General features: G+C 38.7%; 2 protein-coding genes and 1 long non-coding RNA gene across 3 annotated transcripts; 1 reads left to right on the top strand and 2 right to left on the bottom strand.

The window, feature by feature from the left end:
• Positions 1-13775: 13775 nt before the first annotated feature.
• LOC116855014 lies at positions 13776-19411 on the bottom strand. The gene is made up of 3 exons (XR_004380272.1): positions 19378-19411; positions 16083-16188; positions 13776-14167 (listed from the first exon to the last, which is right to left on the bottom strand). It is a non-coding gene; the product is annotated as an uncharacterized LOC116855014 (long non-coding RNA).
• On the top strand, positions 19402-39669 carry MED6 (mediator complex subunit 6). The gene is made up of 8 exons (XM_032837326.1): positions 19402-19500; positions 24133-24292; positions 25344-25435; positions 26766-26848; positions 27169-27277; positions 28870-28985; positions 38644-38671; positions 39257-39669. The coding sequence occupies exons 1-8, from the start codon at positions 19479-19481 to the stop codon at positions 39385-39387; spliced, it is 741 nt and encodes a 246-aa protein (XP_032693217.1). The 5' UTR covers positions 19402-19478; the 3' UTR covers positions 39388-39669.
• Positions 39670-40413: 744 nt separating this feature from the next.
• LOC116855061 (developmentally-regulated GTP-binding protein 1-like) lies at positions 40414-41785 on the bottom strand. The gene is given in 1 exon segment (XM_032837416.1): positions 40414-41785. A coding segment is annotated over 1 exon segment (1095 nt). The 5' UTR covers positions 41710-41785; the 3' UTR covers positions 40414-40614.
• Between the last annotated feature and the right edge of the window lie 30304 nt (positions 41786-72089).

Raw genomic sequence — 72089 nt, 5'->3', positions numbered from 1 at the left:
CCTTCTCCAGACAGTCTGGGTTCTTCATGCCTTCTAAATATAGGGTGCTCTAGAGGGAGAGCAATCACAGCCAGAAAGACCTAGTAGGAGCACAGCATGGAAGGCTTAGGAAGAGGAGTAGCTTCTGATAAGAGCAGGGTTTCACAAAACTACGTCCGACAGACATGGGAAATCTTACTGAATACATTCTTAAATATATATATGAAAAAGCTAAACATATTTATATGGTTTTTTTATATTATCATGTGACAATCTGACTTACAGATATGGTGTATCTTACCTGATACTACATGCGAGATAACACAACCGACCGATGCATGGTATTGAAATTTACTAAATTTCAGCATTTACTAAATACCCACATTGACAGATGTGGCTTCCTTGATGAAAATTGGTTCGTGCATTTTGTCAATATCAATATTAGTTTGTGATATTAACTAATGTTAATTGTGTATATGTTATGATGCTATACAAATTCATTCTCTATGATTCTGTGACTGAAAGAATGGATTCCTCTTGGCGGTCATTTTCTGTAGTCTGCCTTAGTCGCCACAACCAGGATATCTCATGAGCCACTGCTGGAGTTCTTCTGACTCTTAGAACATGTTGAGTGCAATGAATGCTGTGATGTACCCTCAGATATCCCTTCAGGAATGAAGGGCTTAAGCTCAGTTGTTGGGACAACTCTGGAGGGCTGTCTCAGTTCCAGAGCTTCTCCTGGGGCTGGCTGAGCCCATTTCCAGGCCAGCATCACAGCTTAACTTTTCCCTCAACTGACTCCTGCTTCCTTCCTCTCTTTTCCATAGGAGTTGATTCCGAGAGTATCCGCTCATAAAAGCCATGTTTGTTAACCACCTCAGAGGTTATATCCTTGAGAATTTCACCCTGCAACACAAGTTCAAGAGCTAAGTTCTCAGGGAGCCTCTCATGGTCTCAAGCATCCCGGTTCTTAGGAAAGAGTTTCTAATATGACCCCTGCAAGGCAACCATGACGCCTTATCCGCATAAGCATACCTCCCCCAACCCCTTTCTTCAGCCCAACTGGTATTAGAGACTCTGGCCAGCAGAACGAGTTCCAGACTCTACCCATTGGTTGAGATGTGGGTTACTACCTGGCTTTGGTAAGATCAAATAAGGAACTGCTCAGGCTAATGAGATGAACTATCGTGGCTGATGTTTGGGCTGGGAATGAGACTGAAGGCAGTTTCTCCCCTCTCCCCTTTTTTTCCAATGTTGGCCTCTTATTTTTTTTTTTCTTCTGTAGTCACCACCCCCATGATTTTTTTTTAAAGGAGGGAACTGTTTTTTAACAACTTTATTGTGATATGATTCACATACCGTACAATTATCCATTTGAAGGATACAAATCACTGGTTTTTGGAATATTCAGAGTTGTGCAACTATCACTTCAATCCATATTAGAACATTCCGTCAACCCCAACATAAACCCTGTTCCCACTAGTTGTTACTCCTAGCTCTCCACCTTCATTTCTCCCAGTCCTGGACAATCACTAGTGTACTTTTTAATTCTATAGATCTGCCTTTCCGGACACTTCATATAAAAGGAATCATATAATACGTGGTCTCTGTGAAATTTTAACAGGGATGCTATATTACATATTTGTTTATGAATGGCATGTATAGCGGTGCTTTATGACTAAAGAGGGTAAGACTTTTTTATACCCCCACCAGTTTCCATTGCCTACACTGAGAAGGCGTGAGCCAAGGTGACTCTGACTCCACAGGATTTTCTTAACCAGCTGCAGATACCAAAACTGTGAGTCATTTGTTGACAATACATGATTATCAAAATGCGGTCTTTGTGTAATTGGTCTAATTACTACCACCACCTCCAGAAACTGGCTACAAGTGAACTCTTCACAAGCATAATAGAATTGAATGCAGTTTTTCCTGAACAAGCCCAAATACTACTTTATAAATGGAAAAATCTGTTCCTAAAAAGTAGCAACCTGGACTTGTCTTTGAATGGACCTACTGAGAAGTTTCAGGTGTCCTGCCTGCTTTTGCTGCAGAACACCTGAAGATGTCACCAGAGTGATCAGATCTGGCAGTCAAAACTCCCAGACTCTGGAAACATTTTAGAATAACATAATGAATTTGAAAGAAAAAGATGGTAGTCTAGTAAGTGATTTAAATCCCTTTGACATAAACATAATCTGAGGTTTTAAAAACATTCCTATTTCCATGAATAACATTTTGAATAAGTGTTAAAATATCTGTAAGCTTCCCTTTTGTAAGATTTTGTTTGTTTTTGTTTTGTTTTGTTTTATGTAGTAGTTGTTTTCTTCCTATAAGTTTATATGTTTTGTTCCTCTTAACCATTGGAAATTTCTTCTGGGTAGAGAGTATCACAAAGAAATCAACCCAGCCTCCTGTCTACCTTGGATTACTGTGAACTTGACTATGAAAATCATCTCAAAAGTCCTTATCTACAAAATTAATTAATCCAGACCTGCAAGGACAGTTGGCTCTATTCTGATAAGTTGGGGATGTCTCTTTACAAATGACTTGCCAAGAACTGATAATTAGGGAAGAAAACCTGGTCAAGGAATTTAGACTGATATTAGCCAAGAGTCTTGAGTTCCGTTTTCAAATGAATCAAAATATGTACATCCCTTTCTTGCTCTTAAACTGTGTTTCTCAATCCTGGCTATATGCTGGAGTCATGTGGGAATCTTTAAAAATGATGATGCTCTGGTCCCATCCCCAGAAATTCTGATTTAATTGATTGGGACTGTAGCCTGGGCATCAGGATTTTTAACCAAATTACATGAAAATCTCTGGGGTTGGGTCTCAGCCGTCAGTACTCTTTAAAGCTCTTCAGGTGATTGCAGCATGCAACCAAGGCTAAGAACTGCTGCATAAGCCTACCTTCATCTTGAGCACATAAGTCAAGACTTAAATTATTCCTCATTGATGAATGAATCACGTACAATGAGAAATCCTGGGTTTTATTTCCAGTCTTGCTCCTAACTAGCTGTGCAATTCATTCCCTTTCCTGTGTCCTGATTTACTTATCTGCAGAGCAAGGAAAATGGGTCTCATAACATCTAAGGCTTTTTCCCATTCTGACTTTATTAAGTTAATACTAGTGGTTTCTTCCTAGTTTAAAGCTACAACAGCCCTGAAACTTTTGCAGGATTTTGTATGTCAGACAAATAAAATGAAATAATAGTGCCACTATTCATCTTTGGCCAGTTAATTTTCACTGAACAATTCTAAAGAAAAAATATTTATCAACTAAGTACTTGGTGCCAAACACTGAACAAAATTAATATTGCTTCTTCCATCTGAGAGTCTGTTGGAGTTAATACAAGAAGAAGAAAAAGATGAACAAATGAAAATATTTATCATCAGTAATAGATGTCATAAAAACAAACAAACCCAGTAGGAAGCTCATCTAGAATTAAAGTGGGGCAGGACGGGGAAGGCTGCCCTTAAATGGGTGAGCATGGGGGGGTCGTCAAGGTTAAATAGTGACCTTATAGGAAGTGTTAATTCACTCAACATTCAACAAGTATCTATTGAGCTCTTCCTATGGCACTAAGTGTTCGAAATAGAGCAGTGGGGAAGAAAAATTAAAACAAGAACAAAGTCTGGGCCTCAAGGAGCTTGCATTCTGGAGGTGAAAAGGAGGCAGAGACAGTCTGGAGTCTGTATGTGTGTATAGGAGTGGCGGCTGGGAGAAGTATGCATCTCAGGTCAAGGAACAAGCTGCTGTGAAGATTCTGCAGATGGTAGCTAGATACCTCAGGAACCAAAGGTAGGCTAGTGTGGCTGGAGTACAGTGAGGGCAGTGAGACCTGGTTTGAGAAGCGGACTGGAGCAAGATTTTAAGAGGTCTCAGAGGCCAGAAAATGAGTTAAAATGGTTAAGTGAATATGGTTTAAGCAAAGCACCTCGCATTTGAATTGAGTCTGTTGAATGTAGGTTTAAAATCACTGTTTTGGGTTAGTAGCTTAGCTGATGATTGAGCCCCACATCCATACCTCGATTGGCTGTATTCTTGAATCTGAAAATGTAAGAACTACTGCAATGTCTGAATATTACCCCTAGGGCTGTTATGTTACCAGTTACTTGGTGGGGTCATGGCAGTGGTGAGTATGTGTGCATCCCTGGGAAGGGAGGGGATAGGGCGGTAGCCTGTTTGGATCCTTAAAGGTCAAAGATCTGTGACCCATGAACTAAGAGGCCCCACAAAAGCATTTGGGCTAACAGAGCTCTACAAGAGCACCAAGAACATATTTAGTCATTTGTTCATTCATTAACTCCACAGTGGACATTAACTGAAAGCTTATGGCCACAGGAGTTTCCCCAAAGAAGAGAGACAGACAACCTGACTATTACAATATAATGTGGGAAGTGTTGTGGCAGAGATGGGCCGTCGATGCTATTGGGACCCATAAGAGAGCTATCGTTATAACTCACAGTGGTGATGGGAAGGGTCTGGGAAGAATTCCAACTCAAGTAACTTGAGTTGATTCAACTAAATGTTGAAGGGCTTTTAGGAGTTGACTGGATAAAGAAACAGAAGAGTATTCTAGGTAAAGAGAACTCCTAGGGCAGTGGGATCAAGATGAGAGAGATTAAATGTCTTGCTAGGGACAAAAAGTAGAGAGATGAGGATGGAGAGGAAAATAAGGGCCAGGTCATGAAGGACATTGTAATCCATGTCAAGGAGTCTGGAATTCATGCCGAGGCCACTGGAAAACCATTCCATAATTTTAAGGAAGGGAATGACCCATGATAACTTCAAAAATGAATCATAATAATTAACATTGATTGATTTCTTATTGTGTGTCACGTACTCTTCTGAGGCCTGTCATGTACAATGACTCAATCTTTTCTAAACTGCTTTGAATTAAGGACTATTATTAGCATCCTTTTTTAAATGAGGAAGCTGAGCCCTCCTTAACGCAGGAAATTCTCTCAGAGTGGCTCAATTAGTAAGTGGATGAACTAGAATCCAAAACCAGACTGTTGGCTCCAAAGGAGAGCACATGAGTACCATGCTACCTACCTAGTTCCTTGTCACCAAAGTAGGACTTCTCGACCAGCAGTGTTAGCATTACCTGAGAACAGATCTTGGGCTTCACTTAAGAACTCTTGAATCAAAAATCTGAATTTTAACGACATTTCCCAGATGATTTGTACGCACATCAATGATCAAGAGGCCTAACCCACATGAGGGAACTGGGCCAGGGGTGATGAATTGGAAGCCAAATACTCCATCCAAAGAGGAATACTATTCTAGCTCCTATTGATTGGGGAATGCCAAAATGTACTGAGCGCCCCCCAACCCTACTGCAAATTCATTTTTCATGTTTTGGCAGTAGGGAAGGGATAAGGATTTCACTATTTTTCTAAAACCATTTTACTATTTTTTTTTAAACCATCAGTGTGTTGGCTGGCAAAAGATGTTTGCAAGTGGAATTTGGCCTAGCAGCTGCCAGTGTAAAATTTCTGGCTCATAAAATCTGAGAGATTTAGGGACATGGAGAAGCTTCTTTTCCCTGGGTCACTTTTAGTTGTTCTTTGTTTCTAAGATGACAACTATTTGTGAGTAATGACTAGAGAATAGGTGTAGGAGTATGGAGCCAAAGAAGTCCCTTCATCTGTGTTTCATCTAGAGTTTTGGGAGCTGCCTGTGCTAGGTGGTGTTTATGTTGGTTTGGGGCCAGATCCATAGTTGGTAAGAAAAGGCAATTATCTTCTTGGTGTGTCTGGGACCTTACGGTGACAGAAAAAGATAACTTGTCAAGAATATGGGGGGCTTGATATTTTGACCATTGGTTATTGTCTTTCCAGAAAGTAATCAAAATACACAGGGATTTGGGAACTGCTTTCCAAGGTACTCTTGGAATAATTGTATAGTGTTATGTCCTTATGATGTAGGCTATAAAAAATACGTGTTTTTAGTGAGGCTGCACTGTTCTCTGCCAAGAACCCCAAAGTAAGCCGAACAGATTTTCTTTTGCAGACTTATAGGTAGCAACGAGAAATTTTAAGTGATAGGATATATAAAAATTGTATTTTAGAAATATCACTCTGATGGGAATGTTAAGGATAAACTAGAAAGGGTAAAGACCGAAGATCAATAAGGAGGCTATTTTAATGGCCCCAAAGAGATATGAATGATATCCACCCATTCACTCAACTCAAATAACCGGGAGTCACCTTGGACTGCCTCACTCCCAAAACCTTTCAGTCACTAAGTCCTTTAAATTCTACTGGATGTCCATCACATCCATTCCTTCCTCTTTTAAATTTTCTTTATTATTTAATTTTTTAATTATTAACATATAATGTATTATTTGTTTCAGGGGTACAGGTCTGTGATTCATCAGTTTCACACAATTCATAGCGCTCACCACAACACATACCCTCCCGATGTCCATCCTCTTGACGCCATTGCTATTTTCCCTACTCAAACCCATGTTCTTTTTCACTTAGAATATAGGCTGAAGTGTCTCCAGTCACTATACCCTGCAACCTGTCTTTCATATAACTGCCAGAATCTGACCTTTTCATTACTCTAAATAAAAAATTTTCTGGGACTTCTGGGTGGCTCAGTCAGTTAAGCATCTGACTCTTGATTTCTGCTCTACTCATAATCTTAGTCTCAGTTGTGAGATTGAGCCCTGCACTGCAGGGGCCTTTGCACTCAGCTGGCAGTCTGCTTCTCTCTCTCTTTCCCTCTGCCTCTCCCCTCATTCATGTGCACTCCTGCACGCACTCTCTCTCTCTCTCTCTCAGATAAATAACACTTAAAAAAAAAATCCTCAGGGCGCCTAGGTGGCTCAGTCAGTTAAGCATTTGACTTTGTCTCAGGTCATGATCTCAGGGTCTTGGGATCAGCTGGCGGCTCGTGGGGGGCTCCCTGCTCGTCAGGGAGTCCACTTCTCCCTCTCTCTCTGTCCGTTCCCCCACCCTGTCCCTGCACTCTCTTTCTCTCAAATAAATAAATAAATCTATTTCTCCAGTGGAATACGAGCCCTCCAGTTACTGCACTGCAATCTGCTTCTTGCTGTATCTTACACTCATTCATCTTACTCATTATCCCCTTAAGCCCCAATATCCAGAGGGAAATGTTGGCAAAACTTTGAATATGGCAGGATGTTTCTTCATGTCAACATTTTTCCATTTCCCTTCCTTTCTCCTACCTTCTCCCCCGCTTTTCCCCCCTTCCCGCCCCATTCAGAGAAACCTGTTCATCCGGCCTGTCCGGCTTGGCTGAAAACCCCACCCCATTGCCTTCATTATGTCCTGGGAAGAATTTCTTAATCCCCAGCATGTAGCAACAGCATAAAAATAAATATTCTTGATAATTATTTATTGAATAAATGAAAAAAACTGGGCGTGTGTTCTTTCCATAATTCATTAGTGGAAGAGTTTGGTGGTTGTTTCTTAATCCTATGTCACCCACTAGGAAAGCTTGTTCATACCCATGGGCTTCAGAGATCGCCTCTACAGAAGTAACTTCCAAAGAGGCTTCAGTTCTGGGTCCTTTATTACTTCCTAGATATTCCAGTGGGAAAAATAAGCCAAAAGTAGGGACAGTACTCAGAGGTCTATTACAATAGTCAAAGTGAGAGGCAGCGAGAGTGGGAATGAGGGAACAAATTTAAGACACATCTGAGATGTAACTTGCATCCAGCCCAGATGGGAGGACTTGCCTGTGTTCTGAAAGTACACAGTAGCTGCTGATGTCACCTTCTCCCGTGATGGAGGCTGACAAAGTGAGTGCTCACAGGGCTGAGGAAGGGCAAACATTTTCAGAGCACCACTCCTTTTCCCTTCCCTTCCCTCCGCCAAGTCGGTTTTACAGATGAGTGAGAAGCCAGTGGAGCTGGGAACTAAGAAGGAAAATGCCAGTTTCTCCTCTCAGCCCTAGGTCTAATCTTTGGTCTTGGGATTCCCAGATATATAAGATCAAAACTGCTGAATACTTTTAGTAATTGCATGACATTAGACCAGAAAATTTCCTTTATGCCCTCTATTCACAATTTATGGCTTTTGGCAGACCGGCGTGCTGGACAGCTGAGTCCACCTCGATTTACTACCAGATCTGCCATCTCTTGGATTCCCCGTGAGAACTGTGGCTCCAGGCCAAAAATCCCACATGTGACCTGTCAGGTTTGACCACAGGCAATAACAAGGCTTTGCCTGGCAGGCTCCCCAGGGGAAGCTGCCCTCCCCATACCAGATTTGATGCACAGCCAGTACATCTAGAGGGCGTTGCAGTCAAGGACTCAGGCCCTTTTTGAGCCAGCCATACTCAGATGCATATCAGTATTCCCAGCCTATAGGCACCACTATTTGGAGGCCTCTTTATTGGGGTGGGGGTTGTTGAGACACTTATCAAGCACTTCGACCAAGAACTTGGCCAAGGCAGTTTTCTCCACTTGGACTCAGTACCTTTTCACACCAAGCCCTTTCCCCTCTTCCTTCCTGCGGCCCCACAAGTCCATAAAAAAGCAAGGGTTTTGTTCAGGGTTCCTTGGCAGTGAGATGATATCCCCATCTGTGCTTCCATTTGATCCCTGCCTGGTGCCATGCCATGGGGAGAAATGGAACACTAGTGCCCTGGTGAGCTAGTGCCCTTCTCTTTTCCTTCTTGTTTATACTGTTGCAGTAAGTAAATAAAAAGATTTGCTTGTTATTTTCATTTTAGTGTGTTATCCTGATTGACCACTTCAACACCTGCCAGTTTGGCCCACATCTGTTTGGGTTCCTTTTCTTTTAAATAGGTATAAGAATATTCCATCCTAAACTCCTTCTACTAAAGGCTCTGGGCTCTTGAAACAAGACCTATTTATTCTACATGTTATAGATTCTATTTTTTTTTTCACTCTAGCAAGATTCAAATATATTGAGAAAAAGAGAATGGATAATCCAGATGCACATTAGACAACATTAGATAGAGTATTGAAACCTCTAAAACAAAAGCAGTATTTTTGCTTGGCCTACAGAATAATCTGACTAATTTTGGCCAGATGGAGCATGATTATGAATTAGCTATGTGTAGACTAGATTTGAGACACTAAACAATGACCTGCTACATTGCTTTAAATTACACAGATGAGGCTCTTTGCCCATGGTAGTTTAATTATTTTCTTGGAAGACATTACACTTCTTTATTCGGGAAGCCTAATGAATTTTATAATTACTTTTTCCTCTGAAGTCCGCAAATGATGACTCCCCATCTGGACTGGTAAAGAAGAACCCACAGTGGGAAACATTACTGATGTGTGAAAAACTCAGGACAGCATTCCTTTGCTGACCGTTCCCATTTTTACACATAGCCAATAGTCGATTGAAGTGCTTGTGTCTCTTGCCCTGGGGGAGAAGAGCAAATTTCTCTTACCCCTGCAAGGTCCTTATCTTTATTACTTTCACAGTTCCTGCCATAGATTAGTACAGCATCACCTCTTGTCTGGATTGTTAGGAACTAATGCGTAGTATGTATCCAATTCCCCCTCCACATTGACATCTGAGTTCCTATTATCAAATACAAGCCTCCATTGACTAGCCAATGCCTTTAGGATCAAATCAAAACTCCTAAGCAGAAAACAAATAAACAAACAAACAACAAAAACAACTCCAAAGCAAGTTAAGTCTCTTTCTGTCTCATTTTATAGCATCATATTATATGCTCAAGGCATAATATCCTTACTCTCCTTTGAACAAAATCCCTTCCACTTCTGTGTCTTTGCACCAATGATTTCTCTGCCTTTGCACCAATGATTTCTCTGGCTAAGCAAATTACGCATTCCTCTTCTAGGAGTCATCATCATCATCTTTTTTTTTTTTTAAGATTTTATTTATTTATTTGACAGAGAGAGATCACAAGTAGTAGGCCGAGAGGCAGACACAGAGAGAGGAGGAAGCAGGCTCCCCGTGGAGCAGAGAGCCCGATGTGGGGCTTGATCCCAGGACCCTGGGATCATGACCTGAGCCGAAGGCAGAGGCTTTAACCCACTGAGTCACCCAGGCGCCCCCATACTCATCTTTTGCTACTAGATCAAATTTTAATTGTCATGTTCAGTACATTAAGGGCAGAAGAGCAAAACAGGAGAGAGGAAAAGCATCTGGAGCTTGGGCTCCACCACTCATCACTGTGAGTTTGAGTGACTTGCTCACCTTCCTTAAGCTTCTGTTCTCTCATAAGTAAGTCGGCAACCTTTCCTCCCAGCTTTATTGAAGTATGACTGACAAATAAAAACTATATATATTTATATTGTAAAATGTAATGATTTAATATACATATACATTGTGAAATGTTTACACAATCAAGTTAACACACATATCACCTCACGGTTACCTTTGTGTGTGCGTGTGTGGGTTTGTTTGGGTAGTGAAGACATTTTAGATCTACTCTCTTAGCAAATTCCAAGTATATAGTACAATATTATTAACTACAATCCATCACGCTGTGCAGTAGATCCCCAGAATTTATCCGTCTCACAACTGAAAGTTTATACCCTTTGACCAACATCTCCCCATTTCCCTCAGCTCCTGGAGGCCACCATTCTACCCTCTGGTTCTGTGAGTTGGAGATTTAATAGTTACCGTGCATGAGTTTGTTGGGAGGGCCAATTGCAGCAACCTTTTTTTTTTTTTTTTTTTTAAGATTTTAGCTATTTATCTGACAGACAGAGATCACAAGTAGGCAGAGAGTGAGGAGGAAGCAGGCTCCCCGCGGAGCAGAGAGCCCGATGCGGGGCTCCCCCCCAGGACTCCGGGATCATGACCTGAGCTGAAGGCAGAGGCTTTAACCCACTGAGCCACCCAGGAGCCCCTGCAGCAACCTTTTTAAAGTGCTTAGCACAGTGCCTGACATATTGTAAGTGCTTCATATGTAAATGTTAACTATTATTTCTATTTTTGCTGATATTTTCTCCAATTCAGTTGTATTTTAACTTTGTTATGTTTTAGCTAAACTACCTTTTACGCCTAGAATTGTATTAGCTTGGATGACTTGAATGACCAAGGTAATAGTCATTACCAATTCTAGTTTATTTATTCCTTAACATTTATCATAGCTGTATCTTATGGAGTATGGTTGAACAAATTGTATGGAACTATCATGCAGTAGTGATATTGTAAATTTAGTTCTATCAAGAACTATTAAGCCAGGGTCAAGTTTTTGTACTTAGGGGATTCTTAGAGTCCAGTCAGGTATTTTTAATACTTTGCACTGATAATAAGCAATATTGACATAATCAAATAACTTAAAGACCCTATGTTTGTAAGTTCTTTCTACCTACATTCACTACGCTTGATTAAAGAAAAGTATTTTTATTGAATTTATACACACAGGTGTGATCTTTTAATACCGTTTATTTCAATTTAATGACATGTCAGAGTCAAATTTATTTCTATTCTATATCAAAATGCCACAGATTTCATTGTGATTTCTAATCTAGCTTTTGGGATCTGACCAGCTCTTATATGTAAATACGGTTTTCTGCCAAGAGAAGGTAATAGAATTTGCAGTAAAAATTAATTGTGAATGATTTGTTTCATCTTTGAGTATATACATGTGTACAACTATGTCTTATTCATCTAAAATCACAAATTTAAACATGTTGAGAATAGAAACCTTCCCCCCTTATTCCACAGCTTTGCAGTTGACTTTTCTTCTACAAACCTATAATAACCTGTATCACCTCACTTTTCACTTTGTATTACAATATTGGTTCACAGGGTCATTCTGTGTCCATCTACAACTGAGAAGCGAATGAATAAATAAAAATGAATAGATGAATGAATGCTGAAAAGACAAATTGTTTCTTTGAGTGACCTGTCCATGAATCAGACAGATATTCTCAGGTTAGTGGATGACATATTAAAATGCAAAGTCCTGACAAACCATTGCACCTGGCCACCTGCCCCATATGCTCCACCCAGGTGAATTTGATGAATCTCGGGAAACTATGGAAGGCACAAGGCCATGGTTGGCCTACTGTCGCAACTTAAACAGGACTACCTGCTCTGGTACAACGACTCAACAACCAAGGGCCCACTGAAGATCCTTCCTTGATTCAAAAAATCAGCAAATATCTACCCCAATTTCAGACCCACTCCCAAGACCTCATTCTGAGGAGTTCAGTTTGGAATTTGGCCGCTCTTCTTCTACTATTGTTTTCAAAACTGACTGAGATAGGAAGGAAAAACTTATTCAGGAAAGAAAATTGGATCAAATATTTAACACCTCATATTAAGTGTGGTAATGATGACTATATGCATGGCTGTCCAAATAAATCTCACATTAATCCTTAAAAAACAACAAAATAAAATACAATACAAAGCCCTGAATGTTAGCACATGTACGATATGGTTTTACATTTTACATGGATATACTGTATGTCCAAATGGTATATTCATTGATACTCTTCAGGTAATATAATTTAAGAAGAACTCATGTCATGGACAGGTGACACAAGAAAAGGCACTGTATAACAAAGTCTGTCATTTCAAACATTTTTTCTGTTTTTAAAGTCAATTTTTTAAATCTTCTTTAATATGGATCTATGAAATAACATTGACGCTTACACTTGAGCACCCACAGGAAAGTTAAGAATTATCTCACATTATATGTCAGATTCACATAAATCCATACTCACAACGACAGAGATCTGTGAAGGAAAGGGGCATTTTATCTGGCAGGAAATGGAAAATGAGCCCAGAAATTTTCTTCCCACCAAGAGTGTTTGGTAAGAGTTATTACATAAATATACTCCATACGTGGTCCTAAGAAAATACTATTATTTTTTTATGTCCACACATTTTAGATCTAGAAATAAAATGTAAACCACAAGAAAACTCAGCAGGAGATAATTACTGGAGAATACAAAAAGCATAATTATTAGGAAGGCAAGCCTGGTATCAGAGTTACCAGGCAACCAATCCCAAGAGAAAGTAACATGAAAGTTGATTGGGAGATAAGGTCATCCAATCATCTAAATGCCTGGGCAATTAGGTGTTTGAAGAGAAGTGGAAATGAACATGTTATCATTTCATGGGGGACTTAAGAAAATTTCCTAACAAGTCAGCAGAAGAGAAAATGAAGAGAAGGGGACGATTTGCTAGTAAAGGTATTATTAACCGTTCCCTGGCTTCTCCCTACTCACCCGCTCTCCTCCAACTAAATTATATTAGTCCCTAATTGTCAACATCTGCAGAGCAATAAAGTTGAAAATACTTTCCCCATCATTCTAACCTTGCTTACACATGAGTAGGTCTTTCTAAGTGTGTGTGTGTGTGTGTGTGTGCCTATGTATGCATACACATTTGTTTTCCTGGATATCGAGCTTAGGGTGTGAGGAAAGAGAGAAAATAGCATTCAAAGTTTCTAGGTGGAACCACTTCCAAGGGCTCAAAGACATCAACATCCTTTGCAGTTTCAGAATCTATGAGCAGCCCAGTGTTGTAGGGGTTCAGTGTATTTGGTGGTGGTTTGGAGTTGAGAGATAAAGCTGAAAGCAAGCTGGGGCACGCTTATGTCCTGTGGGCAGAAAACAGGGAGTCAGTAGAGATTTTAGAACAAGAAAGCACTTTTATTTTTATTTTTTTAAAAGATTTTATTTATTTGACAGAGAAAGACACAGCGAGAGCAGGAACACGAGCACAAGCAAGAGAAGTGGAAGAGGGAGAAACGGGCTCTGCACTGAGCAGGGAGCCTGACTCGGAACTCGATCCCACGACCCAGGGATCATGACCCGAGAGGAAGGCAGATGCTTAAAGACTGAGCCACCCAGGAGCCCAAGAAAGCACTTTTAAAAGTAAAGTTCCCCTAGCAACAGTGTTCAGGCAAGACAGATTGGGTGTTGGGATTAGAAAAGCAGCAGTGGCAACGCCAAGGAGGAGCCTCATGCAGGACAGGCGCCTGAGGACAATGGACAGGACTTGATGCATCACTGGATACAGGCAGTAAGGGAGGGGGTGGCAAGTCTTCTTAGCTAAGGGCAAGAATACAGGCAAGAGTGAAAATCTTGCAATCCAGGATATAGAACAGCCAGCTGGAGCTGTCCAGTTGGCAGTTGCAAATACGTTTCCGGAACTCAGGCGAAAGGTCAGGATTAGGCTACTTTGTAACCCATGATGACACAGATGGAATCTGAAGACAGTAGGAATTGGATGTCTAGAGAGGAGAGTAAAAAAAAAAAAAAAGAAAGAAAGAAAAGATGAGGCATGGAACTAAGCATTAGAAAACTTATGGGTAGGGGTGCCTGGGTGGCTCAGATGGTTAAGCATCTACCTTTGGCTCAGGTCATCATCCCAGGGTCCTGGAATCAAGTCCTGCATCAGGCTTCTGGCTCAGCAGGGAGTCAGCTCCTCCCTCTTCCTCTCCCCCTGCTCATGCTCTCTCTCTCGCTATCTCAAATGAATAAATAAGATCTTAAAAAAAAAGAAAAAGAAAAAGAAAGTCTGTAGGTAAAACAAAGGAAGAGAAGCCAATGTAAGAGATAGAAAAGGAATGGTCTGAGAAGCAGCAAGATACTAGAAGCAGGTCATGGCATGGAGATCAAGAAAGACAATTTTGAGAAGCTGGAGTAACTCATGCTTCCAGATTCTGTATCCAACACTTAAAGGATACATATCCTTCTTTCCCCTCCCCTTAGCATTTATTTATTTATTTATTTTCAGATAAAGAGAGACAGCACAAGCAGGGGGTGGCAAACAGAGGGAGCAGCGGGCTCCCTGCTCAGTGGGATGCGGGGCTCAGTCCCAGGACCCTGGGATCATGACCTGAGCCAAAGGCAGACGCTTAACTGACTGAGCGACCCAGGTGTCCCAGATACATACACTTCTTCAGCACACATGATTCATACAAGGCATAAAGCGAATCTAAACAAATGTTAAAGAACAGGTATTATGTAGAACACATTCTCTGAAAATAATACAATTAAGTTAGAAGTAAATAACAAGAAGATAGGTTATAAATTCTATGTAGTTGGAAGTTGAAAACACACTTATAAGTAAACTTATATGTCAAAGAATAAATTAAATTAGAACTTAATGAATGCTTAAAGGAAATGATAATGAAACACTATATATCAAATTTTGAGGTATACAATGAAAATGTTTCTCCAAGGAAAATTTATAGCCTTGCATGCTTATTTAAGAAATGGATAGAGCCTGAAAATTAATGAGCTAAATGTTTTTCTCAGTAAATTAGGAAAAGATTACAGAATAAAGCCAAAGAAAATAAAAAGAGTAAAAATATAAGCAGAAGGGGCCCCTGGGTGGCTCAGTGGGTTAAAGCCTCTGCCTTCAGCTCAGGTCATGATCCCAGGGTCCTGGGATCGATCCCTGCATCAGGCTCTCTGCTCGGCAGGGAGCCTGCTTCCTCTTCTCTCTCTCTACCTGCCTCTCTGCCTACTTGTGATCTCTATCAAATAAATAAATAAGATCTTTAATATATATATATATATATGCAGAAATAAGTGAAATACAAAAAGACAGCATAGAGTGAGTCAATAAAACTAAAAACTTTTCTTTAAAAAAATACCAATTAGATAAACCTTTGTGATATTAATAATGAGAATAGAAAAAAAATAATTGGCTAGAAATGGGGACATATGTGCTGAAATAGCCTAGATTAAAAAGATAATATGAGAACACTATGAGCAATTTCATTACTAATAAGATCTAGGAATAACGGGGGGCACCTGGCTGGCTGAGTCGTTGAGCGTCTGCCTTTGACTCACGTCATTATCCTGGGATCCTGGGATGGAGCCCCTCATCGGGCTCCCTGCTTGGCGGGAAGCCTGCTTCTCCCTCTCCCACTCCCCCTGCTTGGGTTCCTTCTCTCACTGTCTCTCTCTCTCTGTGTCAAATAAATAAATAAAGTCTTAAAAGAAAAAGATCTAGGTATTACTATTTTCTTCTTCCCTGTAATCTTGTTTAGGAAGGCATCTTATCCTTTATTTGAAGGACCCTAAGAATAAAGCCAGATCTACCAGCAGATATCCAAGCTATTGCCACAACCATCCCCCTCCCAAAATTTGCTGGGATCGTCACTAGAGATTTAGCAGTTTGACTTTCAGCATCACCTTTGGGGCCCTCCTTGCCATATCAGTCATCAGTCAATGATCTTCCTTGGGATACTTCCTGTGCTTCACTCCAGAATTAGCCAGATGTCTCAGGGGCATACTCAACCTTAAGGGTGTGAGAATTGTTAGCTGTCTTTGAACGTCATACTGGAATTTGATCAATTTAGTCCAGCTTTGCTATTGCTTTTTGATGACTCATGGAGTGTTACGAGGTTTACTGCTACACAATCTCATGGATACGTGGCCACTGTCCTGCAATGAGAATACGAATCCAAGAAGAGGTTCTTGGAGGGATTCTTTCTTTCTTTCTTCTCTCTTTTCTTTCTAAGATTTTATTTATTTGTCAGAGAGAGAGAGAGAGAACACGCACAGGGGGAGCTGTAGGCAGAGGGAGAAGCAGGCTCCCTACTGAGCAAGGAGCCCAGTGTGGATGCCGGACTTAATCCCGGGACTCTGGGATCCTGACCTGAGCAGAAGGCAGTCGCTTAATCAACTGAACCACCCAGGCATCCCAAGGATTCTATTTCTTCTGTGTTAAGCTAACCTGTGCTCTATGTTTGGGATTCTAGGATTGAATTCTTACTATTCAGATTTTTTTGAACTGCTGCCTTCAGAGGTACTAACCCACGCCAAGTTTTGGTCTTTGCCACAAAGGGTGGTGTAGATTTTCTTATAACCCTTAAACAACAAAGTATTTGGTACCATATCTCTCCCTGGACCATCAGGGCCACTCTCAGGGGTTCCAGGGTAACTTTTCAATGCTTCCTAAGGAATTCTGAGATAATTTTCTGTCCTGATCTATATTATGAAGTAGCTGGCTTTTTCCTCACTACATAAGAGAGTGAGAGAAAAAAACCCATACATTTAACACTTGTTAAAACCCTTTTCTTGTAGGATACCCATACAAAACATTATCATGTATTTATCTTTTTATTCTGTGGATTTCCAGAACATTAGCATAAATGAAGTAGGTGGTCTACATTGTTCTAAGATCAAGAGAGATTTATGGAGTTTTCTTGTCACTTCACATAAATCCATTTCCACTTCATAATCATGCCCAGGAATTTGTGGGGCACAGTATCAGGAGTAAGGCAGCCTCCATGCCCAGTCCCAAGAGATAAACCCAGTCATGTCATCTCAGCCCCTCTTTTCCCAAAGACTGTCCCTTTACCCAGATAGAACAGCCCCAACATTGTTGTAGAGATATATTTGTAGAAAAATACTGTAGCCCAGAGCTTCTTCCTGCCCCTTTAAGCTTCTAAGAGACCCCCAAGGCGCCAGGAAAAAACTAGAAGATAGGGATGCTGCTAACCATCCTACAAACCATAGGACAGCTCTCCATACATCCGGCAAAGAATTATCTGGCCCAAAATGTCAACAGTGCAAAGGCTGAGAAACCCTAGTGTACAGAATGTCTAGGAGACACTTCATGTACAGCACTCGACATGGACATGTTAAAAAATAAATCATTATCCCTTTTTTCATCTACTCACTTGTTACCTGTCATTCCTAATCTAATTAATGGCATCTAGTCTAATAAATCAGTACCTTGGAAATCATTCTCTGTCTCCCTCATCATGCTCATCTGTTAGTCACTAAATCCCTTCCCATTCTATCTCCTAAATATCTGTAATCCTTTCTCTTCCCTCAGCTACTACTGCCTTTGTGTGAGTGTAGACATCATTTAGTTTGCAAATGTCTCCTAAATGGACCCTCTGCTTTGAGTCTTATAAATGCCTCCAACTCATACTCCTTGAGTATTTTAAGATGGAAGCCCAATTGCATTTCTCCCACTGTCGACAAGATAAAGGCTGAGCTTTCATGTCTGGCTTACCATGATTATCATGTGTTTTATTATCTGCAGACCCATGTTCTGGTGCTCTTTTCCTCAGTCTGCTCTCCTAATAAAAATCTAAATAAATGAATAAATAAATAAAACTAACAAAACCAAAAGCTTAACGTTTCACACTTCTGTTTGTTGGACATGATGTTCCCCCTGTTTGAAATGCCCTCTCCACCAAGCCCCCTACCAGTCTCTCTTGAAAATTTCCTCCTGGAAGGGGGAAAATCTGTCTTTTTAAAACTCTGCTCTGTGCACGTGATACTTCTGTTGGGACACATACCACCTCAGGTATAAAATCCCACTTAAAAATTGAAATGTGACAAAGCAACACAGTATATTTTTATTCCACTCAGATTTTAAAAATTTGAATTCCCAGTATATGAGGTGAAAAATCACAGTAAATTCAGGTCCTCCCCATTTGCTCCTGGTTTGTGGTTAAATTCTGGGGGAACCCTCATAATATCTGAGTTTTGGAGAAGATGTAGGGGCCCACACCTCCTCCCTATACACAGGGCACCCTCAGATTTGGAGGTTCTCTTCTCAGTGTCAGTGTCTTGCTTGTAGATACCCTCATCATTTTGCTTTTATGGGGTCACGCTGGAGCTCGAGAATCTTTCTGGGGCTTTCTACGGTCTCCCCATATCACAGAATTATTCCCTCTGCCGGCTTGCTTCCTACCCCAGACTACCTGAAATGCCGACACTAAATCATTAATCAGCGACGCAGAGGTGTTCCCATTCCTTTAATCTCGTCAATATCTTACTTCAGAAACATTTCCTGTCTTGTGAAACTTTTATCTCAGAGGCATCTAACAACTTTCTTTAATGGGCTTAGGCTTTTAATGGGTTTAGTCACTTAAAAGCTAACGGCTCTCAAATTGTTTCTGCTTAGTTCTGTAGCATCCCATTCTCGAGGCAGGACGAAAAACAGAACAGAGTAGCTCCTAAATCTAACAGCTCTTTGCATACACCTGAGGAAGCTTTCAAAATGGAAGATATTCCCCCGCAACTCTGCATAATCAGAAAGCTTTTTTTCCCTTTTCTTTTTTTTTAACGATCACAAAAGATCAACGTGCAATTTTCCAATCTCTCAGTGGTGGGAGAGGGAAAAGGGGCAGGACTCCGCTCAGTCTCTCTTTCCTCAGTCTCCACATTTTCTTTTACCCCTAACGCTCACTCCCAGCCTCTTCCCTTCCACCTCCCGGCCCCGCTCCGTCCTTCTGGCCCCGCCCCTTTCCCACCTCGCAGCCACTACCGTAACCTCTTCGCTTCCTGTTCACCATCCAGCCCGCCCCGCCCCTCTCTTTCCCAGACCCGCCTCCCCTCCCCTCCCCGCCCCACTCCTCTCCGCTCCCTCCTCCTCCCGGCCCCGCCCCCTCTTCCACGCCCTGGCTCCGCCCCCATCCCCTTTTCCCAGGCCGCTCCCAGGCAGTGCGGTCTCTTCCTTCCTCACCTTCCTGACCCGCCCTGCCGTTTGCCGCGCGCCGCTTCCGTCGTCGGAGTTGTGACGTTTACGGCACGCCGGAAGGAGAACCTGCGAGCGCTTTTAGAACTATGGCGGCGGTGGATATTCGAGGTACAATGTTACCCTTTGTTTCCTGCTTGGCTGCGGCCTCGTTTGGGGGTTTATAGCTCGTGGTGGGGGCAAATTCAGGATCTTTTGTGAGGACTCTCAGGCGCTTATGAGTGGTTTCTGTGGACAGCCCAAGGCTCTGATGTGGCGAAAAATCGTTTCCCCGGCTCCTCAGGGGTCTCTTAGAAGCTTCAAAACGGAGGGGTTGGAAGAAGCTCTGGGCTTCGAGCGCTCAGACCTGCAGTATTGTTGGAGACATGTATCTCTTCAGCGAGACTGGGACAGTTCTGTCCGGGTGAAGGGACGACCTTTGGGTAGAGATGGGGGTGGGATGACGTGATTTGGCTCATCTCATGGGACGACGCGTGGGAGCTGCCTTATTCCTGACCCTGCGCCCCTCATGTCCTTGGGCATGAATCCCTAAGATTTTCTTCTGTAAGTTTTATTTTTGAGTCTGCAGTACCTTCCATCGAACACCCAACAGTTACTGAAAGCAGGGATCGGTCCTTTTTCACAGCTGAATTGTAAAGGTACTCAGGTATTTGTTGAATCAGTGAATAAATACAGGGAGGCACAGTTCCTTAGCTACTTGATTTTCGTTCCATTTAGGCCGTGCATTCTCTTCTCAGCACACGTACACACATCTTTTTCAGTGAATTTGGAAAAAAAAAGTCTAGGAATTGTGCTCTGGGATTCCAAAGAGTGAACGAAGGGCGGTTAAAATACAGTGTGAAGCATGAAAACTTAGTTCCAAACTGTCCAGGTTCCTCCAGATTGGAAGTAACCTTTTATGAGAGTGAGAAAAATTTATGAGACAGAGAGAGTGCCCATGAATATCTTTATTTTTTTGCTGTTGTGATGGCTCCCACAAAACTTCTTGGCCTTTTATGAAACTCTTAACCTGCATTTATTTCCATTTGAAACTTTGTGTACTTTTCTTTGAAGGAAATAAGAAATTTTGTGCCTAGATGCGAGACCTCTCACCCCCAGCAGTTTAAAGAAAAAGGGCTTTCCTCAAAAGTTGTCTAACTGTAATAGTTCCTAATTGTTTTTACCTAGAGTTATTTTTGTTTGTTTACACCTGATTATTAAAGGGAAGTGTTTTGAGATGCCTTTTTCTATATTAACTAAATTGGACTCTAGAAATATATAGAGATATATTAGAAATAGAAATATATTCTCATTTATTTACCCAGAATGTCCAGTGATCTTCACCATTTCTGCAGTGTTTTTGTTTTTCAGAGAGTTTCAGCGTGCCTAATTTAATTACTTGCTGATAGAAAGCTGTACTTCGGCTATGTCAACATGTTCCATTGCTACTGAATAAAAAAGGAACATTTACTCCATCAGAGTGTTTTCAGATATTTACCTTTCACGGTGTTTTACTTAGATTTGGTTCAGTCACTGGAAAGGCTTTAAGGTGGGGTGTTTCTGGTGTGTTAGAAGAAAAGTAAGCCCAGTGTGGCTGAAGCAGACTGAGAGAAGTTGGGAAGGAGATGAGGTCAGAGAAATTGGTGGCTTGATTGTAAGCCATGATAATAAGGTCTTTGGCTTTCTAGCTGACTAAAATGGAGAGCCACTGGAGGGTTTTGTCCAAAGGGGATGAACATAATCTGACTTTCTGTTTTTAAGGATCAGCTTGGCTGCTAAGAACAGTGTAAGAGGGTACGGGTGGGATTAGGGAGAACAATTAGGAGGTCATTTGTGTAATGCAAGGAAATTTGGAGGTAGTTGGGACTAGGGTGGTACTTGACTTAGTAGTGTTTTCTCTTAATGGGGCTGTGGTCACAGGTAGTCCCCAAATGGGACAGATATATTTCTCAGCTGCATACCACCCTCGTAATCTCAGTTAACCGTTTTGTAACTGAGCATCCTTGGATTCTGGAGTATGTGTAAATCTGTGTCCAGTAGAGTAACTTGTCCTTGGCCCTCAATCATAAATAAATAGACATTTGCTGACTATTTTAAATCTGGTCCTGTGCAAGTGCCTGATGAGTAAAACACAGCCCTGGTTGTCTAAAAAGTCAAATTTAATGGGAACACATTTGTATTTCTGGGTTAAAATATGATGAGTATTACCAAAGTATTAAAAAATGCTGTGAGAACACATTATTTCTGTCTTGCAAAGCAGAGAAGGTCTTTGTAGAGATACTGACATTTGAAATGAGTTCAACTAGTGTGACTAAATTATCTGCTAAGCCCACACCTTTTTGAGAATGAAAGGGATCTCTATTTTTAAAGGCATAAACTGGAGGTGGGGAGAGAGGTACAAACTAGAACAGCCTTGATTAAGGCAGAAATAAATTTGGTCATTGAAATTTTAAAACAAATTGATTACTGGCACTGCCACCAACATCTTCATAATTAACATTTACTGGGTTATTACAGTGTGCTAAAAGCATTTCACGTTTACAATCTAGCACAGAGATACCATGTAGTATCTATATAGTACCAGCCTTCTTGAAGTATTGTGTGGTGAAGTGGTTAAAGTAGTGCCTAGCACAGTGTTCAGAAGTGGTGAATAATATTCTTTGTGTTTGTATTGGTTTCATAGGCCTTACTTGCCTGATTTTTCATCTTTCATTGGTTTGTAATATGGGGAAAATATAACAGCTGCTGATCAGAATACAGCTTGGTGAAGAAAATTATAGGGAAAATACACTGAACAGTCACTTGGAGCAAAAGATATTTATGATTCCTTCCAAGTTATGACAGTCTTATTCCACATTTAAACTCAGTATATCCAGGGACACCTGGGTGGCTCATTCGGTTAAGTGTCTGCCTTTGGTTCAAGTCATGATCCCAGGGGCCTGACTTTGAGTCCTGTATTGGGCTCTTTGCTCAGCGGGAATCCTGCTTCTCCCTCTGCCTGCTGCTCCCCCACTCCCAGCCCCCACTTGTATTCTCTCTCTCTCCCTCCGGCAAATAAATAAACTTTTAAAAATCATTTTAAAAAAGTCTTCAACATATCCAAGCCAAAGTCACTATCATTTCTTTACTAAATGAGTTACTGGTTCCCAGGTTCTCTGACTTTATAATTGATCATTCAGAAAATTGGTTGTTTTCTCCCTAAAAATGTCAATTTCGTCCTTATCTCTCTGTGCGTTGCCATTGCCTTCCACCAGGTCCTTATCACCTCATGCCCATAACTGTTGACTCTTCATAATTGTTGGCAGGTAGAATCTATAATTACATATTTATTCATTTCTGCAGCTTATTGTACCTATGCTGAAATGATCTGTAATATTTTAACAGTTTATTATCAGTAACTTATGACACCATATAGACATAGTTCCCATTATGTGAGAAACAAACCTGTAATTGTCAAATGCTTTTTTTTTTTTTTTTTAAGATTTTTATTTATTTATTTGACAGAGAGCGAGCGAGCTAGCACAAGCAGGGGGAGTGGCAGAGGGCAGAGGGAGAAGCAGGCTCCTTGTGGAGCAGGGAGCCCTATGTGGGACTTGATCCCAGCACCCTGGGATCATGACCTGAACTGAAGGCAGACGCTTAACTGACTGAAACACCCAGGAGCACCCACAAATGCATTTACATAATTATTCCTAAGGAAATTTTAAAAACGTAAGAGTGTTGCTTTGAACAAAACTACTTTAATAACTGGACTCTAGTGTTTAAAGCTGAAAGTAATAATTATCTTTAGTTGCTTTTCATTAAAAAAAGATCTTGTCTTTTTCTGAAAATGTTATTTCCTGGCATGTTAGATATTTGGTGATGGTATGGTATATTTATGATGAACCATCTTAATGCTCTATGTTGATTATTTGATGATTCACATACTTCATCTGTTTGTTTTTTCCTTTATTTTACAACATACAGAGCACATTTTACCTTTATAAAATTACTCTTTCTCATTTGATTAATTTCCCTTAGAACTACTTGTTGCCTTGGATTAGGCCTGACTTCTTTAAAGGTGTCAGAAGCAATTACAGTTTAGGAGAGATTGAAGTTTTCCATTCTCCCTTTTTCAACTAGTATTAATAGGCATTTTGATGTTCATAACTTAAACCTAATGGGTTTTAGTACTGTCAGTGATATGGAACATTATTGCAATCAGTAGGGAATAAAAGCTCATTAATAAAGCTATCTAGTTCTATTTACTGTGTCTTTTTTTTTCTTTTTGCATTTTGAAATATTAGAGTTAATTCTATTCCAAAATATGAAACTGTATTGTTGTAATTAAAGGCATTCTACTTCACTTGCTTCGTAACTCTTGCATCATTATCTCCTCTGTTATCATTATCTTCCTAACTTATTTTTGTCCCTAATTGGGAGGCCTTAAACTGGTGGCTGTGAATGTGTTCTTTGGGGTGCATTTATTTTTTAACATCTAGTGCCAAAACCCACCTCCTCCTCATCCTGTGAAAAACCATTCCTGTTCCCTCAGGTAAGGGATTCTCCTTCCACTGTACTCTGGTAACATATTTATTCATATCTTTGTTACAGCGCTTATCATATCATCTTGTTGCTTTCTTACACACTTTTCTGTGAGAGGATGTAGGTTAGGATTCATACAGGTCTTACATTATAGTGCTTTCTGCATTAGGTGCATAATAAATATTGGGTTGGCTTTTTGTCATTTTTCTCATGCTTTATCATTTTGTTTCTTTCCTGTAGATAATCTGCTGGGAATCTCTTGGGTTGACAGTTCCTGGATCCCCATTTTGAACAGTGGAAGTGTCCTGGATTACTTTTCAGAAAGAAGTAATCCTTTTTACGACAGAACATGTAATAATGAGGTGGTCAAAATGCAGAGGCTAACATTAGAACACTTAAAGTAAGTTATTGTAAGAAGGTTGCATCTTTGCCAATTAGAGATGCTGAAATGAATGGTTCTCTCAAGCTATGGATAGTGAAGTACAGAGTAGAAGTTTTGGAAGAACTAGAGTTTGGGGGGTGGTGTACAAATTTGACATGCAAAGGAATTATCAGTAGTCATAACCTAGGAGTGCTTTTCGGTATAATTTCATGTATTCCTGTCCAGTTGAGATATAGCTATGAGGTTTAGATGCAGATCCAGTTACTGACCTTAGCAATGCAATTGTTCTCTACCAGGTGACCATATTCATTGTCTCTTTCACATCAAATTTAATGTCTTAAGCCATAGTCTGGCTTATAGTAGATTTTTCTTTGTATGACGGAATTTTAGCTTGACAGTTGCAAAGTAAGAGTCTTCAGACTTTGGATGCCAAATAATTAAGAATTTATTGCTATTATGAAAGTTTCTGAAACAGTTGTGTAATACAGTTTTTCATTCGTTAGCTAAACATCAGAGGGGTTCTTGAAATTAAATTCCTGAGGTAATTTTAAATAGCTTTTAAGAGGCAAATATTTACAACTATTAAGACTACTTACTGTTGCTTTTAAATAATCTGTCAGTTAAAAAATTTGTAGGAGACAAGGATAAGGTTTTTGTTGTTTTCTTGTTGAGTGTTGAAATCTATGGTCAAGACGTGAATGGTCTTCATGTACTATATATTTTTAGATTTTACATATATGTATACATCTGAGGAAGCATTGCAGTATTTTGGTTGTCGTTTTTGAAATGTACACTCTCCCGTGTACTTTCATGACTGAAAATACTCAGATTTAAGCTTATTGTAGATTTTTGTAGAGAAATTTTGTTGTTTAAAAATAAAATCTTACTTTATATTCTACCTACCTGAGAAAATAGCCAGTTTTATTGGACAGCCAGATTTTAGTATCAAACATAGGCAGTTTTAATTTGATTGATAATGTTATTCTACTTTTATACAATAATCTGATTGTTCTGCACAATTGTTTATAGAGCATTCATAGATCTCTAGATGTGTGTGTTCTGTTTTTAGTCAAATGGTTGGAGTAGAATACATCCTTTTACATGCTCAAGAGCCCATTCTTTTTATCATTCGGAAGCAACAGCGGCAGTCCCCTACCCAAGGTAAAAATGTAAACTTCAGGCATAATTTTCTTCTTAAAATACTATGATTTACTTAACTTTCTGAGCTACATATTCTTACTTTTTTGGATTGGGTTCTGTTTTGGGGATCCCCAGACCACATACATGTTCAGTGCTTTGCTGAGAGGACTCAGCAGACTCAGAATATGGGTATGTTAGTTATAACTAAGATTTGTTATGGCAGCACAGTAAGGTTCCACAGACAGATCAGTAAGGGAAAAAGCCATATCAAGTAGGATCTGTAGGAATCCATGGGTCAGCTTCCTTTATTTTCCCTCCTGCAAGGGGCTGCACCAAGTGCATCCTTTCTCCAGCAGCCCCCGCATTGCGTGTGTAGTATATCTGCTTTAGGGAAGTCCTTTTGATACTCAGTCCAGAATTCTTCTCGAGGGCTAATCCTGGACATCTTCTGCCTGCCAAAATTCCAGACTCTGAGAAGGCAGTGAGGCTTCTACTATAATCGTATTATTTGTACAAATTGTCTAGGCACACTAGTATAGCAGGCATAAATTTACCCCTTAGAAGATATCTCAGAAGCCAAGTTCCACTAGTCACATGCTTGGACACCAAGAGTCTTCCAGCATGCCCAAGGACAACTGTCTAAGCACTAACAAAGTAACTCAGTACATTGAAGCCATCTCTTCTGTGAGGATAGTTGTTGGGAACCTTGACATTCCTAAGTAACTTATTCTCTCAGTCCACTAAGTCTTAATTCTTTTAAAAAATACATGGTAGGTACAGTTGCACCAGATTCATAGAGGATCAGTTGAAAATCCTCATTAACACATTCAGTCGAAGTTCAGTGCATCTGATATCTTCATCGTAGGCGCTAAATCTCTCACTCTGAGGTCTTATTCCCCAATGTGTAGGTGGCTAATAGCAGCATTGGATCACTTGGGAACTTGTCAGAAATGCACTGTCCCTACTGGGTAGAATCTGACTTTAATAAGATACTTAGGTGATTGAGATGCACATTCCAATTTGAGAAGCATTGCCCTGGTTGGCAAACTGTTTCTCTCACGGTCCAGAGAGTAAATATTTTAGGTTTTGTGGGCCTCAGGGTGTCTGTAACAGCTACTCAGTTAGTGTCATAGCAACCTTAGATGATAATATAAATGAACGAGTATGGTTGTTTTCCAGTATAAATTTGGTTACAGAAATAGGAATTGCCAAACCCTGCCTTAAGCTTTAATATGAGAATTGTAATATGAATTTAATTTAATTTAATTTTAATTGTTCTTTTTATGAAAATCTATTTAGCAGTTTGTGTGCATAGCTATATTCATGAATATTTTTATTTTCTCTGCTTTAGTTATCCCACTGGCTGATTACTATATCATTGCTGGAGTGATCTATCAAGCCCCAGACTTGGGGTCTGTTATAAACTCTAGGGTGGTAAGTATTTCACATTCTTGAAACACTAAAGAAAACTTATAATCGAGCTACCTTGTTTCCAAGAGTCAAACAGAAGCTTTTCTTCCTTGTGTATGTTGGCACGAAGTGTTGGACTACTAGAATGTCTTGAACATGGGTTTCTATGGGCCAAGTCCATGTTAACAGTATATATCACAGCCCCAGCTTTGTAGTCATTAAAGTTCTGAAAAACAAAACAAAACAGAAAATTACTGTCTTTGCATATGTAATATTGTGGGTATTTACTTTGGAGAGTTTAGTTGATCTAATGAGAAATTCAGAATTTGTTTTCTTTTTGCAAGCTTACTGCAGTGCATGGCATTCAGTCAGCTTTTGATGAAGCTATGTCCTACTGTCGATACCATCCTTCCAAAGGGTATTGGTGGCATTTCAAAGATCATGAAGAGCAAGGTGGGTAAAACACCCAGACCTCCTAAGAACACTTTTTGGTATTTTGAGAATGAAGCTGTTTTCTATAGAAAAAGAGCTATTGATTTCTAGGTGTGTTTTAAATAGGAAGACTTCATAGGATGATGACGGTTTCATAGCTATGATTCCTGTAACTAGATGTGGTAATGCTAGCTTTCCCATAGGAACAGATAGAAATTTTAATCTATAGGTAACTGGTAATCTTTGGTAAGTTGATTCAAGGTTTTAAAATACTTGGAGCATATAGAGGATATCGGTGATGAGGAATGAGTCATGATGATGTATCCTGCTTACCTAACTGTTAGGTCCTCTTGAAATCTAGGACCTGAATCTCCCATCTTCAAAGTAGGGGAGATGATTTTATGCCCTGTCTCCAGATGGCCAGTCTGTTTTCTGACCTTTCCATGTTATTACCTGTTGTGATGCAAGGTCCCCTAGTTTCCATAACTGCTAGTCTCCTACTGGTTCTGCACCATACTTTACAATAAAAGTGCTCTGGAAATGTGTCTATAGCAGTATACCTATTTTCTGAATTTCCTTCTCTGAGAAATAGCAACTCAGAATAAATTACTTAAGGAAGAGTAGCCTTTAAATAGCATTCAGACCTGTGGAATGAATGGTCTTTCAGATATAGTTATATTTTTTCTTGGTTTTTTTTTTTTTAAAGATTGTATTTGTTTATTTGACAGATCATATGTAGGCAGAGAGGCAGAGAGAGAGGGGGAAGCAGGCTCCCTGCTGAGCAAAGAGCCCGAGACAGGGCTTGATCCCAGGACCCTGAGATCATGACTGAAGCCAAAGGCAGAGGCTTAACCCACTGAGCCACCCAGACGCCCCTAGTTATATTTATTCTTAATTGTAGGTGCAGGGAGTAACATTTGGCTTAGGAAAGTTTGCATCTGTTGAATAAACTTCTCTCGAGCTCTTTGCACCTATTCTAATGAAATGTTTGGAATAAAACTTATCTGGAACTCATCATTTATAGGTAGTCCCCCAGTGCAGCTCCCTGCTGGGGAAAGTTCACACATGATTAATTTCAGAATTTCTCTTGCAAGTTCTTTTCTTTCTTACCTTTATGATCTGCTGTTTGGTTTGTCCTGTTTTTTGTTGTTTTTTTTTTTCCCAGTGAATTATAATGTTCATAGTTGAGTATGATAACTTGAGCTTGTGAACATTGCATTTCCATTTGTACCTATTGGGTTTTGTGGGAAGACCATTTAATACACTTAAAATACACAAGATAATTTCAGGTCCATAATCTGGATTGTGATTTAGGTAATTATGGAAAATGTTAGCCTTAAAATTCTTAATGTCTGTCTGTGCTTAGATAGTAAAACCGAAGCATCTTTAAAAGACTTAATTAGCTTTTTAAATATTAAAATGTTAACTTCATTTAAGAGGGAAGAGTTAAGAATACTTGTTTCTATATGTTGTGTTTATTTTGGGGGATAATCTTTGGAACAGTAGTTATTAAAAATAATGTTTGAGTATATTCACGGTAGACAGAGCTTTGTAAAATGTAAGGCCTCAAACTAATTAGGCAGTGTTTTGATTTGGACTTCATATTTTAATAGATAAAGTCAAACCTAAAGCTAAAAGGAAAGAAGAACCAAGCTCTATTTTTCAGAGACAACGTGTCGATGCTTTACTGCTAGACCTAAGACAGAAATTTCCACCCAAATTTGTGCAGGTAATGAGAATGCATGTGGTTAATTTTGATTTGACACTTTTTCCTGGAATATTTATCTTTAATTGTGAACTGTTTCAGTTGTGACATAAAAATATTGACTTTCCTCATTAGTTAAAAATGGTCTCTGGCTGGAGGGGAAAGGGTCTCTGAATCAAAGGGAAGGTTTTTAATGACTTAATGGAAGAAGTGGGTAAAGGGATTGGAATTAACACTGTTCTGTGCTCTTATGTTTAGTTTCTCTTTGAATCTTCACAAACTGAGGATATACATAACATTCTCATTCCAAAGTTGCTGAAAGTGTCATAGATGGTAACGAACTAAACTAGAATCAGAAACCGATGCTGTTTCTACTCTCTCTGCTGCCTTTCATCCTGATGTAATAGATATCTAAGTCCTAAAATGATAGACTAGTTAAAACTTTTATAACAAGTGGTACCTGGCTAGCTCAGCTGCTAGAGCACATGACTCTTGATCTTGTTGTAATGAGTTTGAGCGCCACGTTGGGTGTAGAGATTAGGAGTAAACTTCAGAAACAAAAAACTTTTGTAACAAAAAGGATAGTTGAGGTAGAGAGTTTGGCATAATAAATGAAGGAGTAATAAATAGAGTTTCATCATATCGGTTATTAAGTTATATGAATTCTGTTATGTTATTTAGCATAATAGCAATAACATCCACCTGCCATTCTACTAAATGAGCTTTTGAAGTGAAGTAGGTATGAGATGGAGTATGTGAATATGTTTTTCTCAGTTCATACTTCTACAGGGCTTTGTACACAGGGTCACGTATACTATTTTTCTTGTAGTGGGGGAACTAAGATTTTCAGGTTGGTTTTAGATTTTTTTTTTTTTAAAGATTTTATTTATTTGTTTGACAGAGAGAGAGAGGGAGAGATCACAAGTAGGCAGAGAGGCAGGCAGAGAAAGAGGGGGAAGTAGGCTCCCTGCTGAGCAGAGAGCCCGATGCGGGGCTCGATCCCAGGACCCTGAGATCATGACCTGAGCTGAAGGCAGAGGCTTAACCCACTGAGCCACCCAGGTGCCCCAGTTGGTTTTAGATTAAATGAGATTTTTCATGCTTTGATATGCCTTTAGAACAGGCTTCCCCTCCCCCTTTCCCTGACTCCACTGTGTGAGAGTTGTGTGCTGTTGGAATGGTGGTGTGGTGGTGAAGGGAGCGGAGGACAGAATGGAATGTAGGACAGGAAAGTCAATTTAGAGAACTCTGATGAATTGCATTTGAAGATAAAATAGAGTCTGTTGAATAAATAAATTATAGTGTGTGTAGGGGTATGAGAAACTAGGATAGTGCAGGAGGTTCCGTGTGGTTGGCCGTTCAGTGAGCACATAATATATATGAGGGAGGCTTAGGAAAGAACACCTGGACCTCCACACTACAGTAGCCATTAGGTGCATTTGACTATTGAATATTTGAAACACAGCCCATGTGAATTGAGCTGTGATATAAGTATAAAATGCATACTGGGCTCAAGGACTGGGGGGTGGCGTACAGAGTAAAAAGAGGTAACGAGGGGCGCCTGGGTGGCTCAGTGCGTTAAAGCCTCTGCCTTTGGCTCGGGTCATGATCTCAGGGTCCTGGGATCGAGCCCCATATCGCGCTCTCTGCTCAGTGGGGAGTCTGCTTCCCCCTCTTTCTGCCTGCCTGCCTCTCTGCCTACTTGTGATCTTTGTCTGTAAATAAATAAATAAAATCTTTAAAAAAAAAAAAAAAAGATGTTAACGACCAGCTTGCTTTGGTGGCTCACATCTTTCTTTTGGACATTTCTGCTGTAGAAAATGGGAACAGAACACACAAATCTAGAAATAGGAAAGAGTATGAAGGGACATATTAATGTTCATATGAATTAATGGACATATTAATAATAATGGACAAATTTCTCAGAAACCAGAAATCTTTAGTTTGTTTTTCTAGTTCCTTGAGGTGTAAACTTAAGATTGCTTATTTGAGAACTTTCTTCCATTTTAATGTAGGCATTTATTACTATAAACTTTACTCTTAGTAATGCTTTTTTAGTACCTCATAAGTTTTGGTATGGTATGCTTTCATTTTTATTTCTTTCCAGATAATTTCTGATTTCCTTTTTGATTTCTTCTTTGAACCATTGGTTGTTCAGGAGTGTCTTACTTAGTTTTCACTTATGAGTTAGCAAAAGGAAAGAAGTGAAAAAGATAAGAGTAAAATCAAATGAAATAGAGACTAAAAAATCTTTAGGAAAAAAAAAGAAACTAAGAGTTGGTGTTTTGTAAAGATAAAATTGACAAACTTTTAACTAAACTAACAGAGGAGACTCAAATCAAATTAGAAATGAAAGAGGAGACAGAAACAAAAGGATCATCAAGAGACTATATATAAGTAATTATATGTCAACAAATTGGAAAACCTATAAGAAATTCCTAGAAATGTACAACCTCCCAACTCTGAGGCATGAAAAAACAAAATCTGAACAAACCAAAAATGAGTAGGGTGATTAAATTAGTAATCACGTTATTAACCTCTCCACAAAGAAAAGTCTAGGACCAGATGACCTCGTAGGTGAATTTTACCAAACATTTAAAGAGACTGACACCAAACCTCAAACTCTTTCAATCCAAATTGTATGAGGGCAGCATTAATCTGATACCAAAGACAGATGAAGAACACTACAAGAAAACAAAACTATGTTCAGTATCCATGATGAACACAGATCCAAAAATCCTCAACGAAATACTAAGAGACCCAATTAAACAGCACATTAAGAGAATTCTATACCATGATCAAGTGGGATTTATCCCTGGAATGCAAGGATGGTACAACATACTGAAATCAGTCTTGATGATATACTGCATTTTCAGACCAAAGGTTAAAAATCAGTCATCTCAACAGATGGGTTATTCTTAAGAATAAAATGGCTTATTCTTTTTTTTAAAATTTATTATTATTTTTTATTTTCAGCGTAACAGTATTCATTGTTTTTGCTCATTGTTTTTGCACCACACCCAGTGCTCCATGGCTTATTCTTAAGCATGTGACAAAATTAACACCCTTTTATGATAAAAAAAGAAATTCAACAAACTGGATAAGAAAAGAATGTGCCTTGACATAAAAAAGGTCATATGGGATAAACCCATAGGTAACATTTTCAGTGGTTGAAAAACAGTTTTTCCTCGAAGATCAGAAACAAGACAAGAATACCCACTTTGCACAGTTCTGTTAAACGTAGTACTGGAAGTTCTACCAGAGAATTTAGGCAGTAAAAATAAATAAAAGGCATTCAAATAGGAAAAGAAGTAAAATTGTGTCTTTATGTGATCCCTGACATGATCTTATACATACTAAACTGTAAAGATACCACTAAAAAGCTGAATTTGTCAACAAATTCAGTAAAGTTGCAGGATGCAAAATCACTCAAAAATCAGTTGCATTTCTATACACCAACAACGAACTATCTGAGAAGGAAATTAAAACAATTCCATTAACAGTAGCATTAAAGAATACTTAGTAATAAACTTTGTTTTCAGCTTTATTGCAATATAACTGGTGTATAGCATTATGTATGTTAAAGGTATACACTGTATTGACTTGATACATTTGTATATTGCAAAATGACCACACTAGCATTAAGTAACACCTGCATCATGTCACATAATTACCATTTCTTTTTTGTGGCGAGATCATTTAAGATTCACTGTCTTAACAACTTCTGAGTGTATAATACAGTATTATTAACTATAACCACTATCCTGTAATTGGATCCCCAGAACTTATCAGTGGAAGTTTGTACCCTGCGACCAACATCTTCCCATTTCCCTTGCCAACCACTCAAACCACTGATAACTATCACTTAATTCTCTCTATGAATTTGGCCTTTTTAGATTCCACATATAAATGATACATAGAATATTTCACATTCTCTTTCTGGCTTATTTCACTTAGCATAGTGTCCTCAAAGTTTATCTTTTTTTCTGCAAATGGCAGTATTTCCTGCTTTCTGATGGCTGAATAATAATCAATTTCATACCACATTTTCTTTATCTGTTCATCTTTTAATAGATTGTAGGTTGTTTCTATATCTTAGCTATTGTGAGTTAATGCTGTCGTAAACATGGGAATGCAGTTATTTGCAGTATCTTGTTTTCATTTCCTTTGGATATATACTCATAAGTGGGCTTGCTGGATCATGTATTTCTTTTTTTAATTTTTTGGGAACTCTATTATTTTCCATACTGGCTGTACCAGTTTACATTTCTACCAACAGTGTATAGGGGTTCCCTTTTCACATCCTTGACAGCACTTGTAATCTCTTGTCTTTTGTTGATAGTCATTCTGATAGGTGTGAAGGGATATCTCACTCTGGTTTTGATTTGCATTTCCCTAATGATTAGAATGTTGAGCACCTTTTAATATAGTTGTTAACCAGTTGTATATATCTTCTTTTGAAAAATACTCAGTTCCTCTGCCCTTTTTTTGTTTGTTCTCTTTTTAAGATTTTATTTATTTATTTGTCAGAGAGAGAGAGCACAAGCAGGGGGAGCAGCAGACAGAGGGAGAAGCAAGTTCCGTGCTGAGGAAGGCGCCCTATGCGGGATTTGTTCCCAGGACCCTGGGATCATGACCTGAGTCAAAAGCAGATGCTTAACCAACTGAGCCACCCACCTGTCCCTGCCCTGCCATTTTTTAATTGGGTTGTTTGGGGGTTTTGTTTTGTTTTCCCTTTGAGTTGTATGAGTTCTTTATATATATTTTGGGTGTTAACCCCTTATTGAATATAGGATTTGCAAATATTTTCTCCCATTCTGTAGGTTGCCTTTTCATTATGTTGATGGTTTCCTTTGCTGTGCGGGAGTTTTTTAGTTTGATATAGTTCCACTTGTTTATTTTTGGTTTTGATGTGTTTGCTTTTGGTGTCAAATCCAAAAAATTATCTCCAAGACTGATGTCAGGGAGCTTATAGCCTATGTTTTTCTTCTTGAGTTTTTTGGTTTCAGGTCTCATGTTCATGTTTTTAATCCATTTTGAGTTCATCTTTATGTATGGTGTAAGATAGTGGTCTAGTTTTATTCTTTTGCATGTGGCTGCCTGGTCTTTGCAACACCATTTATTGAAGCCTCGGTCAAAGAGGTTGCTGCCTCTAGGATTTTGATGAATTCCTGTCTCACATTTAGGTCTTCTGTCCATTTTGAGTTTCATTTTTATGTATGGTGTAAGAAAGTGGTCTAGTTCCATTCTTCTGCATGTGGCTGTCCAATTTTCCCAACACCATTTGTTGAAGAGACTCTTTTTTCCATTGGACATCTTTCCTGCTTTGTTGAAGATTAGTTGACCATAGGGTTGAGGGTCCATTTCTGGGTTCTATATTCTGTTCCATTATCTGTGTATCTGTTTTGTATCAGCACTCTACTGTCTTAATGATTACAATGTTGTAATACAGCTTAAAGTTTGGAATTGTGATGCCTCCAGCTTTGGTTTTCTTTTTCAACATTCCTTTGGCTATGCGGGGTCTTTTCTGGTTCCATACAAAATTTAGGATATGTGTTCCAGCTCTGTGAAAAATGTTTATGGTATTTTGATAGGGATTGCCCTAAATACACGCGCAGATTATGCTGGGTAACATAAACCTTCTAACAATGTATGTTCTTCCAATCTATAAGCATGGAATGTTTTTCCATTTCTTTGCATCTTCCTCATTTTCTTTCATATGTGTTCTGTAATTTTCAGAGTACAGAACCTTTACATCTTTGGTTAGGTTTATTCCTAGGTATCTTACGGTTTTTGGTGCAGTTGTAAATGGGATCAACTTGTTAATTTCTCCTCCTTCTTTCTTGTTGTTAGTGTATAGAAATGCAGCTGACTTGTGTGCATTGATTTCATATCCTGTGACTTTGCTGAATCCCTGTATGAGTTCTAGCAATTTTGGTTGGGTTGGGGGGGTGGGGTTGGGTTTTCTACATAGAGTATCATGTTGTCTGCAAAGAATGAGAGTTTGATGACTTTTTTGCTGATTTGGATCAGGCTTAGATTTAGACTTGGTTTTGGTTGATAACCAAAATTGAGAATATAGGAAAAGAAACAGATTGTGGTTTAAATACTAGTTGTTAAGGTTCTATTTTAATTGACCATCTCCAGAATATTCAGTAGCTTACTGCTGTGTTTAGGTTCTGAGGTATCCCAGCCAAGTGACCTTTTTTTCTGGCTAGGAGTCCTGTCTTAAATTCCACATACTTTCCTATTCTGATGAGCTAGGCTGGACAATGTAAAAAACTTCAGACTCTCGAATCTTAAAAACACTTTGCTTTATAGAAAAGTATAGAAATTTAAAATAGCATATGAAAGTAAGTAGAATAATTAAAACCAAAACCCCTGTATGTATCTGTTACCTGGCTTCAACAGTCATCAAACATGGCCAATCTTGTTTATTTTGAATTTATTTGAATTTGAGTTTGAATTTGAATTTGAGTTTATTTGAATTTATTTTGAATTATTTTGAAGCTGGTTGCAGACTCCATATCATGTCAGCTCTTTTTTTTACATTTTTCTTTTTTATTATTTATTTTTAAAGGTTTATTTTAGAGAGAGGGAGTGCATGCACATTTGAGTGGGGGGAGGGGCAGAGGGAGAGGGAGAGAATCTCAAGCAGACTATCCACTGAGTGCAAAGGTTGATGGAGGCTGATGCAGGGCTTGATCTCCTGACACATGAGATCACTACCTGAGTTGAAACCAACAGTCGGATGCTCAACCCACTGAGCCACCCAGGTGGCCCCATTTTTCTTTGAAAGGTTTAGCCATAGTCCTACTTCTGTGTCATTTTTCTAGAATCCTACATTTCTTTTAACCATCCAAGGGCCAAAGTCAACTCCAAAAGAGAGAGTATGTCCACTTCTATGTAACAGAACTAGAAGAAAGATGGCTTTCTCTAGAATTGTTAATCCCACTGCTCCTACGCAAAATGTTTCTTCTGAGATCTAGAGAGGAAAGTAGATTTTTGGTTTACCTGACGTCTCCTGTGAACTCCCTGTTTAACAATTGTGTCTCCCAGAACTGTTTGTGGCTCAGGACTTACTCTTACTTATCCATTGTATTTGACAGTTGAGCTTCTGGGTTGCCTTATGAGGAGTGCTCAGGAGAATATTAGGAAAGCCCTGACTGCTTCCTTGGAGTTCCTTTTTCCGTGTTTTAATTCTTACTACTGCTGAAGATTACACTGACACTAATGTGATGGGAGTTCAGGGCCCTTTATGATGAATGTCTTTTCAGTGCTGTTTTCAGAAGTTGTTGAACACCATAGTATTCAGCTAGGTTTATCTCAAGGTTACTGATTAAATTTTGTCAAAATCTGCCCCCATTCTATTTTCCTATCTGAAACCGTATGCTACTAGTTTGTCTGACAGTATTCACTAGAAGAGATGAGAGTGTGTTGGGTATGTGATGACATTATTCAGATGTCCATATATAGTCCAGTGTCCAGTATAGTTCAAATAGTTCAGTGCTAGCAGTAGAAGAAAATTCTCCTGTCAATTTCTTACTTTTCAGTGTTATGCCATGTATTTCCTCTCCTGTTATAAAGTAAGAAAAATTCTTTGTTCCCTCAGATCACTTTAGACATATTTAAATCCTGATACATTTGTAAGATGTGTGATAATGTGGGTATGTTGGAGGTCCTATGAGCACCCTCGTGTTTAGAGATTTGCTTAAAGGACTCACTGGATTTATTAGAGTGACATAGTAAGGATATACAGCCAGATTTAAGGAAAAAGACAAGTAGAGTCTGGGGGAGCCTGTGTGCAGGTTTCCTTATATCCTGTCTTTCCCATTAGGGATTAGACAAAGTGCATTCTTCTCTCAACGGTGAAATTGAGGCAACATGTATGTGGTATTTTTGCCCAAGGAAGTCCATTAGAGAAGTGGTGTTGGTGTTTTTTTGAATAAAGGAGAGGGAGTTCATCATGTAGGTACTCTATCTAGCTGATACCAAAATTCACATTCCTGGAAGGGAAGTAAATGTTCAGCATAAACAACATTGCACAGTGAGCCACCACTATCAGGGAATGATGGGAACCTTCCAAAATTCTTAGTCATCAGCAAGGGGTAGCCTTGCAAGCTGGCTTTTTTCTAAGGATAGCAGCCTCAGGCTTTCAATGTTAATCTTTTCTGCACAATGGATAATAATATGGAACTCAGTTTTGGTCTTATTAAGTGTAGCTTCCCAGAACTTGCAGTTGGAATGAGTTATCAAGGAGTTGTCAGCATGAATCTGGAAAACGTGATATCAGGAAATGATAGTCTTTAGTCATAGAATAGATGAGAAAGCTTAGGGAGGGCATGTAATTTCAGAAAGAAATTCAGAAAATGCCTGGAAACATTAACCTTAAAAGTGAAGAGAACATTTTTCTTTCTAGATGATGGGGAAGTTTATAAATTTAAGTGTATATGTGTATTTAATGCATGTGTTTATAGGAAAAGGAATAAGTTTGAAGGAGATAGCTAGGAGGGAACTTGGGGTTTTGACATCCTTTTTTTTGAAAACGTGGAATACAGAGTCATTAACTGCAAGTGAAGGGTAGGTTGTGAGCCTTGAGGAGGGAGGGGGAAACTGTTTTAAAGAATTTAAGTTAGATAATAGGAAAAGGGAGATGATGGGCACCTGGGTGGCTCAGTCGTTAAGTGTCTGCCTTTGGTTCAGGTCATGATTCCAGGGTCCTAGGATCGAGCCCTGCATCGAACTCCCTGCTCTGCAGGAAGCCTGCTTTTCCCTCTCCCGCTCCCCCTGTTTGTGTTCCTTCTCTCGCTGTGTCTACCTCTGTCAAATAAATAAATAAAACCTTAAAAAAGGTGTGTGGGGGGGAGATGACAGTATAATCAAATAAAAGAGCTGCTGCACAGAATGGAGGATCTGACCTTGTGTGGTCAGACTCATAATGACATTGTTCCTGACTCATGATGCCCCTGTCATTATTTTACCATAGTTTGATTTAAAAAAATAATAATAAATTTTTTAAAAGATTTTATTTATTTGAGAGAGAGAGCATGAGCTGGTGGGAGGGGCAGAGGGAGAGGGAGAAGTAGACTCCCCTCTGAGCAGGTGGCATGACCTGAGCCAGAGGCAGACACTTAACCAACCGAGCCCCCCAGGGACCCCTGTAGTTTGATTTTTAATAGACGCTCGTCAGAAGCCGTATGTTCATAGAATAATACCTTCTTCTTTGCTTCCCATACCTGCCATCTTTGTAAGTTGGAGTATTCATCTGTATTTTATCCTGCTTTCTTCAAGCTCATATCCCCTAAACAAGTATGCCTCCGGAGTCTTGAAAGACTCTATTATTCTCTGCCATTGGACTCTGCTTAGCTACTTTTTGTGAAGTATTACAGCCTGGGTGCGGAGGCAGAGGGCCTGTAGATAGATGTTCAAGGGAGGATTGTTTATGTTTGTTTCTTTCGTCCTAGTTTTAGTTTTGTGACTTTTCTGGAACAAGGGGATGAGAAGTAGAAAATGATACATTTACTTTTTATGGTACATGAATAGTAGTTCCTCTTTATGGAATCATTTTTAATATAATATGAATGAAGGTATAATTTTAATAAGAATTATGAAGTCAAGAAGAAGAGAACTTTGCTAACCTGCCCTGTTTTCTCCTCTCTATCCCCCTTTCTTAAAATTATAGCAAAAGTCTGGAGAAAAGCCTGTCCCAGGTATGGTTCTTGATATTCTTATTAAACTTGAAATAAAACCGGTCTGTTTAACTCAGTGACAGCTGTAGCACATGAGATGAGCTAAGGTCCTTTTGTCCTTCTAGACTCTCATGGTAATTTGTTACTCCTAATTTGTAAGATCAGAAGGTGCTTTTGTGGTAGTGATAGGAGTACTTAAAAGATTAATTGGAGTAGGAAGAGTAAGTATTGAAGAGGGGTGGAGGAGCCAAGGTGATCTGAGTTTTAGTTCAGATCTCAGTGTGAAAAAAGGGTGTTCTGTTTCATCATTGAAAACAGATATTGAAGTATTTGTTCAGCCTGGGAGAGACTCTGTGTCTTGTTTGTGCATATTGTCTTATTTAAAGGACAAGTGTGTTTGTGTATGATCACAAATTTGCCTGGGTTATCAGGGTTTTAGGTTTGTAAATGGGTTCTTATATATCTGCCTGATAAAACAGCCAAATTTAGAACTTGGGATAGGCAGTTCTAAATGGACTCGAATCTAAAGTATTCATTTTACTGTTGCCTAAATTGATCTCATCCCTCCGCCTTCCTCTCCAAAAAATACCTGCTTTTGATGTCTAGTGGATCAGACAAAGAAAGAGGCAGAACCTGTACCAGAAACTGTAAAATCTGAAGAGAAGGAGACCACAAAGAACGTCCAACAGATAGTGAGCACCAAAGGCCCTCCTGAAAAACGAATGAGACTTCAGTGAGCAATGGAGAAGAGAGAAGCTTGCAAGACTCCTCTTGCCCGTTATTTATACCTCATTACTGTGACAGGCTCTTGAACTTTGAAATTCTTTGTCACAGCCTTTCCATTTGTATAATGCTTGTTCTTTAAAAAAGGATGGAAGGATCCTCATGCTTTTGATATGAATATTTTTAATGTATGTTTTGTAACCTTTTCCCTATTCGGCTTGAGCAGCCTCCTCACTCAAATGTACACTGCTATATACATCCAAAAACAAAATAAAGATATTTATATAAAGCACTTACTCATGACTTTTTCCCTTTATTTCTGTCACTGAAATGTTTCCAGATGCACTTTGTAAACATAAAGAATTAATGTGAAAGCAGTAACTGAGCTCATTTTCTTTTATTGTGTATTTCTCAGTATTAAAATAATAAAGTTATAATTTGAAAGATTAAGGGAAAAACCTCCTACAAATACTATCACAGTGCTATGAAGTTTTTTTGTGTGTAGTTATTTTTAAAACTGCAGCTTGTAATTATTCTCTTCATGCAATTTTACTTTTATCATATTACTTTGTCTTTTGTAAGTACTTCTCCACATTTGTTTAGTTTTTATAGACTATTTATTTTAGTGACTGAATAATTCCCATGGATGATTCTGTTTTCTTTAAACTCTTCCTGTATTCTGCTTAAAGCTGTAGTGATTACATTTGTGTATAATGACTTTTCTTTAGGATAGAGTCCCACCAGTAGAATCACTGGAATTTATACTCTCTCTTTTTTATAACTTTAAGTTCATATTGTCACGTTGTTTTTCTCAAAAGGTTTGGAACCAGTTATTCAAACAGTAAAGTATGAAAGTACTTCTCTAGAATCTGGCTACCACTGAATATTGTCATTTTTGTTTTTAGTGCCAATTAAGTAGCAAAAAATATGTTTTAAGTGGTTGAATAATTTCTCATCTTTGATTTTGCTTTTATGAAATGTCTGATTTTTGTATAGTAAGATTTTTAGCTTTTTTTTTTTTTTTTTTTTTTTTTTTTGTTGCCTACCAGGTCCTTTATGCAGTTAATTTACAAGATGACACCAAGTTAAGACAAGTAAAGTTCCAGCTTGGATGCCTTCATCTCCCTCCCCTAAATCCTGATCCACTGGATGCCAAAGCTCAAAAGGGTTTGGGGTGGGGAATAGCTTGGTTATGGGAATAGCTGCTATGGTTGGCCCAGCAGATGGGCAGGGGGAAGGTTTCACTTCTTCACAATCTGAATGACATCCTCGTCCTCCAACGTATGATCTTTACCCACTTTTTGAGGATTGTGTTTCACAGAGAGACCCCAGACCAGAGCGTATTTAAATTCTTTGATAAGGTTTTTGTGAATCTTCATGCAAAAATCTTCCACTGTTGTCCTAGAGTAAGGCAGCACCACTGGAGATGTATAATCTGGCAACTGGCCTTTGGGTTTGGTATAAATCCTCACTAGTTTCAGATAGTCCCAGATCTTTTCCAATAGGTCATCAAAATTCTAGCGATGATGGGCAGAAATGGGTACACAGTGAGGCACCTTATAGATGATATCCAATTCCTCAATGGAAATCTGATCTATCTTATTCAACACGTAAATGCAAGGTATATAAACTCTGTTTCCTTCCACCACATCGATGAGGTCGTCCGCAGTGGCATCACTACGCAGCGTCACATCAGCATTGTGAATTTTGTATTCGGCCAGAATGCTCTTCACAGTTTCAGCAGCCAGCTCACTCTGAGGGCACGTGGCCGTGAGATTAATGCCTCCTTTATCCTTCTTCTTAAAGCCAGTGTTGGGAGGTTTGCTGTTCAAGCGAATGCCGAAACCTTCCAGCTCATTTTCAATTATCTTTTTATGTCCCAAGACATCCAGAACAATCAGGATCAAGTTACATGTTCGGGCCACTGCAATGACCTGACGGCCTCTACCTTTCCCATCCTTGGCACCCTCAATGATACCTGGAAGATCCAGGAGCTGGATCTTGGCACCTTTGTATCTGATGACACCAGGCACAGTGGTCAGAGTAGTGAACTCATAGGCTGCCACCTCAGAATATACCCCTGCCAGGTTACTAAGCAGTGTTGACTTCCCCACTGATGGAAAACTCACAAACCCAATTCGAGCATCACCTGTTTTGGCCACATCAAAACCTTCTCCTGGCCCACCACCACCACCACCTTTTGGGGTAATGAGCTCTCTACGAAGCTTAGCAAGGCGAGCCTTAAGCAGCCCTAGGTGGTGTGCTGTGGCCTTGTTCTTTTGAGTCCAAGCCATCTCGGCTTCAATCTCCGTGATCTTGGCTAAGGTGCTGCTCATGGTAGCGAGTCACGGGGACTTGTGGAGAGAACGCAGTAGCCTCCGAACACATTACCTCTCCTCACACAACCGTCTGGGTACCTCGATTTTTAGCTTTTTATTTTGACATAATTGCAAGCTTGTAGAAAATATGCAGGAATCGTATAAAAATTCCTATATATACCTTTTGCCCCAATTCCTCCTGTATTAACATTTTCCATACTTGTTTTATTCTTTAATTTCTTGCTTCTAACTCTTACTGTCAATTGCTTTTTCTCCCTTTCTCTATGTGTATATATAATACACATACTTACACCTTTAATTTCAGATTATGTCAGTTGCATACCCTACAACCAAGGACATTGACTTACAGTGCGACAGTACAATTATCAAAAGTAAGCTGGCATGATACTACTATCTGATCTGTAGATCTTATTTAGATCTCTCCAGTGGTGCCAAGAAATTACAGCAAAATAGTAAATTCACAGCAAAAGAGTATCTTGAATTACGCATTGGATTTAGTTGCCCTGTGTGTTTAATCTGCTTTGATCTGCAACAATTCTTCAATCTTCCTTGTTTTTCATGACTTGATATTTAAAAGGGTTAGGCCAGTTATTTTGTTGACTGTCTTTTAGTTTGGGTTTGTATGATACATTTTCATGGTTAAATTCGCCTCATGCATTTTTGTGAGGAATATGACAGAAAGGTGCTTATGGAGACACTTACTGTCAGTTTGCCCCATTTCTAGAGGTGATGTTAACTTTGATCGTTTGGTTAAAGTAGTGTTTGTTAGGTTACTACACTGTGAAGTTACTCTTTCTCCTTTTGTAATTTATAGGTAGCTTGTGGGGGAAATAGTGTAAGGCTCTTTAAATATCGTGTTATTCCTCAACCTTTTACCCAGTAGGTATTATCCATTGATCATTTTTCTCTGAATCATTTATTGGTTTGATGGTTGCCCAGTGTCCATTTTCTAATTCCATCAGTCCTTTTATATTTATTGGTTTTGTTGTTGTTGTAAAGAATAGCTTTCCTGGGCACCTGGGTGGCTCAGTGGGTTAAAGCCTTTGCCTTCAGCTCAGGTCATGGTCCCAGGGTCCTGGGATTGAGCCCCGCATTGGGCTCTCTGCTCCGCAGGGAGCCTGCTTCCTCCCCCTCTCTCTCTGCCTGCCTCTCTGCCTACTTGCGATATCTCTCTCTGTCAAATAAATAAATAAATAATCTTAAAAAAAAAAAAAAAGAATAGCTTTCCTTTCTTCCCTGCTTATTTATATCATTGTGGACCCGTGGACTCCTGGAATCTTAATGTATTCAACAAGTTATTTACATTGATGCTCACAATTGTCTCAGATTGGGCCAATGGGGGTCCCTTCAAACGGATTCTTGTGTCCTTTTGAAATGACCCCCTGTCATTGATTGAGCATTTTCTTTACATGTTAACACAGTAAGGTATTTCAGGCTTATCCCAACCCTGGAGTCCGCCATTTCTCTAAGGATCCCTGGTACCTTTTGGTGGAAAATGCATTTGGAAAACCCAAGATGTGTGTGCTCTATGTGCTCATTTGCTACTGGGCTGTCATGCTTCTAGGCCTTGTCAGTTGACAATTAAGAAATAGATATAGGCAGGAGTGAGTGAATATGCAATACACCCCCACATTGGTATCTGTCTGTTGCGTGTATAAACAGCCATCAGTTCACATTGATACCATCACATCAGTTGCAATCCATGACTCTTGTTCACTGTTATATTTGTAACTGTTTTCCACATTGATGAGAATTCTGCTTGCTGTTCTCCATAATGTTATTTATTTGCTTAATCCTAGAATAACAAAGTTTTAGAATTACTTATTACTACTCCAAAAAAGAAACTTACTGTAAGAGTTCAGTATTCGGTAGGGTTCTTTTTGTCTTTAGCCCTAGGATTATATATATAGTTCATACACTGTGTTAAAAAAAATTATTTGGATTAATATTTTTTTCCTCTTCATTGTGGTTACATTATTTACTTATTAAATGATTTATTACATTTGGTTCTATTTTTAATTCCAGTTTAGTTTTCCACTTCATCTTACTGATTCTTTCTGCTTTGTTGTTGTATTGTTTTGAGGTGTGTGAGATAACTAATGTGCCTCTAAATGTCAGAGCTGTCCAAAAAAGATTCTCAGTACCACACCCTTTCCTCCTCACCCTGTTCATTTCTTCTGTCTTTTCCACCTCATTCCTACCCCCCCCCCAAATAACTAGTTAGTTTCTAGTTTACCTCTACTAGATTTCTTTTCAGCAAAGGAGTAGATATTTTCTCATTTCCCCTCTAACTCAAAGGGCAACATATTTCATAAAATTTTGCACTTTGCTTATTTTCCACTTATTTAGGTGTGAACTTGAGACATAAAGATATTAACTCTTTGTCATATTTGCTTCAAGTATTTTTCCAATTTTTTCAGCAAAGCTTTTCTTTCAACTACATTTTAAAGTAAATATCATTCATAGAAAAGTACAGAAAAGAATGAGAGTACAACTCATTATACCTGTGTAAATTACCATGCAGGTAAAGAAGTTGAAAATATTACCCCAGAATCTCCATTATGTCCTCTCCTAATCACAGCACTTGTCCTTTTGATGATAGCTCACTGTTATCCTAGTTTTATGGTTAATCACTTGTTTTCTTTAAATTTTTACTATGTAACCATGCATCGCTACATAAGTGTATAGTTTTTATTACCTATTTATTTTGTATATAAATGGATCCAGTGTTTTCATGTATGTCTTCTTTTGTTTAATATTATGTTTATGAGGTTTATCAAAGTTGTTTCATGTTTTTGTAGTTCCTTATTTTCATTTCTGTGTAGCATTCCTTTATATAAATAGATTACAGCTTTTAAAATATGTTTTAATGGTGGTGGACATATGGATTGTAGTTTTTGGCTATTATGAAAAACTTCTATGAATATTCTTGTACTTTTGTATATCATAGGCTAGATTGTATGTCCATCTCCCAGTACCTCAGGATGTGACCTTATTGGAAAATAAGGTCATTGCATATGTAATTACTCAAGATGAGGTCTTGCTAATCTTAATTAGGCTTGGCCCTTAATCTAGGATGACTGATGTCCTTATAAAAAAGAAAGCCATGTGAAGAAATAACAGGAGAACACTATGTGAAGATGAAGGACAGGAGTGATCCACCTAAAAGCCTGGGAATTCTAGAGATTACCAGCAAATCATCAGAAGCCAGGAAGAAGCAAGGGAAAATTCCCTTATAGATTTCAAGAGAATCATGGCCCTGCTGACACCTTGATTTTGGAATTCTAGCCTTTGGAACTTTGAGACAATAGATTTCTTTTGCTTTAAACCACTAGTTTGTGGTACTTTGTTTTGGGAGCCCTAGGAAATGAATAACAGTGTACATGTTACTGTTTTACTCAAGATTGCTGGGTCACAGGTATGACTTTATACTACTTCATTGATAATGCTCATATGTCTATTTAGAAGCTCCATTATTATAGTTTCACATTCAGGAATGTGGTCCATTTGGTGGGGATTGACCGATAGATCAATCTGGGGAGAACTGACATTCTAGCAATATCACGTCTTCAGAACCACAGATATGCTGTATTTCTTCATTTATTTAGGTTTTCTTTAATTTCTCTTAGAGTTTTGAGAATACAGGTCTGTATATGTTTTGTTAAATTTATTCTGAGGGATGCCTGGGGGGCTCCGTTGGTTAATCATCTGCTTTCTGCTCAGGTCATGATCCCAGGGTCCTGGGATGAAGTCCCGGATGGGGCTCCTTGCTCAGTGAGGAGCCTGCTTCTCCCTCTGCCTGCTACTCCATTTGTGCGCACACTCTTTCTGACAAAATCTTTAAAAAAACTTGTTCCAAGACATGGGTTTTTTTGATACTATTATAAAGATGTTTAAAAGTTTTAATTTATATTTTGTCTTAGTATATAGACTTACAGTTGTGTTTTTTTGTATATTCGACCTTGTAGCCTGTTACTTTGCTAAATTCAGTAGTTCTGATGGGGTTTTTTGTGCACTGCTTAGGATTTTCTATATCCATGATGTCACCTGGGAATATAAAGAGTTTTACTTCTGTTAAATAACATGAAATTTATCATTTTAACTATTTTTAAGTATACAGTTGAGTGGCATTAAGTACATTCATATTATGCAACCATCGCCATCCATCTCCAGAACTTTTTCATCATCCCAAACTGAAACTCCATACTCATTAAACAATAACCCCTCTTTTCCCCTTCCCCCAGACCCTGGTAACCAGCATACTGTATGTCACTATGAATTTGGCTACCCTAGGTATCTCATGTAAATGGGGAAAATACTTTACATAGTATTTATCTATTTGTGTCTGGTTTATTTTAGTTAACATAAGGTGTTCAGGGTTCATCTATGTTCGAGTAAGTGTCAGAATTTTCTTTTTAAAGTTAAATAATACTCCATTGTATGTATACATGTGTGTATTCACACACATTCTATTTATTTGGTCAGTGGACATTTGCGTTTTCACATTTTGACTGTTGTGAATCATGCTGCTATAAACACTTATGTACAAATGCGTTTGAGTCCCTGCTTTCAGTTCTTTCGAATGTGCACCCAAAAATGATAATCGTATGTTTTTGAGGAACTGCCAAACTGTATTCCGTGGCAGCTGCGTCATTTAACATTCCAGCCAACCATGTATAAGGGTTCCATTTTCTCCACATTCTCACCAACACTTGTGGGTTATTGTTACAGATTTTTTGTTTTTGTTGTTTTTGTTTGTTTTGAAATGAGCCATCCTAATTGATGTGAAGTGATTTCTCATTGTGGGTTTGGTCTGCATTTACTTCATACAGTTCTGACATCAATTCCAATGTATGTATTTTTTCCAAACCACCAAGGATTCTCTAAGACCCCAGCTGGGTGTCCTGTAATTCAGCTCAATTCTGACCTACAATTCAACTCAATTCTGACACCATCTACCTGGAGACAGTGTCAGATCCCACAGGTTAAGGGCACAGTCTACAAGACTACCCACTCCAGATGCCAATTGCAAATCCAGGTTGTCTCCTGGGCCTCTAACTGCTTGGGCCTATAACTGCTTGCCAGTGACCTCCTCTTCCAGTTAGATTAATTTGCTAGAGTGGCACACAGAACTCAGAAACAATTTACTTCCTAGAATACCAGCTTGTTTATGAAAGGTGGTAAGACAATTCAGGAATAGCCAGTTGGAAGAGATGTGGGAAGGGATACAGAGCTTATGTGACTTTCCTGGGTGTGCTACTCTTCCCATATGGTCACATGTTCACCAACTCGGAAGCTCTTTGAGCCCTGTTCTTTTGGGCTTCTGTGAAGGCTTCATTACACAGAGATGCTTGGTTAAGTCATTGGCCATTAGTGATTGAACTTAATCTCCATCCCTTTTACTCATGGGGTGGGAGAGGGACTGAAAAATCCCAACGTTCTAGTCATGTGGTTGGTTCTTCAGGCGACCAGCCCCTATCAGGTGATCTCAGGACATTCCAGAAGTCACCTCATAATACAAAAGGTATCGTTATGGCTCCTTACTTAGGAAATACCAAGGTTTTTAGGAGCTCTGTGCCAGGAAGGTGATGAAAATCAAATGTATATTTCTTACTAAGAGTTACAGTATCCCACCCATCTAATGATTAGGGATGTTAAGCTTCTTTTTATGTGCCATTTGTGTATCTTTTTTAAAAAATTCAAGTATTTTATTAAAAATAATCTCAAAATTATATGGAAACTGTATTTTCCAGGAAACGTCTCAAGTTATTTGCACATTTTTAAAAAGATTTTATTTATTTATTTGACAGAGACACAACAAAAGAAGGAACACAAGCAGAAGGAGTGGGAGAGGGAGGAGGCGGCTTCCCGTGGAGTAGGGAGCCCGATGTGGGGCTTGATTCCAGGCCCCTGGGATCATGAGCTGAGCTGAAGGCAGATGCTTAACAACTGAGCCACCCAGGCACCCCTACTAGCACATTTTTAATTGTTTTTTGTTGTTGTTGTTGAGTTTTAGAAGTTCTTTATATATTCTGGGTATAATCCCTTGACAGATACATGATTTGTAAGTATTTTCTATTCTGTGGGTGGTTTTTCACTCTGTTGACAGTATTCTTTGATGTCCAAAAGTTTTTAATTTTGATAAAGTCTAGGTTATTCTTTTGTTACCTATGATTTTGTGACCAGCTAACATTGAGTTTGCTCTTTGGTGAGTTACAGATAAAGATTACACTGAATAGAGTTGTCACACAAAGGAAACTTTATTTTCAACAAATAAGATCACAGGGAATAACTTACCATGGGGGTGAATGGGTTTTTTAATTTAGGGTCAGGATGAACAGGAAGGTGAGCTTTGTTATTGCATGGAGAGGTGGACATAGGTTGTATAGACTGCTTTGAAGAAATGCCTATATATGTATCCTGTGTTATGTTAATAGAGCCTGTGCTCATCCTTGGGTGGAGAGTTTAACGGTACAATGAGGTAGAGGTAACTGTCAGATACTCTATGGTCCACGTGCTCTGGTGTGGTCAATCTCAAACTGGTTAGGCCTGTGGAGCTTTTCCTGTTGTTTGCCTCTAAAAGATAAGGTTAACTACTATGAAGAAGAAGGGGTGTCAGTAGGGGGTCTTGCTGGTGACAAGTTTTAACCTCATTAACCCTATGGGGCACAGTTCTAATTTTGGTGACATTTCGAAGAAATCATTGCCAAATCCAGTGTCATTAAGTATTTCCCCCTGCATTTTCTTGTAAGTATTTCATAGTTTAAGTTCTTAAATTTAGGTCTTATATTTGAATTAATTTTTATATTTGATGTTAGATAAGGGTCTACAACTTCATTCATTTGCATCTGGGTATACAGTTTTCCCAACACCATTTGTTGAAAAGACTTGCATTTCCCATTGAATAGTTATGACACTCTTGTTGAAAATCACTTAACTACATATATGAAGGCTTATGTGAAGGTCTGGGCTCCCTGTTTCATTGATCTATGTGTTTATTTTTATGCCAGCCACACACTTGTTTACTGTAGCTTTGTAGTAAGTTTTGAAGTTGTAACTGGACTAATGTGAGTTCATTCCTTGGTGAGTTATGGATAGCTATTACACCAGATAGCCTTGTCACATAAACTAATCTTTATTTGCAGCAGATGAGATCATGGGGAATAATTTCCAAAGCTGTGACTCCCTGAGCAGGGGGTGAGCAAGGTTTTTTCTTTTTTCTTTTTTTTTTTTATTTTTTTAATTTTTTATTTTTTCAGCGTAACAGTATTCATTATTTTTGCACCACACCCAGTGCTCCATGCAATCCGTGCCCTCTACAATACCCACCACCTGGATCCCCCAACCTCCCACTCGCTGCCCCTTCAAAACCCTCAGATTGTTTTTCAGAGTCCATAGTCTCTCATGGTTCACCTCCCCTTCCAATTTCCCTCAACTCCCTTCTCCTCTCCATCTCCCCTTGTTTTTTCTTAAATTTAGGGTTTAGGATGAATATTCAGAAAGGGGAACTTTGTCATGGCTTGTAAAGGCAGGTGTAAGGTTGTGTGGGCTTACTTAGAAAATGTGCCTATACACACATCATATGTTAATGAAGCTTATGTTCCTTCTAGGGTGAAGAGTTTTAACATAATGAAGCTGAGGTAACTGTGGAACACTTGGCTTATGTGTGCAGGTATTGACTCGATGGGTGTATCAGTTGACCTTGAGTCCAGGCTACTGCAGAGAAGGCTGGTGTATTTGTTAGTGGGGTATGAAAAGAAATGGTAGCTAGCTAATTAAGGGGAAACATTTCTCTGAAAAGCAAGCTTTTAAGTTTTCTACTAATTTTTACCTCATTAATCCTGTGGGACACACTTTCAGAATCAGAAGTATGAGGCCTCAGAACTGTTCTTTCCTTTCAAGATTGTTTTGGCTAAAAGACTATAATAAGAGATGAGGAAGGACACAATATTATACTTAAAGTCTCTGTCCAACATTAAGATCTAACTATTTAAAATATCTCTGCTCCTAACATGGGAGCAGCCAATTACATAAACCAATTAATAACAAAATCAAAGAAAACATCAACAATTATACAATAATAGTAGGAGACTTTAACACCCCCCTTACTGAAATGGATACATCATCAAAGCAAAAGCTTTGATCAAATCAACAAGCAAATAAAGGCTTTAAATGATACACTGGACCAGATGGATATCACAGATATATTTAGAACATTCCACCCCAAAACAACAGAATACACATTCTTCCCTAGTGCACATGGAGTGTTCTCCAGAATAGATCACATCCTGGGTCACAAATCAGGTCTCAACTGGTACCAAAAGATTGGGATCATTCCCAGCATATGAAGACCACAAAGCTCTGAAACTAGAACTCAATCACAAAAGGAAAGTTGGAAAGAACTTAAATACATGGAGGCTAAAGAACGTCCTACTAAAGAATGAATGGGTCAACCAGGAAATTAGAGAAGAATTTAAAAAATTCATGAAAACACAACTATTCAAAATCTTTGGGACACAGCAAAGGTGGTCCTGAGAGGAAAGTATATAGCAATACAAGACTTTCTCAAGAAACAAGAAAGATCTTGAGTACACAACCTAACTCTACACCTAAAGGAGCTGGAAAAAGAACAACAAAGAAAGGCTAAACCCAGCAGGAGAAGAGAAATAATAAAGATCAGAGCAGAAATCAATGAAATAGAAACCAAAAGAACAGTAGAACAAATCAATGAAACTAGGAGCTGGTTCTTTGAAAGAATTAATAAGATTGATAAACCTCTGGCCAGACTTACCAAAAAGAGAAGAGAAAGGACCCAGGTAAGTAAAATCATGAATGAAAGAGAAGAGATCACAACCAAAATACAAATAATTATAAGAACATATTATAAGCAACTATACACCAGCAAATTTTACAATCTGGAGAAATGGATGCATTCCTAGAGACATATGAACTACCAAAACTGAACCAGGAAGAAACAGAAAACCTGAACAGACCCATAACCAATAAGGAAATTGAAGCAGTCATCAAAAATCTCCCAAAAAGAATCCAGGGTCAGATGGCTTTAAATACCAAACATTTAAAGAAGAATTAATACCTATTCTTCTGAAACTTCCAAAAAATAGAAATGGAAGGAAAACTTCCAAACTCATTTTATGAGGCCAGCCTTACTTTGATCCCCAAAACAGATAAAGATCCCATCAAAAAGAATTATAGACCAATATCATTGATGAACACGGATGTAAAAATTCTCACCAAAATACTAGCCAATAGGATCCAACAGTACATTAAAAGGATTATTCACCATGACCAAGTGGAATTTATTCCTGGGCTGCAAGGTTGGCTCAACATCTGCAAATCAATCACTGTGATACAATACATTAATAAAAGAACAAGAACCATATGATACTCTCAGTAGATGCTGAAAAACATTTGCCAAAGTACAGCATCCTTTCTTGATCAGAACTCTTCACAGCATAGGCATAGAGGGTACATACCTCAGTATCATCAAAGCCATCTGTGAAAAACCCACAGCGAATATCATTTTCAATGGGGAAAAATAGAGCTTTTCCCCTAAGGTCAGGAACACGGTAGGGATGTCCACTATCACCACTGCCATTCAATATAGTACTAGAAGTCCTAGCTTCAGCAATCAGACAACAAAAAGAAATAAAAAGCATCCTAATCAGCAAAGAAGAAGTCAAACTCTCACTCTTTGCAGATGATATGATACTTTATGTCGAAAATCCAAAAGATCCACTCCAAAACTGCTAGAACTCATACAGGAATTCATTTAAGTGTCAGAATATAAAATCAATGCACAGAAATCAGTTGCATTTCTATACACCAACAGCAAAACAGAAGAAAGAGAAATTAGGAATTGATCACATTTACAATTGCACCCCAAACCTAACCAAAGAGGCAAAGAATCTGTACTCAGAAAACTATAAAATACTTAAGAAGGAAATTGAGGAAGACACAAAGAAATGGGAAAACGTTCCATTTTCATGGATTGGAAGAACAAATATTGTGAAACTGTCTATGCTACCTAAAGCAACCTACACATTTAACACAATCTCTATCAAAATACCATAATTTTCAAAGAAATGGAACAAATAATTCTAAAATTTATATGAAACCAGAAAAGACCCTGAATAGACAGAGGAATGTTGATAAAGAAAACCAAAGTTGGTGGCATCAACAATTCCAGACTTCAAGCTCTATTACAAAGCTGTAATCATCAAGGCAGTATGGTACTGGCACAAAAACAGACACATAGATAAATGGAACAGAATATAGAGCCCAGAAATGGACCCTCAACTCTATGGTCAACTAATCTTTGACAAAGCAGGAAAGAATGTCCAACGGGAAAAAGACAGTCTCTTCAACAAATTGTTGGGAAAATTGGAAAGTCACATGCAGAAGAATGAAACTGGACCATTTCCTTACACCACACACAAAAATAGACTCCAAATGGATGGAAGACCTCAACGTGAGAAGGAATCCATCAAAATCATTGAGGAGAACACAGGCAGCAACCTCTTCAACCTCAGCCACAACAACTTCTTCCTAGAAACATCACCAAAGGCAAGGGAAGCAAGGGCAAAAATAAACTATTGGGATTTCAAGATCAAAAACTTCTGCACAGCAAAGGAAACAGTTAACAAAACCAAAAGACAACTGACAGAATGAGAGAAGATATTCACAAATGACATATCAGATAAAGGGTTAGTATCCAAAATCTATAAAGAAATTAGCAAACTCAGTACCCAAAGAACAAATAATCAATAAAAAAAACGGGGAGAAGACATGAACAGACATTTCTGCAAAGAAGGCATCCAAATGGCCAACAGACACATGAAAAAGTGCATCACATCACTCAGCATCAAGGAAATACAAATCAAAACCACAGTGAAATACCACCTCACACCAGTCAGAATGGCTAAAATTAACAAGTCAGGAAATGACAGATGCTGGCGAGGATGCGGAGAAAGGGGAACCCTCCTACACTGTTGGCGAGAATGCAAGCTGGTGCAGCCACTCTGGAAAACAGTATGGAGGTTCCTCAAAAAGTTGAAAATAGAGCTACCCTACAACCCAGTAATTGCCTTTGTGAACTATTCTTCATCAGTGTCCCCCACTCTTGTGCCATTTTCTCTGTTCCCTCTATTTTTCATGGGAAATCTTAACCCTGCTATGACTTTAGTTGCCTTCTATGTTCTGGAAACTCACAAATGTGTATATCTAGGTCAGGTTTCTCTGCTGAATTTGAGACCTTTTATTTATACCCCCAATCAGTGCAGGTGAAGGGAGTTAACAAGTAACAAGGATAAAGATCCTGAGGGAAGTGTGTGCTTTGGTGTGTTAGCGCATCAGCAAGGAGAACAGCTATAGTGGAATGAACAAAGGGCAGAATATGTAGGAGATGAGTCAGAGAGGTAAGGAGGAAGGGGCGGGTACTGGTAGCAGGAGGTATATTGGGTAGGATCTCGTAGAAGTTTCTGTAGACTTTTACTGTAAATGAGATGGGAAACTGTTGGAGGATTCCGAGTGAAGTAATGATAGGATATGTGATATGATCTGATATGACTTACATTGTAATAATTCATTTTGTCCCTGTGTGGGAATTGACTGATATGGATAGGATGGAAGTAGAAGACAAGTTATGGGTCTGTGGCAATAATCAAGGTGGGAGATGATGGCAGCTTTGACTAGTATGATGATAGCGGGGGGAGAAGAGATCAGATTCTGTATATATTCTGAAGATTGGATTTGCTGACAGATTGGATGTGTGAGGTATGACAAAAAGAGGACTCAAAGATGACCATAATAATTTTTTTGTTCTGAGCATCTCAACGGATAGAACTGCCACTAACTGAGATGAAGTTTGGACATATTTATTTTGAGATGTCAGTTAGACATTCAAGTGGTGATGCCAAGTAGTCAGTTGGAGGCAAGAGCCTGGATTTTAAAGAAGTGCCAGGCTGGAGACACACACACACACACACACACACACACACACACACACACTCATCAGCATATCTGTGGTCTTTCATACTGTGAAAGGGAGGAGATCACCAACAGGAGGAGTGTAGAAAGGGGAAAAAATGCTCTAAAACACTCCAACTCTAAACGCTGGAGAAATTGAAACATCTCCAACATCTTTAAATGTTGGAGAAGAAAGACTAGCAACGAAGATGAGAAGGAGCAGCTAGTGAGGTGAACCCTGAAAGCCAAATGAAGAAAGCAATTCAAGAAGGAGGAAGTGGGGGTGCCTGGGTGGCTCAGTGGGTTAAGCCGCTGCCTTCGGCTCAGGTCATGATCTCAGGGTCCTGGAATCGAGTCCCGCATCGGGCTCTCTGCTCAGCGGGGAGCCTGCTTCCCCCCGCCCTTCCTCTCTCTCTGCCTGCCTCTCTGCCTACCTGTGATCTCTCTCTGTCAAATAAATAAATAAAAATCTTTAAAAAAAAAAAAAAAGAAGGAGGAAGTGATTGTCAAACACTGTCAAATGCTGACAATAATTTCCTATAGATAGTGCTCCGCTTTGGCTGGGATTTGCACATTCTGCCCCCAGCTTACGTATTTTTATTTCATGTCTCAAATCAAGTGCCTTGGAATCACGGCCTTTTCTGACTCCCAGACTAGTTTATACGTTTTCATAGGCCCTTACTCTCGTTGGGGTTCTTCACACAGTTATACTTAATTATCTGTTTTAAGTCTGGCTCCTCTATCAGACTTTACCTTCCACCAGCAATGTCAGTCTTCTTCACTCTTGTATCTCCAGCATTTCTCACAGGGTCCAACATCGGTAAATATTTGTCGAACAAGAGTCTGAACGGATGAATGATCATGTCCATACGTGCTCTGACTGGCATATTTTAGGATGCCTCAGAAAACTCCACTCTAAAAACCTGGCGCCATCTGTCTTTGGAATTTGAGCAAGGACATTACCATCCTTAGTAGAGGACAGGTATTTCACGAGTTTTTATGTGTATTTTACTTCACAACTCGCTGTCTCTGATATTGGCAACAACCTTGTAAGCTACTCCTATCCGGGTTGCGATCAAGGAAGTAAAATTTTGTGGAGATTAAAGTGAGCTCCAGGTGTTACTGCTACCAAGTGGCAGAACTTGAGAGTCTATGCACCGTCTTCTTGGCCCTGCAGATTTTTAAACTCTCACTCTTGGCTTAATGACTAAGAGCAAAGCCTAGGTTCACCTACTCTTCATTTTTTGCCAGCTGTGTCCTTGACTGTTATCTAAACCGTCTGTGACCGGTTTTTCTAACTCTAAAATGGGGGTAATAACAATACCAAGCTGTCAAGATTGTTGTGAAAGTTAAATGAGGTAATTAATATTATTTTTGATTAGGGGCATCTGGGTGGCTCAGTTGGTTAAGTGTCCATCTCTTGATTTCAGGTCAGGTCATGAACTCAGGATCTTGAGATAGAGCCCTTGTGTCCAGCTCCACGCTCAGTGGGAATCTGCTTGAGAGTCTCTCCCTCACCCACTGCCTCTCCTCCGCCAACCTCTCTAAATAAATAAATCTTTAAAAAATATTATTTTAGATTAGACCCTGATACTTGGCAAGCACCCCCACAAGTGCTCGCTATTTTTATTATCACTGTTCCTACTGAGGTAATTCAGCTGTCCTTACTTTTGGGAAACCTTTCTGATCACCTCCCCTCTGCTCCAATAACCATGCTTGCAAGAATTCTGTGCACACTATCTTCATAGCATTTGTCTTACCAATATAATTTTGTATTCTCATGTCTACTTACCCAGCTAAGGGGAGGAGAGTCCCCACAACTCTGTAGAGTGTAGTTGGCACTACACACACACAAACACACACACACACACATACACAAACACACACACAAAATATGTTTGAAAGGTAATTCATCAGCACCACTGCCCAGAGACATCAAATTGGGTGCTAAAGGCAGCTAGGGTCTCCAGGGTTCCTTTCTAGCAGCCAGGATAGTAACTATAACATTTGGCCTATATGTTATTTGTATTTTAGACTTCACTTCACCTTTTACCAGATTTCCTTTGTAAAATGATTCACTGGAGATCTTTTAAGACCACTACCTGCTTTCATGAAAACCATAAAAAACAGAAAGCAGATTTTCTTGTGCTTTCCCTTGACTCCATGACTTTTGCCTTTTTATATCTCTTTATAAAGGATTTTTTTTTTGGTCTCTTTTCTGGGTATTTTATGTATTAGCCCCATTCTTTCCTCTGATTTCCTGTACCATTTCTCCTTCAGATATTAAAAAGGGAGTCTGTACTGTTTAATGTTTTGTCTCCATGATTATGCCACACAGTCATTCTCTTATGCCTAGTTAGAGGGGATAGCCACAGTGTTAATACGATGAAAGCACTGGGGCACATCTTTAGGGTTTCCTACTGAGTGCCACCACTTAAATGGAAAGAACTGAGTACTTACAAAGAAAAGGCAAAAGACATTTAATTTCAGAAGTTAACTGACTGTTAATCTTTTAATTAAACATAAAGAATGAAGAAAATTTGCCTTTGATCAGACTTTCTAAATTAGTGAACTGTGGGTCATTGGACAATGATTGGACAATAACCATGCAGTGGCTTCCCTTTCCAAAGACATTTTTCTTTGAACCAGTGAATATTTTGTAATCCTGCTATTTCTTTTTTTTAAGTTCTCAGGATATTTTCTTGACTAGGACCTCCATTAAAAACAGTATTCTGATAAAAGCATAAGCTATAGAAGCAAGGAAAAAGAGTTTGAGTAGAATTACTGTGTCAAGAATTGTTTTGTTTTTGTTTTTGTTTTTCAAGGAGGGCACATATTGCATGGAACACTGGTTTGGTACATAAACAATGAATCTTGGAACATTGAAAAAACTTAAAAATTTTTTTTTAAAAATTGTTAATAGTGGGTGAAGGGTCTTCCTCTTGGAGCTGGACCTCTGTCTGAGCTTCCTCCATAGCTTGTAAACTCACACTAGGGAGGAGTCCACCCATAATTGCTGTCGTAGTTTTTCATTGCTGCATACTTCTCCCCTATGCTGTTTTTCTAATTTACACTTATAGTTTAGGATCAGATAACTGACACAGCTCCTTAAACATATCTTATATCTTGCCTTGACCACAAAAGATGCTATCTTTTACTCATCCAACATCAGCCTCCCAAAGTTGTAGTTGGTTCCCCAACACTTGGTACCATTAACTGATATCTGAATTATGGCATTGTGTGGTTTAAGATTGGGAATTGTTTCTATGTTGTCACACTGCACTCTCCCACACAAAATTTGGAGGAGGGTGTGTTTTACATGTTATAAACTTTCTATACCACAGTGGCCAAAATGATCTTGCATATTAGTTGTTTTATAGCAGCTTGGAGGCATTCCTTGCTGTTTGGCCAAAATATATTGACAGACATTGTTTATTGTGACTGTTGCATATTTTGTGTTAATAGTAGGCATCCTTAAGTCAGCACCTTGAGCTTCCACTGCACCTCTTAAGAAGGTCATATTCACAGATACGTGCTCTACAGAGCTTTCTGGGAGATGCAAACCTATATTTTATACATCAGGGTCCAAAAGCACAGTCTGCCTAAGGTTTCAGTCTATAATGAGAGCCACCACAAGGATCCCTTCTGCACTAATGTTCTGACTCACAGACACTTCGTCACCTTCCACTGCCTTGTTACTGCATTATTCCAATGGGATAACATTTCAAGAAGCAGGTATATCTGTCAGATAGACTCCCCTGTGGTTCATGAGGTTAAAATAACTTCCATAACTGTAGCTGCAAAAAGCACTGGTATTTGTATTACGAGCACTCACAATGCAGTGTTTTTTCCTGCAAAAACCTAATTCCTTTATATGAGACATACCAAGATTATAGCCCAGTTGGTGAGCAATGACTAGAGTACAATGTAAGAAATCCTCTTTGAGGAATTTCCAGACTGCTGGCACCAAATGACAGTAGCATATTCCTGAGATCCAAGCCAATCCAAATACATTAGAAAAATCCTAGCCTACAAACAGATGCCCAGAATCATGTGCCAAAGGAGGATAGGGATGAACACTTTTCCAGTCACTGAAACTGTCAGGGAGTTGCCTTGTTCAACATTGATAAATGTGTCTGGTTCCAAATCTCAATCCCAATTAAAGAAACATGAAGGCCTACATGTGGACAGATGGAATCTACTAAATTGATCACAGTTAATGTATCTTCTGTTGCCTTTGAGACATTTCTGTTCGGGTAACTGAAACTATGGTTGTCCATCACTATAACCAACTCCACAAAGGGTCAGTGTGGGTCCACCACCCATGCGAACTTTGGGGCAGTTATGAATTCTCTGCTAGCTTCTGATGTTGTCATCTTGGTAAGCCAAATTTCATGGCTGTGAATTGAGTCTCATTGCTACTTGTCATGTACAATTAGGGTTCAAATGTGGTAGAGTGCCTTATGGTTATTCATCTATAACATCCCTCGCAAGGTCCCTAACCATGTCCTAAGAACAGTTAAGAACCTCCAGGGGGCTCTTCGATATACCATGATGGCAGCAGACGTCCTGGATGAAGGACTGATCCATTGGAAGGTGCACAGCTCTGAGTGGGGGAACACTGGCAGGTTCTGGAAACCAAGATCTTCTTAGGCTATAGACAAAGGACAAGGGTGCGGCCCTCCAAGCGCAGGCTGTAGGTGATCCCCTGAGGGACAGGTGGAAGGATCCCCCAGTGCTGTAGGCTCGGGGGCCTTCTGCGGAATCACCCCTTGGGCTGGGCCCAAGCGAGTTGGATTTCCTCTAGAAGCAATGAGGGTGTTGCTGCTTTTTGTTAAGTTCTTGGAATAAATATTAAATAGGGTGTGTGTGTGTGTGTGTGTGTGTGTGTGTGTGTGTGAGAGAGAGAGAGAATTCTCAAATAGAGTATACTTTTTTCACCTCACCACTTTTAAATTTTATTTTGAAAAAGTTTGTGTGTGTGTGTGTGTGAGAGAGAGAGTGAATTCTCTAATACAGTATACCTTTTTCACCTTGTTATTTTAATTTTTTAGTTTTTTTTTAAAAGATTTTATTTATTTGAGAGAGGGAAAGTGAGAAAGAACACAAGCAGGGAGAACAGCAGAAGCAGAGGGAGAAGCAGATTCCATGCTGAGTAGGGAGCCTGATGTGGGGCTCCATCCCAGGACCCCAAGATCATGACCTGAGCTGAAGGCAGATGCTTAACTGACTGAGCCACCCAGGAGCACATCACCTCGTTACTTTTAAGCTTTATTTAAGAAAAAAAACCATTATTATATTAATGGAGTTAGGCAATATGTACTCTTTTCTTGGCTTCTTTGACTCAGTCTGATGATTTTTGGGAATTATCTCTGTGTTCATGCATATTAATAGTTCACTCCTTTTTATTTTTGGGTAGTATTCCATTGTATCTATATACCACAATTTGCTTAGCCATTCCCCTGTTGATGAACATTTGGTTTGTCCCAGTTTGGGGCTACTACAAATGAAACTGCTGTGAACCTTCATGCACAAATCTTTGTGTGGGCCTGAGCTTTCTTCCTCTTGGGTAAAAACTTAATGAGTAGAATGAGTGGATCATATAATAAGTAGATGTTCAACTTTTTAAGAAACTGCAGAACTGTTTTCTAAAGTGGGTTTACTGTTTTACTTTTCCGCCAGCAGTGGTTAAGATTTCCATTCCCTCTATCCTTGCCATCAGTTGGCATGGTCAGCATTTTTAAATTTTAACTATTCAAATAAGTATATAATAATATCACATTGAGGTTTTAATGCATTTTTCTTATGACTAGTGATGTTGAGCATCTTTTCTTGTGGTTATTACCGTCTTTGTATCTTCTTTAAGTGTATTTTCAGATATTTCATCCATTTCTTGAGGGGTTGCTTCTTACTCAGTTTTGAGGTGTTTATATATTCTGAATAGTCCCTTAGCACATATGTACTTTGCAAACATTTTATTCCAGGCTGTGGCTTGTCTCTTCATTCTCTTAAAGTTTGTTGAAGAGAATTTTGTAATTTTGATGTTCAACTTATTTTGTTGTTTTTATGAATACTGTATATTTTCCCACCATATCTAATGAATCTTAGCTTAACCTTTGGTTTAAAAGATTTCTTCTATGCTTTCTTCTAGAAGTTTTATAGGTTTTGTTTTACATGTTAGTCTATGATCCATTTTGGATTACCTTTTTTGGTGCAAGGTATTGAATGCCAAGTTCTTCTTCTGTTTTCCATTTAGTTCTGCACCATTGTTTAAAAGACTCCTTTTTTCAGGGATTTGCCTTTGCACCTTTGTCAAAAATCACTTGTCCATATTTGTGTGGGTCTATTTCTATTCTCTGTGTCCTGTTCTGTTTATCCATCTGTCGTTACACAAATACTCCACTATCTTGAGTGTTGTTCTTTTATAATAAGTTTTGAAATCAGGTAGTGGTAGTCCTCCAGCTTTTTCTTCTTTTTCAAAGTTAGTTTGGCTATTTTAGGTCTTTGATGTTTTTATGTAAATTTTAGAAGAAGTATGTCAAATTCTATAAGAAAAATGTTGGATTGTCTGACCATTTTGGAGAAAATTGACATCTATAGTCATGTTAATGATTCAGGTCAGTGAATAAGGTCTCTCTACTTATTTAGAGTATTGTTAATTTCTTTTAGTGTTATTTTGTATTTTTCAGTTATAGATCTTTCACAACTTTTGCCAGAATTATTGCTAAGTACTAAATATGTGTTGTTGCTGTGTAATAATGTTTTTTAATAAATATCACTTCAAATTGCTCATTGTTTGTATATAAAATAAAATGGTTGTATATTCATTTATTCAAATGCTTGTATCCTTTGAGCATCCAATGCTAATTTATTAGTTCTAGTAGCTGCTTTTTTGGCAAATTCCATCAGATTTCTACATAAAGATCTAGAAGTGTCATCTATTAAAAAAAAAAAGATAGTTTTAAATCTCCCTTTCTAACCTGGATACCATGTATTTCTCTTTTTTACCTGATTGTACTGGCCAAAATCTTTAGTTGTTAGTGTTGAATAGAAGTAGTAAGAATAGAATTTCTTTTCTTGTTCCTGATCTTGGGGTGAGGAAAGATACTTTGTATTTTATAATTAAAAGCTACCATTAGCTATAGATTTTTTCCATAAATTTCCTTATCATGTTAAAAAGTTCCTTCTCTTTTGGTGGGGTCTTTTCCTGGTTTGGGGATCAGGGTAATGCTGGCTTCATAAAAAGAGTCTGGAAGTTTTCCTTCTGCTTCAATTTTTTGAAACAGCTTCAGAAGAATAGGTATTATTTCTTCTTTGAAAGTTTGGTAGAATTTCCCAGGGAATCCATCAGGTCCTGGGCCCTTGTTTTTTGGGAGGTTTTTGATCACTGCTTCAATCTTGTTACTAGATATTGGTCTATTCTGTCTGTCAATTTCTTCCTGATTCAGGTTTGGAATTTTATAGGTTCCCAGGAATGCATCCATTTCATCTAGGTTGCTTAACTTATTGGCATATAGCTATTGATAATTTCTTTTTTTTAAATTTTTTAAATTTATTTTCAGCGTAACAGTATTCCTTGTTTTTGCAGCACACCCAGTGCGCCATGCAATCCATGCCCTCTCCAATAGCCACCACCTGGTTCCCCCTACCTCCCACCCCCCGCCCCTTCAAAACCCTCAGATTGTTTTTCAGAGTCCATAGTCTCTCATGGTTCACCTCCCCTTCCAATTTCCCCCAACTCCCTTCTCCTCTCTAACTCCCCTTGTCCTCCATGCTATTTGTTATGCTCCACAAATAAGTGAAACCATATGATAATTGACTCTCTCTGCTTGACTTATTTCACTCAGCATAATCTCTTCAGTCCTGTCCATGTTGCTACAAAAGTTGGGTATTCATCCTTTCTGATGGAGGCATAATACTCCATAGTGTATACGCACCACTTCTTCCTTATCCATTCGTCCATTGAAGGGCATCTTGGTTCTTTCCACAGTTTGGCAACCGTGGCCATTGCTGCTATAAACATTGGGGTACAGATGGCCCTTCTTTTCACTACATCTGTATCTTTGGGGTAAATACCCAGTAGTGCAATTGCAGGGTCATAGGGAAGCTCTATTTTTAATTTCTTGAGGAATCTCCACACTGTTCTCCAAACTGGCTGCACTAACTTGCATTCCCACCAACAGTGGAAGAGGGTTCCCCTTTCTCCACATCCCCTCTAACACATGTTGTTTCCTGTCTTGCTAATTTTGGCCATTCTAACTGGTGTAAGGTGATATCTCAATGTGGTTTTTATTTGAATCTCCCTGATGGCTAGTGATGATGAACATTTTTTCATGTGTCTGATAGCCATTTGTATGTCTTCATTGGAGAAGTGTCTGTTCATATCTTCAGTGGCTTTCTTATACACTAACAATGAAAATACAGAAAGGGAAATTAGAGAATCGATTCCATTTACTATAGCACCAAGAACCATAAGATACCTGGGAATAAACCTAACCAAAGAGGTAAAGGATCTGTACTTGAGGAACTACAGAACACTCATGAAAGAAATTGAAGAAGACACAAAAAGATGGAAGACCATTCCATGCTCTTGGATCAGAAGAATAAACATTGTTAAAATGTCTATACTGCCTAGAGCAATCTATTCTTTTAATGCCATTCCGATCAAAATTCCACCGGTATTTTTCAAAGAGCTGGATCAAATAATCCAGAAATTTGTATGGAACCAGGAGAGACCCTGAATCGCTAAGGAAATGTTGAAAAACAAAAATAAAACTGGGGGCATCACGTTACCTGATTTCAAGCTTTACTACAGAGCTGTGATCACCAAGACAGCTTGGTACTGGCATAAAAACAGACTCTGAAAAACAATCTGAGGGTTTTGAAGGGGCGGGGGGTGGGAGGTTGGGGGATCCAGGTGGTGGGTATTGGAGAGGGCATGGATTGCATGGAGCACTGGGTGTGGTGCAAAAATAATGAATACTGTTATGCTGAAAAAATAAAAAATTAAAAAAAAATAACCAGACACATAGACCAGTGGAACAGAGTAGAGAGCCCAGATATGGACCCTTAACTCTACGGTCAAATAACCTTTGACAAAACAGGAAAAAATATACAGTGGAAAAAAGACAGTTTCTTCAATAAATGGTGCTGGGAAAACTGGACAGCTATCTGTAGAAGAATGAAACTCGACCATTCTCTTACACCGTACACAAAGATAAACTCAAAATGGATAAAAGACCTCAACGTGAGACAAGAATACATCAGAATCCTAGAGGAGAATATAGGCAGTAACCTCTTTGATATCAGCCACAGCAACTTCTTTCAACATATGTCTCCAAAGGCAAAGGAAACAAAAGCGAAAATAAACTTTTGGGACTTCATCAAAATCAAAAGCTTCTGCACAGCAAAGGAAACAGTCAAGAAAACAAAGAGACAACCCACAGAATGGGAGAAGATATTTGCAAATGACAGTACAGACAAAAGGTTGATATCCAGGATCTATAAAGAACTCCTCAAACTCAACACACACAAAACAGATAATCATATCAAAAAATGGGCTATTGATAATTTCTGATTACTATTTCTATTTCCTTGGTCTTAGTCGTAATCTCTCCCTTTTCATTCATAATTTTATTAATTTGGGTCTTCTCTCTTTTCTTTTGGATTAGTTTGGCCAGTGGTTTATCAATCTTATTGATTCTTTCCAAAAAGCAGCTTCTAGTTTCATTGATGCATTCTACTGTATCTCTAGTTTCTATCTCATTGATCTCTGCTCTAATCTTGATTATTTCCCTTCTTGGGTGTGGAGTTGGCTTATTTGTTGTTGATTCTCCAGTTCTTTAAGGTGTAAAGGCAGCTGGTGTATTCTGGATTTTTCAGTTTTTTTGAGGGAGGCTTGGATGGCTATGTATTTCCCCCTTAGGACCGCCTTTGCCTTATCCCATAGGTTTTGGACTGAAGTGTCTTCATTCTTACTGATTTCCATGAATTGTTTAAGTTCTTCTTTAATTTCCTGGTTAATCCAAGCATTCTTAAGCAAGGTTGTCTTTAGCTTTCAGGTGTTCGAATTCCTTCCAAACTTTTTCTTGTGGTTGAGCTCCAGTTTCAAAGCATTGTGATCAGAGAATATGGAGGGAATAATCTCAATATTTTGGTATTGGTTGAGCCCTGATTTGTGACCCAGTATGTGGTCTATTCTGGAGAAGGTTCCATGTTTACTCGAGAAGAATGAGTATTCTGTTGTTTTAGGGTGGAATGTTCTGTATATATCTATGAGGTCCATCTGGTCCAATGTGTCATTCAGTGTTCTTATTTCTTATTGATTTTCTGCTTGGATGATCTGTCTATTACTGAGAGTGGCATATTAAGATCCCCTACTATTAATGTATTCATATCAGTATGACTCTTTATCTTGATTAACAGTTTTCTTATTTAATTGGCTGCTCCCATATTGGGGACATAAATATTTACAATTGTTAGATCTTCTTGGTGGATAGACCCTTTAAGAATGATGTAGTATCCTTCTGTATCTCTGACTACAGTCTTTAGTTTAAAATCTAACTTATCTGATATGAGAATTGCTACCCCAGCCTTCTTTTGAGGCCCATTGGCATGAAAGATGCTTCTCCATCCCTTCATTTTCAGTCTGGATGTATCCTTAGGTTCATTCTCTTACACCATACACAAAGATAAATTTAGGATGTTTAAACTTAGGATACACAAACTTAGGATACATAAACTTAGGATACACAAAGATAAACTAAGGATGTATCCTTAGGTTCATTCTCTTACACCATACACAAAGATAAACTTAGGGTCTTAGGGTCTCTTGTAGACAACATATGGATGGGTCCTGTCATTTTATCCAATCTGCAACCCTGTGTCATTTTATGGGCACATTTAGGCCATTCACGCTGAGAGTGATTATTGAGAGATACATTTTTATTGACATTGTGTTACCTGTGAAGTCTTTGTTTCTATAGATTGTCTCCATAAATTTCTATTCAATTATATTCTTGGGTTTTTTCCTCTTTTATAGAACCCCCCTTAATATTTCTTGTAGTGCCAGCTTGGTGGTCACATACTCTTTTAAACCTTGCCGGTCTTGGAAGCTCTTTATCTCTCCATCCATTTTGAATGTCAGTCTTGCTGGATAAAGTATTCTTGGTTGCATGTTCTTCTCATTTAGTGCCCTGAATACATCTTGCCATCCCCTTCTGGCTTGTCAGATGTCTGTGGACAGGTCTGACATTATTCTGATGGGCTTTCCTCTGTATGTAAGGAATCTCTTCCCCCTAGCTGCTTTCAAGAGCTCCTGTCTAAAATTATGATTCATCATTTTCACAATCAGATGTCTTTAGGTCTTTCTGGATTCTATGATCTTGCGGGGAGACCTTTCTGTCTCTAGGACACAAATGCTGGTTCCATTCGCCAGACTGGGAAAATTTTCATGGAGAATTTCAGACCAATATCCCTGATGAATACGGATGCTAAGATTCTCAACAAGATCCTAGCTAATAGGATCCAATAGTACATTAAAAAGATTATCCACCATGACCAGGCGGGATTGATCCCTGGGTTGCAAGGGTGGTTCAACATTAGCAAATCTATCAATGTGATAGAACAAATCTATAAGGGAAGAGAGAAGAACCACATGGTCCTCTCAATTGATGCCAAAAAAGCATTTGACAAAATCCAGCATCCATTCCTGATTAAAACACTTCAAAGTATAGGGATAGAGGGAACATTCCTCAACTTCATAAAATCTACCTATGAGAAACCCACAGTGAATATCATCCTCAATGGGGAAAAGCTGACAGCCTTCCCTTTGAGAACAGGAACACAACAAGGATTCTCACTCTCACCACTCTTGTTCAACATAGTATTAGAACTCCTAGCATCAGTAATCAGACAACAAAGAGAAATAAAACGTATTCAAATTGGCAATGGAGAAGTCAAACTCTCTCTCTTCACAGATGACATGATACTATGTATGGAAAACCCCAAAGACTCCACCCCCAAATTATAGAACTCATACAGCAATTCAGTAATGTGGCAGGATACAAAATCAATGTACAGAAATCAGTGGCTTTCTTATACACTAACAATGAAAATACAGAAATGGAAATTAGAGAATCAATTCCATTTACTATAGCACCAAGAACCATAAGATACCTGGGAATAAACCTAACCAAAGAGGTAAAGGATCTGTACTCGAGGAACTACAGAACACTCATGAAAGAAATTGAAGAAGACACAAAAAGATGGAAGACCATTCCATGCTCTTGGATCAGAAGGATAAACATTGTTAAAATGTCTATACTGCCTAGAGCAATCTATACTTTCAATAACATTCTGATCAAAATTGCACTGGCATTTTCCAAAGAGCTGGAGCAAACAATCCTAAAATTTGTGTGGAACCAGAAGAGACCCCGAATTGCTAAGGAAATGTTGAAAAAGAAAAAACTGGGGGCATCATGTTGCCTGATTTCAAGCTTTACTACAAAGCTGTGATCACCAAGACAGCATGGTACTGGTATAAAAACAGACACACAGACCAGTGGAACAGAGTAGAGAGCCCAGATATGGACCCTCAACTCTATGGTCAAATAATCTTCGACAAAGCAGGAAAAAATACACATTGGAATAAAGACAGTCTCTTCAATAAATGGTGCTGGGAAAATTGGACAACTATGTGTAGAAGAATGAAACTCGACCATTCTCTTACACCATACACAAAGATAAACTCAAAATTGATAAAAGACCTCAACGTGAGGCAGGAATCCATCAGAATCCTAGAGGAGAGCATAGGCAGTAACCTCTTTGACATCGACCACAGCAACTTCTTTCACGATATGTCTCCAAAGGCAAAGGAAACAAAAGCTAAAATGAACTTTTGGGACTTCATCAAGATCAAAATCTTCTGCACAGCAAAGGAAACAGTCAACAAAACAAAGAGGCAGCCCACAGAATGGGAGAAGATATTTGCAAATGACAGTACAGACAAAGGGCTGATATCCAGGATCTATAAAGAACTCCTCAAACTCAACACACAAAAAAACAGATAATCATGTCAAAAAATGGACAGAAGACATGAACAGATACTTCTCCAATGAAGACATACAAATGGCTCTCATACACATGAAAAAAATGTTCATCATCACTAGCCATCAGGGAGATTCAAATAAAAACCACATTGAGATACCACCTTACACCAGTTATAATGGCCAAAATTAACAAGACAGGAAGCAACATGTGTTGGAGAGGATATGGAGAAAGGGGTAACCTCTTCCACTGTTGGTGGGAATGCAAGTTGGTGCAGCCACTTTGGAGAACAGTGTGGAGATTCCTTAAGAAATTAAAAATAGAACTTCCCTATGACCCTGCAATTGCACTACTGGGTATTTACCCCAAAGATACAGATGTAGTGGAAAGAAGGGCCATCTGTACCCCAATGTTTATAGCAGCGATGGCCACAGTCACCAAACTGTGGAAAGAACCAAGATGCCCTTCAATGGATGAATGGATAAGGAAGATGTGGTCCATATATACTATGGAGTATTATGCCTCCATCAGAAAGGATGAATAAGTCAAGCAGAGAGAGTCAATTATCATATGGTTTCTCTTATTTGTGGAGCATAAGAAATAACACAGAGGACATGGGGAGGTGGAGAGGAGAAAGTAGTTGGGGGAAATTGGAGGGGGATATGAACCATGAGAGACTGTGGACTCTGAAAAACAATCTGATGGTTTTGGAGGGGCAGTGAGTGGGAGGTTGGATGAGCCTGGTGGTGGGTATTATGGAGGGCACGTATTGCATGGAGCACTGGGTGTAGTGCATAAACAATGAGTTCTGGAATACTGAAAATAAATTTTAAAAATAAATAAAAATTTAAAAAAAGAAAAGTTCCTTCTATTGCCAGTTTTCTGAGAGTTATTAGGAATGGATATTGGACTTTGTCAAGTGACTTTTCCTGATCTTTTGATGTGATCATATGATGTTTTGTTTTTGGTTTGTTAACATGGAAACTTACATTGATTGAATTTCAAACCAATCCTGTACTCATAGGAAAAACTTCCATTTGGTCGTGTTATATATTATACTTGAATTCAATTGCTAAACATTTGTTAGGATTTTGCCATGTATGTTCATGAGGGACATGGGTCTGAAATTTTTTTCTAGTAATGTTTTTACCTAGTTTTCATGTCAGAGTAATGCTGGCTATGAAGAACAACTTGGGACATATTCCCTCCTCTTCAGCTTTCTTGGAGAGTTTGCATAGGATTATCTTTTCTTCCTCATACTTTTGGTAGTATTCAGGAGTGAAATCAGCGTGTCCCTTAAGTTTTCTTTGTGGGAAAGTTTTAAATTATAAATTGAATTTCTTTAAAAGATACAGGGCTATTTAGTCTATTTCTTCTTGCATAAGCTCTGATAATTTGTGTCTTTCAAGGACTGTGCCCATTTCATCCCTAAGTTGTTTAATTTATAGACATAAAGTTGTTTGGGGCTCCTGGGAGACTTAGTTAGTTGAGCTTCTGACTCTTGATTTTGGCTCAGGTCATGATCTCAGGGTCATGGGATTGAGCCCCCTGTTATGCTCTACACTTGGTGGGGAATCTGCCCAAGATTCTCTCTCTCCCTTGCCCTCCACCCCTTTCCTGCCCCCCTCTCTAAAATAATAAACAATTTTTTTAAAAAAACAGACATAAACTTATTTATAATAATCACTTCTTGTCCTTTCAGTAACTATAGAATCTGTGGCATTGCCCCTCAACCATTCTTCATATTGGTCATTTTTGTCTTATTTTTTCCCCCCTGATCAGTATGATGAGAGGTGGATGAATACCATTGCTTTTCTCAAAAAGTCAGCTTTGGTTTTGCCCTAATTTTTTTTGGTTTGTTTTCTATTTCTTGATTTAGATTGCAATCTTTATTATTTTCTGTCATCTGTTTACCTTCGGTTTGACTTTTCTTTTTCTCAGTTTTTGAGGTGGAAATTGACTTGTTTTTAAATTGAGATATAATTGACGTATAGCATTGCATTAGTTGTAAGTGTACAACATAATGAACTGATATATACGTGTATCGTAAAATGATTACTACAATAAGTTTCATTAACATCCTTCTTAACACATAGCTGGAAGTTTTTTTCTGGTGATGATAACTTTTAAGATATACCCTTTTAATCACTTTCAAATGTACAACACAGTATTGTTAACTACAGATAGTATGCTGTACATTACATCCTCAGGACTATTTTATCTTATAATTGGGATTTGTACCTTTTGATCCCCTTTAGCCATTTCACCCACCCCCAACCCTTGCCTCTGGCAACTGCCAATCTGTTCTGTGTATCAATGAGTTTCTTTTAGTTCCACATATAAATGAGATCATACTATATTTATCTTTCTCTGTCTGACTTACCCCAGAATAAATCTCACTCGATAATGGTGTATTAACCTTTTAATGTACTGTTGAATTCAATTTGCTAATATTTTGTTGAGGACTTTTCTGTCTTATGTTCATCAGAGATATTGGCCTGTAATTTTCTTTTCTTGTAGTGTCCTTGTTTGGTTTTGGAACCAGGTAATGCTGGCCTTTTATGATGAATTTGGAAGTGCTCCTTCCTCTTCTGTTTTTGGGAAATCTTGAAAAGGATTGGTATTCTTCAAATATTTGGTAGAATTCACCAGTCAAGGTATCTGGTCCTGGGCTTTTCTTTGTTGGGAGGTTTTGATTCCTGAATCAATCTTCTTACTAGTAATTGGTGTGTTCAAATTTTCTATTTCTTCATGATTCAGTGTTGGCAGGCTGTGTATTTCTAGGAATTTATCCATTTCTTCTAGATTTTCCAATTAGTTGGCATGTAATTGTTCATAGTACTCTTTTACGATCCTTTGTATTTCTGTGGTATCATTTGTAAGTCTCCTCTTTCATTTCTAGTTTTACTTATTTGAGTCCTCCTTTTTTTCTTGGTGAGTCTAGCTTAAAGCTTGTCTATTTATATTTTCAAAAAAACAGCTCTTCTTTACATTGATCTTTTCTGTTGCCTTTTTAGTTTGTGTTTTGCTTATTTCTGCTCTAATCTTTGTTATTTCCTTCCTTCTGCTAACTTTGGGCTTAGTTTTTTTGTTTTTGTTGTTTCTAGTTCCTTGAGGTGGAAAGTATAGTTGTTTAAGATTTTCCTCATTCTTTTTTTCTTTTTTTTAAGTAGGTGCAGGGCTTGAACTCACGAGCCTTTGATCAAGACCTGAGCTGAGATCAAGAGTTCAATGCTAAACAAGTAAGCTACCCAGGCACCTCAAGATTTTTCTTGTTTCTTCATGCAGGCATTTTTGTTGATATGATCCTTCCTCTTAGAACTGCTTTTGTTGCATCCCATATGTTTTGGCATATTTTATTTGCATTTTCGTTTGCTTCAAGATATTTTTTTATTTCTCTTGATTTTTTTCTTTGACCCATTGGTTGTTCAGTAGCATGTTGTTTCATCTCCACATATTTGTGATTTTTCCATTTTTCTTCTTGTAATTTATTTCTGCTTTCATACAGCTGTGGAAAAGGAAAAAGATGCTTGATATGCATTCAATCTTAAATTAATTAAAATTACTGATTTTGTGCCTACCATATGATTTATCCTGGAGAATGTTACATGTGCTCTGAGAAGAATGTGTATTTTTGTAAATTTTGGAGGAATGTTCTGTTACTGTCTGTTAAACTCATCTGGTCTAATGGGTAGATTCAGCCCAATGTTTCTTTCCTGATTTTCTGTCTTAGTGATCTATCCATTGATAGAAGTGGGGTATCGAAGTACTCCACTATTACTGTATTGCTTTCTGTGTCTCCTTTTCTTTCTTTTAAAAAATTATGTTATGTTAGTCACCATACAGTATGTTATTAATTTTTGATGTAGTGTTCCATGATTCATTATTTGCATATAACACCCAGTGCTCATTACAATACGTGCCCTCCTTAATACCCATCACTGGGCTAACCCATCCATCTGCCCCCTCTGAAACCCTCAATTTGTTTCCTGGAGTCCATATTCTCTCATGGTTGATCTCCTCCTCTTATTCCTACCCACCTTTAGTTTTCTCTTCCTTTGCCTAATCCTCCATGCTATTCCTTAGCTTCCACATATGATGGTGTAAAACCATATGATAGTGCAACCACTATCATATGAAACCATATGATAATTAATTGTCTTTCTCTGTTTGAGTTATTTCACTTAGCATAATACCCTCTAGTCCCATCCAAATTGATGCAATTGGTGAGTATTCATCCTTTCCTATGACTAATATTCCATTGTTTATATGGACCACATTTTCTTTATCCATTCATCTGTTGAAGGTCTTCTTGGCTCCTTCCACAGTTTGGCTATTGTGGACATTGCTACTATGAATATTGGGGTGCATGCGCCCCTTCTTTTCACTACATCTGTATCTTTGGGGTAAATACCCAGTAGTGTAATTGCTGCTCTATTTCCTCTTTTTGAGGAACTGCTATACTGTTTTCCAGAGTGGCTCCACCAGCTTGGTTTCCCACCAACAGGGTGAGAGGGTTCTTCTTTCTCCACAACATTGCCAACATTTGTTTTTTCCTGTCTTGTTAATTTTTGCCATTCTAACTGGTGTAAGGTGGTATCTCATTGTGGTTTTGATTTGAATTTCCCTGATGGCTAATGATGTTGAACATTTTTTCATGTGTCTGTTAGCCATTTGTTTGTCTTCTTTGGAGAAGTGTCTGTTCATGTCTTCTGCCTATTTTCTGACTGGGTTATTTGTTTTTTGGGGTGTTGAGTTTGAAAAGTTCTTTATAGATCTTGGATACCAGCCTTTTATCTGTAGTGTCATTTGCAAATATCTGCTCCCATTCCATGGGTTGTATCTCTCTCTCTTCACAGATGACATGACACTTTATGTGGAAAATCCAAAAGACTTCACCCCCAAACTATTAGAACTCATACAGTAATTCAGTAATGTGGTAGGATACAAAAATCAATGCACAGAAATCAGTTGCTTTTCTATACACTAACACTGTAACTTTAGGAAGAGAAATTAGGGAATGGAACTCACTTACAATGGCACCCAAAACCATAAGATACCTTGGAATAAGCCTAACCAAAGAGGTAAACAATCTATACTATAGAAACTACAGAACACTTATGAAAGAAATTGAAGAAGACACAAAAAGATGGAAAAACATCCCATGCTCATGGATTGGAAGAATAAAATTGTTAAAATGTCTATGCTGCTCAGAGCAATCTATACTTTCAACACCATCCTGATCAAAATACCAATAGCACTTTTCAAAGTGCTGAAACAAATAATCCTAAAATTTGTATGGAACCAGAAAAGACCCCATATCACCAGAGGTATGTTGAAAAAGA

The sequence above is a fragment of the Lontra canadensis genome, unplaced genomic scaffold (assembly GCF_010015895.1).
Source record: "Lontra canadensis isolate GAN:19392208 unplaced genomic scaffold, GSC_riverotter_1.0 scaffold98, whole genome shotgun sequence".
In the NCBI taxonomy this organism is placed as follows: Eukaryota; Metazoa; Chordata; class Mammalia; order Carnivora; family Mustelidae; genus Lontra; species Lontra canadensis.
The sequence above is the reverse complement of the archived record's forward strand: the minus strand, read 5'-3'. Positions and strand labels throughout refer to the sequence as shown.

Bases quoted from the DNA above. Each gene is read 5' to 3' on its own strand.
- MED6 (XM_032837326.1), top strand. From the start codon at position 19,479: ATGGCGGCGGTGGATATTCGAG. The intron at 19,501-24,132 runs GTACAATGTTAC...TCTTTCCTGTAG, and splicing joins GGCGGCGGTGGATATTCGAG to ATAATCTGCTGGGAATCTCT. The intron at 27,278-28,869 runs GTGGGTAAAACA...ATATTTTAATAG, and splicing joins CAAAGATCATGAAGAGCAAG to ATAAAGTCAAACCTAAAGCT.